Here is a 52,052-nt window from a genome sequence, read left to right as displayed (position 1 = left end):
GCTACCTGCATCTCAGCTCCAGCTCCTTGTCCCGGGCCCTCCGCTCTGCCCCTCTGGGCTTCACAGGCCTGCGCAGCCTCCCATTCGCATCCCCCCGCCCCCCCCCCACACACACACTTTCCCACCGCACACACCGCTCAACGCCAGGCGGAAATGCACTGATAAACCTGTACACAGCAAGACAGGTCAGAAGCCCTCTCTGGAGCGTTTCCCCGCTCGCTCGGCCAGTGCCCCCCGCAGTGCACATCGGGGTATCTGCCCCACCTCCGCTGCACACGCCTCGGGGCTGCAGACTCGCCTTATGCCGCGAAAGCGTCACCTAGCCAGCTAAGCACGTTGCAAAATTGAAAAGAAATGTGTGTATGAGGGTGGGGGCGGCCTTAACGCGATTATTTATCAAATCACCAGTCCTGTGCCTGGGACACTGAACTGCTTTGCCAAGGGCCCTTTCCTATAACACAGGCCCAGGCAGAGCTCCCATTGGCTACAAGGGGAACATCGCGGGCATCAGCAGTGCAGGATCGGGCCCAGACTTCACCCTTTGGTGGGTTTGTTTGCCAGGTGGCGCCAGCGCCTCGCGCCAGCTGCTGCAAAGACAGCGAACGGCACCGGACTCCAGGAAATAAGCAGCAATCGGTGGGTTATGTTAAACGCAAAGGAGAGTCCCTAAGGGAAGGAAAAAAATAAAAGCAAATAACCAACCCCACAGGCCTGGAGGGGAGGCTCTGTGGTTAGAGTGAAGGCCTGGGAATCAGCCTGGGAATGGTGCTAAGCCCTCGGACACCCTGGAGAAGCTGCAGCTACTGCGCACCTCGCTTTTCCCCCTATTGCTTGGGGCGTGTGAGTAGCTAAGGGCCTCCTACACTTTCAGAGGTGATGAGAGATTTGGGGCGCTCAAGGCACCCAAGAGGGGCCCAATACGCAGGGTGAGGAGGCGCTGCATTTTCTGGCAATCTGGGCCCATGCTGGGGGCCCCCAAAACCTCCTGTCTCTTGAAAATTCACGGTCATGTTTGTAACATGCTCCGCACTCCAGGGTGCTCTGACAGAGGCAGGGACCAAGTCTCGGGTGCACGGGAACACAGCCGAGCCCTGCCCGGGCCCTGCCACCCCCCGCTGCATGGACCAACCGTGGGCAGCAGGTGCTGGCGGCTTTCCCAGGGACCCTGCCGCCAAATCTCCCTCAGTCACCGAGCGGCTCCTCTCCCAACCGCCACTCTCGCGCCGCAGGGCAAGAGTCCAAATTCCAAGAGGTTTTTCATTGTGCAAAGGGCCTTCCCCCGGCCAGTTTTGCCGCTAAGCCCCAGAGCCTTTCCCGCCGGGGCGCTCAGATTACCTCCCTCCCCCGCCCGCCTGATCATAGCAATCCAAACCGGCGCAAACTGCAGCTCTCACTCCCTTTGGCAACCTACTGACTCCTCTGCCATGCACGAGCTGTTGGCAAGAGCCTTTCTGCTCAGGCCCTCCAGCTTCCCTGGCTGCGTTCCTCTGGGGGGCTGGAATATACAGCACATCCTCCTGCCCCACATCCCTGACCCCCACCGGGTGCCATTCCCCCTGCATCGCTTCAGCCACTTCTCCACTGGGAGCCAGGAGTCGTGGGCTCTGGTCCTCAGGCATGTCTGTGACTCAGCTTCTCCGTCAGAAAAACGGGGACCCCGGTGCTCACCTACCTTTGTAAAGTGCTTGGAGATCCCCACGTGAAAGAATCCAACAAAGGAGGGGCTCTGACCTGAAGGGCGTCCCGTGGGCCAACGCACGGACTGCGGCTGGCGCTCTCAGACCAAACGGGTGGCTCCTGAATCCACTGAGGCCTGATTTCCAAAGACGCGGACTTCCTGCAGCCCCCAGGACTATGCTGGGAGTTAGGGGCGTTCAGCAGCTCTGCAGGCCACGGATGTGCCTAGTCTTAAGTGTAGGCTCCCAGGTTTGAAAAATTTGGCCTGTTTGTGGCTCATTAAAGAATGTCCCAGACCTCTCAAGCGGCGTATTTCCCCCGGGAACTAGAACCGGACCTTGGAACGGCTCTGAAGCTACTGTCACGTTCTCCAGTATCTCAGCTGGGCTTTTGTTGTTGTTGGGTTTTGTTTTTTTTTAAGACAGACCCGATTGCACAGAAAACATCAAAAAACCGCGAGTTGAGTGGAACCAAAGCAGACAGCGGCTCACTAGCTTGGAGAGGTGTGAACTGCCCCAGTCATCTCCATGACGTTAACTCAGACAGCCGGGCAATGATGCCAGTGTTAAGTATCTCATTGCTCGTGTGAGGGAGGGGCGGGAGGGTCACAGAGTGGCCCAATTCACCCCAACTGACCCCTCCTTTTGGTGGGCGGCGTGTGGGACGTGCCACACCACTGATTCTCCCAGTCAAGAAGCAGCGCAGCCCAGCCCAGAGAAAGGAGCAGAGCCCAGCCCAGGGTCATGCTCAGCACGAGGGTTATGGACTGTTTCAAGCTGCAAGTAGCTAAGCAAAGTCTCCCTCTGGAGACAGGGAAGGGGAACTGCCCTCCCCTGCCCCTCCACGTCAGGCAGCTGCTAGCGACCCCTTAGGAATCGCAGCTACAGCTGGGCGGGATGTCCACGAATCCCAGCAAATCTCTGCCTGCCCGGCCCAGGTTTCTCACTGACCCCCCGTGTCTCAGCGGGTCCAGGGAAAACCCTGTGTCAACAGGGCACAGCTGGCGGAGCTCAGCGCTTGTCTCGAAGCCCAAAGCACAGAGAGGGCTGCATTGTGGGGCAACCCTGTGCTCTGGTGTGGGCACAACCCAGCCACACCGCGAAACCTGCTCTGCACTGCGGCCTGTTATCAGACCACGGGACTAACGGATCTGCCTTGGCTTTGGCCCGGGGGGAAGGGGACACCCTCCCACACCCCATTCCTTGGGTGAGAGCAGGTGGGAGGGCTGGGGCTGGGATGAGGTCTCCTGCTGCAGGCCAACGTTTTCAAACAGCTGCCTAGGAAAGTACCAGCCCTGGGAGGGGAAGGAGCAGAGAGTGGCCGGTGGGAGAAGAGAATAATTCCTTTGTTACTGGCGTTCCCTGAACTGCTGCTCACTGGGCCTGCAGCCAGGATCCAGGGAGTGTCTCTAAATTCTCTCCGCACTCAAAAAAAAAAAAAAAAAAAAGACCCGGGCTTTGCCGCCAAACTGTTTGACCCAGTGGCAGGTTCCTGCTCTGCCAGCGACCATAAATCTGTCCCACCCAGAGTAACAGAACAAGGACCTCAGCCACCCGTAGCCTGTGGGGAGGCAGGGTGCGCCCCAGCTCTTATCGCCGCAGCAGGGAAAACAGTTGGCGTCAAATGCTTTATAGCGCGGGAACCACACGCTTATCTAATGGCCTGAGAGTGCAGGAGAACGTACTCTGCTCCTGCCATAGCCGGAGGGGAGCTGGAGCCGAGCAGCTCTTCCCTCCCCAGCGACGCAGCCCTCGCCAGGCCGGACGGCACTATCATCCGACCTGTTTTGTGCCAGTTGGGGTTATTGGGGTCAGGGCTCCAGCGACTGGGGCGGCAGCGGCGGGCTGTAGTGGGGGAGAGCACAGGAGTGGTGCTGTAGCCACAGGAGACCTGGGTTCTGATCCTGATCCTTGGGCAAGTCACCTCCCCGCTCTGAGCCGCCGTTTCCCTGTCTGTGAAATGGGGCAAATGGCAGCGACCTCCCTTGCAAAGCGCGTTGAGAGCGAGGGACGAAAAGTGCGAGATAACAGCTGGGGATTCATTACTATGAATGGGACGCTTGCCTGGAGCACGAGACCTGCACGGCTGCCCCCGCACAAGATGGAAGGAGACTGTCCCGGGCACGGATGGAAGGAGACTGTCCCGGGCACGTCAGTTACACGACGTGCTGCCTCCTTCACTTTCCAGCAGCATCGCCGCCGTTTGTGTCAGAAGCAGTGCCACACCTCCGGGGCCGGCCCAGTGCATGCTGGGACACCTAGTGCCCAGACACGGTGCTGGGATCAGGGGCTTCTGGGTAATTTCCAACCATGAAACAAAGCATTGTGGGATAGAAACGGAAAGACCCAGGGTAGCAATAAAGCCTGTGGAGAAAGCACCAGAGACAGCAGCAGCTGGGCTGACGACGCCTCATGCTGGGCATTGTAACCGGGCCGCAGAGCCAACGCTTGGCAGAGCCGCAGGACAGCGGCTGGGCGTGACTGCCGCGTGGCTCGGTAAGCCCCAGCAGAGCCAGTGCCTTGTGGTGTGTCGGACGCTGACGGTGCTAAATACCCTGGGACCCACGTCCGCGGGGGAGAGGACGCAGGTGGCTGAGCTGTGTTGGCTCTCCCGAAGGCTGTGGGTTTGTGTCCTGTACTAGTGACCGAGAACGGCACCTGTAGCTGAACGCAATCGCATCCGGCTCAGGTGTGTGGGGAACATACCAGCCTCTGGCGCTGGGCGCATGGTGCAACATAAACGATCAGCAGCTGTTGGCAAAACAGTGTGGAGGAGGAAATGCTGCTCTCGGGACCCAGCCCTAGAGCAACTGGAAGGAACATTTCAAACAGGGAAGTTGGCACCTGGTCGGGAAACTCCCAGGCATCATGTAAACAGCCTGTTTGTTCCCTCTATTTCGGCCAGGTTTGGAGGAAGGCAGCTGCTCCTCCTTCCATGCCCCTGCTCTATCCATCCGTCCTAGCTCCGGGCACAGACAACGCCAGTCAGGAGCATGGCTGAGCAGAAACAGGCCCAGCTCTCTGCCCGCTGGAGACAACCTTAGTACAGTCACGAGAACCACTCCGAGCACCCACGTTCAGCAGAGCCCACGGGCACTGCTCACCGCCACGGCACGGGGCTCCCTCGGCGCTGGGAACAGGCGCTAAAGCAAGCGCCCGGCCCCCATCGCTTGGGGGAAGCCGATTCCCACGTGACTAGAAAAGTCCCGGCAAAGATGACACGTGGGTTTGGGATATCAGCAAGCCGGTCTCCTGTTCGACCCAACAAGCTGTAAAATCGCTCCCCCTAGTCAGGAATCAGGGCTGAGCAGGAGCAGAAGGGGTTAAAAGGCCCTGGGCTAGGAAGATCTGCCCCTGCTGAGAGCCTCTCCCCGGCTCAGATCCCCAGAGCCCAGGGCCGGCTAAGTGCAGAGATGATTAGCCAGCTAGCAGCCCAGCAGAGACCGCCCAAGCCAGCCTCTCAGCTGTGGGGTCCTTAGCCTGCTCCCCGGGAGCTCGGCCACCGGCTGCCCTCTGGCCCAGGCAGTAGCTGCTGGGAGTCACCTCATGCCGCCTGGGAGCGGCTCGGTGGCACGGCCTTTGGGAAACGACTCAGCCTTGGCTTCCACGTCCCCAGGATCGTCCCCAGGACTGGCCCTAGATGGGCCACGATGCCCGAGAGCTCCCGCAGCCCCTTGGCAGGGGAGACGCTTCCACTGCTCTGAGGCCGCATCCCATCGCACGGGAGCACCGCACCGTCCTTACCGTAGTGAGCCTCCCACCACCTCTTGGCGGTGCTGTTAACCCCACTGAGCAGAGAGCCCAGAGGCCGGGCTGAGCTGTGCCCCGCGAGCCGGCACACCGTGGATTCATCCCTGGCCTTGCCGTGCAGTAACTCGCTGCATAGACAAGCCCTAAGTGACTCACGTAAGGTCACACGGGGCAGCTATGGTGCAGCAGAGACTTGAACCTGGGTCTCCTTGAGGGCCAGGCTAATGCCCTACCCACTAAACTGTCCTTCCTCCCCCTGCACCGGCCCCTGCCCCTTCTTCAGCTTGCCAAGGATTTGTGATCCCTACACGCCGGGAGCTTCCCGCCCTTGGGATGCGCTTGCCAGTCGGGGGTGTCCCTCTGCAGCCAGCCCAGGCTTCCAGCCTGAACGGGGCACGCAGGGAACTGCCCCCTGGCTCAGTGATAATGGCATAAGATGCGGTAGGAGTCTAGAGAGCCACCGGTGCATTTCTCAAACCAAGCCTAGGGCTGGCAATTGCAGCTGTAGCTTCAGAAAGCGTGTGCTGTCTCGAAGAGCCGCACACAGGGAGTGCTTCCGCCGCACCTTTGTTTGCTCTGTGCCGTGGCGGGAGAACCGGCTGCTGGCTCCCAGCGAGCTACTGAGCTCTCTATAATTCACTCCTTGTTCCACCCTCACATGGTGGGGCTTGTGTCAGCCGCGACTCCTAGCAACCGAGGCAAAGCCCCGCTCCGGTACAATCGGTGCAAGGCAAGAAGTGCAGGGATTGCGTTCCAGCCCTGAGCGGAGCTGGCAGGGTGTGATGGGAACAGACAGGCATTGAGACTTGCCCAGTGTTCGGGAAGCTCAGATCGGAGAGATCTGCTGGCTTGGGAAAAAGATAAAATCCCGATTTCCTGACGTGGCTCCAGATCTTCCCCAACGTTTGGGGGTGCTTGGATCCTGAGCCGCAGGGTGGCCCCCTCGCTAACCCGCACAGACATGTTTCTATGCGGCTGTCTATGCACATGGAGATCCGAACACAGCACTGGGAGCCAGCTGCACCCGAGTTCTAGTCCCAGCTCCGCCACTGATTCACTGTCTGACCTTGGACATGTCACCTCTGTGCCACAGTTTGCCCATCTGGTTCACGGCAATGCACCGAACCCCCGCAAAGCCCCTGTGAGGTGGGCAGCGAGCGAATACTGACCGAGGACTTTGAAGATGGAAAGCCCTGGATAAGCAGTATCATCACTAGTCTCTCAAAGAGCGGCGTGTGCATCAAAGGGCAGCCTTCCCCGTCCAGCAATGCAACGGAGGCAGCAGGAGGCGAGTTGCCACTTGGTGCCGGGGCGTCGATATTTTCAGCACACAAGTCACGAGCAGATTGGAAAAGGGGATCTGGTGTCAGGAAACAGCACCGGGAAATCCTCAGCACTGGTGCCATAGGATTGGCAAGGGAGTTATTACTGGCTGGTGCCCAAACTCAGCTCCGCCTTGTCACGCCTAGTGGCGGTTTCCTACGATCCACGGGTGCTCCAGTCTCGGCTGCGGGAACTCAACCCCCCCGGCAAAGCTGCACAAAAGGCCTCGACTTGGAGTCCATCCACCAGAAACCCCGACCCCAACCAACAGCAGAGAAGCAGCAGGGTTGAGAATAGGAGTCTGGCTTGCAAGCGGATTCCCCCCCTGCTCCTAGTTTAGGAGGGCAGGATCTGGAGAGACCCAGACACACAGGGCATCTCCTTCCGCCCCCTCCCCAAGTTGGCATAAGAAGAGTTAACATTGTCCTGCTTGATACAGGCACAAACCAACACCGGCCGGCGTGGTGGCGGGAGGGTGGGGGGAGTGGCAATAGACGAGACACCTTTGACTTGGACGCACGAAGAGTTCCCTGCCCTCATGCCAAGTGTAAGCAGGGAAGCTGATGCTCTCGCTGCTGTCTCCTCCCAGGCCCCGGCTGCACTAAAATCGAGACCCAAAGATCACGCGAGCGGCGCTGCTTAGCCACAGTCCGTTCCAGTTTGTATCCTGCAGCTGCCATGTGTCTGCACAAATGTGCCTCCCCATGTGACACCAACCCCCAGACAGCCTCCTACCAGGTCAGAGTCTGCCGTGGCCAGGGACCAGCCCTCTCAGCGTGGGAACCCTCCCCAGGCGGGGCACATTGTACCACCAGGCAGCTGCCAAGTGGGAGTTAAAGGGTCGGGAAGGCTGCGGATTGGTCCCATGAACACCTGTGCACTAGATCCTCTTCTGACTTCTCTCCGTTCACTCCAGCAGGATTGGCCCTAGCGAGACGAGAACCGGGCCCAGTCTCTCAAACCTCCACCCCTCTTCTCTCCCACAGGCAACCACCAGCCGATGACACCAAAGGGGAAAGACACTATCTCCTCCCACACTCAAGGCAGATTGGACAGCATCCTGAAGACAAAAAAACCTCAGCCTTCCTGCCAGCCAGGCCTATCCCCACACCCTCTGTCACAGGCTGAGCCATTCTCCAGCCAGCAGAGAGAGATCACGGCCTTCAGCAGCAAAGAAGAATGATCCCCTGGCTGCTAATCCCTTTGATCACATGACTGGAGACAGCGCTGAACGACAACACAATGGACCCACCAAACTCCCTTCCCATGTGCTCATGCAAATATGGGCTCACCACCTTTTTCCTTTGAAAATCAACAGCGCTGTATTACTGGGGAATCAGCAAAGGCAGCCAGTGCATGCTTCAAACTGCTCTGAGGCTCCGCTCCCCGGAGCGCACAGGATGCAGCATGCAGAACTGTCCGCTGTGGTGGGGGCCCATCTGCAAACATTTCCCCGCACGCCTCAGGAGGAACAAACTGGAGAACTTACCGGCCTGGCGCGTGAGACAGGTCTGATGCCAGTGGTACAAGGAACCCAGCAGCTGCGCTGGAGACCCTGCAGAATGTCTTCTCAAAACAGGAGCTGATGCTTTCAATAAAACTAATCATATACATAGTGTCACTTCCCCAGCACCTTCCACTGGAGAACCTCGAAGTACTTTGCAAATTAGTAAGCACTGGGTAGGGTCCCATGGTCTGTGTTCTATAGGTCAGACTAGATGCTCATAAAGAGTCTCTTCCGGCCTTAAAATCCAGAGTCCTGTACGGTTCACCGCCCCTGGCACAGTGGGTATTAGCCCCGTTTTACAGATGGGAAAATAGAGGCACAGAGAGGGTAAGTGACTTGACCAAGATTGCCCAGCAAGTCAGCGGCAGAGAAGGGGATCAGAGTGGTTGAATCGTGACTACTAGAACCCTGCTGTTGCCACATGACACCAGTGCCACCCTTAAACAAAAACCAGCAACGGCTCAATTATAATGATTTAGGCACAAGTTTCCCTTCCCCTTTGCACCGGAATTGCAAGTGGGCACTTCCCCATAATCAACGCGGGGGCTCTTTCAGCAGCACCTGCCTCACCTAGGCGCACGTTACACGGGGCAAGGGCCACCTGGCAACCCAGCCACAGCTGGTCTTGGAGGGAGCGACCAGCTGTGGCCTCCTCCATTGTTCTAGGTTTCTTGATGTTCTCTCACAGAGGCTTTGCCGGAGCAGCGCTCTGGCTGGGTTTATGTAACACAATCTCTTGACCTCTTTTCTCCAGCACCTGTTGCCACGACGTTACCTGATGTCTTCCTTAGGCGAGAGAGGACAGCGTGGAGGGCTCTCGGCTGGCCACGTGTTCTCAGCTCCACTGACTGGGTATTGTGCGGAAACATGTGGGCTTGAGTTCTGTCCTAGGCTCTCACCATGGTCCGGACACCTGGGCTGGGCTCTAGTCCAATTTCCCTGCTTGGGGTTCGAGTCCCTCGGTGGTTTCTGTAACTCCCTCTCATTGTGCTGCAGAACACAGGGTGGGTTTATAAGCCAGGGAGCGTGCTAGCACCTGGCTGACTGCGGCCAGCTGCAAACGAGGCAGGCGCTGGCACCGCTCTGATCCCAGCCCAGACGGGGGCTTTGCTTTGCTGACGACGGGTAGCCCGAGGGGCCGTCAGAACTGCACGCCAGGACTAGACCTTCGATAACAAAGGCCCAGCTTATCCCCTTCAGTGGAACCTGCAGGAGGGGACTCCGGGGTAGGACGTCTCCATGACAATCTCCTGACAGGGATCCCCCCAAGGAGCAGGAGGAGACGTGGGATTTCCCAGGGGAACAGGCCTGCCCCAAACCTGGAGAGCCCAGCCAAATTCCCCCGCAGCAGCACAGCTCCATTAGAAGCTGGGGAGTAAGAGAGCGTTATGGTTCCACAGACCCCATTTTGGCAGCGTAGCTGGGCCCTCTCCGGACGCTTTGTTCACACACCGGCAGGTACCGGCTGCGTTTCCAGCTGGTCACTTTCACGTACAATATCAAAGGTGGCACCTCGGAGTTTGCAACTTAGCAATAATGCAAAGAAGGAGCCATCAAGTAACTAAGGTGTAAAGAGACCTGGTTCTTGCAGGTGACCAGGTGCTACTGCTACTAATTAAAAACAGAGAAAAGTCTGAAGGGACAGCTGCAATCTCCCGGGGCTGGGAGTCTGGGATAAACGCCCAATGCTGCCACTGACTCACTGGGTGGCCATGGACGAGTCATGCCATTGCCCCGGGCCTCAGTGACGACACCAATGAAATGGAGACTCTTTCCCACCCTTCCCCAGCCATTTCCAGCAACGGATCTCAGCACAAATGAGGGCGCCGGGGATTAAAACCAGAGCAGGCTGTGATCAAACATCACTCTTCAGAGGCCTGCAGGGGGAAAAGGGAAAGCGAGCTTCCGAGAAGAATCCACAGGGATACAGCAGAAAAGCAAAGGGATTAACTGGACAGACCACAGCTACAGGACCAGGCTGGCTTCTAGCCGCTTTCACCAGTTTTGGTTCTCAGAGATGGCTCATCCCTGAGTCACAAACACCTGCAGTGCCAAGGAAGGCCGAGATGACCCACGTGAGGTGACAAAAGGAACAGTGAACCCAATGACAGAGCTTTGTACGGGCGAATGAGACACTCCTGACGGGGATCAGTGCTGAGGAAGAGCGCAAGGAAAGGGGATTTAATCCAAAGGGGAGTAAAGATGGAAGATCTGCCAGGACGGTAAATATCACGGGGAGATGGAAGAGCCACGAGGTCAGCTGGGTCCCCAGGGTGTGGGGCAGCATAAAACAAACATATAACGAGTTTCAGAGATTGCAAGAGACAGAGCCAGACATTTTAGGAGCAACCGTTGCAATGAGCTAGTCTGACCCTGTATAACAGGCCATAACATTTCACCCATCAAGCCCAATAATATGTGACTGAATCGTATAAGCTGCTTACTATGGAGACAATGGGAATCCAACGAATGGTTGGTGACACCCATGGAATGAGCGCTGTGGGTCTCAGTCCAAGTCACGGAGAGTAACTCAAAGCCACCAGCACACTTGGCACTTTGCTGGCAGCCTCAGCAGAGGTACTAAGAATCCCCCCTCTCACCCTTACAGCTGCTTTCTCTTCTGTAGGGTTGGGGGCGTCACTCTCCAGGCTCCTCCTGCTAGCAGCTCTCCTGAGCGCTAACGGCCCCTGTGATGGAAGGACACAGCTGGGAAGTGGGAGCAAAGCAGGAGCTCCGTGTTAATTGCTGATGGTCAGGGTGTTGGTGGCCCATGAGCTCCAAGGGAGGACTGCCCCTAAGGCAGGCCGTGCATTTCCTCAAACCTCTCCCTTTGGGAACCAACTACCTGCACTTCTAGTGCAGGGTCAGGGCCAGCCTAGCTAAGGTTTTTACTGACAGGCAAGGCTGGGCCTGTGCTGTTTTCTAATCCCACTGTAATTAATTACCTTATCTTTGGCCAAAGTCATGTAGATACAGTGCCTGGTGTGATAGTCCCTGAGGCTCTGGCAGCACAGATGGGAAGGCTGCATTTGTCTGGGGATTAGCGGAGGGCAGATGGAGCTAAGTGGCATTCCTCATCCTCATTCCACTCGAAACTGACAACAGCCTGAAACTCGAGACCCCACCAACTTTCTCAGGGAGGCTGATTTTTAACTGCGCTCTTTGCTGAAGGAGGCAGAGAGGGGGCCGGGTGCAACAAAACCAAGAGAGGGAAAACTGAACAAAGGTCACGCAGCACGGCAGCAGGAAGCCATTCGGGTCTTCGGCAGAACCCAGCCAGAACTGCCTTCAGACCAGGCCCGCGTGCTGGCACTTACCTAACACTGGGGGAAAAAAACCAGCCTGTGATGGTTTTTCACACCTAGGGGTAACCTGCAGTTTGCTGGCTAAGTTCAGCTGCTGGCAGGTTCCCCGCTGGCCTCTCAGGGTGGCAGCTAAGGAGGAAGATCATTCAAAGAAGCATTAACTCCTCCCCACTCGAGACTGCAATCCGGAGCCAAGACAGCCTCTGCCCCTTCCCCTGGTATGGAGCATTTCCACTGCTCCAGCTGAATCTGCAGCAGGGTTCGGATCCTGAAAGTCTGAAGTCCACTAGAGACTTTACTTGCAGGATGCTCGGATACTGCGGTGTGGGTGGCAGTACAGGACCTACAGGAGCGGTGTCTTCTATCTGCACAAGAGGAGAAGATGCTCCCAAGGCCTCCATGTGCCAAACAGTGACAGGGAAATGAAGCCTTGCACCTGACCCTTCCAGGTGCTGAGGGCCCTCTACTCCAGGACTCAAGGGGGCTTCTCTCAGGCTCAGCCCTGAATGAAGAGAAGGTTAAAGAGGGACTTGATTATAGTCTGTAGCATGCACACGGGGAGCAAACATTTCATCAGGGGCTCTTCAGTCTAGCGGAGGAAGGTCTAACATGATCCAGGGGCTGGAAGTTGAAGGTTAAAAATTCATCCTGGAAATAAGAGATCCATTTTTCACGGCGGGAGCAATAAAAAAATGTACCCAGGCTCGGGGTGGATTTGTCATCATGGAAAATTTTTAAATCGTGAGTGGGAAAAACTGCTCCAGGAATTATTCTAGGGACATTCTCCGGCCTGCGCTACGCAGGACGACACACTAGATGACCACAATGGTCCCTTGGAATCTATGACCCTTTGCATTTCCACCAGTGGATTCATTTCCCAGCTCAGTCACGGGAGGAATGAGATAGTGAAACAGAACCTACAGTCACGCGGGCCGTATCCTCCTACCCCTGCCACGAGAGAGCGCAAGAGGAAGCGCGAGCATCACACACACAACATCGAGGAGAAGGGAAAAGCCCCCACCTGCAGCTCGGTGGCCATCGCTAATGGGATCGTCAATGGAATATGCAGACTAGCAGCAGCTATTTTGGTCGCATAACACTGTTAATCTTTGGAGATAGTGGAGTTCATATTAAACCGATTAGGCCCATTAAATCCATTTTTAACAGGGTGGTCATCTGACAGCACATGGTCCGGGAGGCAGACAGGATGCCTCCCCGTAATCCCGGCCTCATTCACAGTTTGCCTGGATGATCCCGACCCTGGCTGGGAAGACAGGGAGAGGGGGAGGGGAAGAGTCCTTACAAAATAGCAGTATCTGAAGGTTTCAACGCCGGCGTTCAGCCCTTGCTGATTCCAGGGGAAAAGAGCGACACGTTATTTGCAAATTCTCCCTGGATTTATCTTGACTGAGCTACCCCCAGTGGGTCACGCAAATCAACGATGCTGCTTTTCAGGGCATTACAGAAACAATTAAACATCGGGGACCCAGAGAGCATGTCCCGGCAATTCAACCTAATCCCCAACCAAAGAGCCATCCCCAGAGCCTGCGATAGGGAATCTGTCCGGAGAGACTTTTTTAGTCATTCAATCCATTCCCAAGTGGGCAGAGCCCTGGGGCATTCATCTCATCCTGGCCACACTCAGTGATTCTGTGGCAGCTGCAGGAACACCTTGCGCTTTGAAGGCTAGAAGCCCCACGGGAGAAACCTGAGCCAAAACACAGTCTGCTCCCTTTGCAACAAGAATCCCACAAGCCCAGTCTGAAGACAGAATGGTTTTTACACCGGGAAATAAGGCAGGGTAGCTGGATCTCTTTGATCCATCAGAATGAAGCTCAGATGCATTCACTACCACATAGAAACCCACAGGAGTACATCTGCTCCAGGTACGGCTCTGCTCTCCAAGCATCAATGGATGTCCAACCACGGTATAAACCCCTGGGAATCAGGGTTTAGCTAGGATAGACTCACCTGTTGTCAACTCCAGGGATTTTAGTTCCAGTCCATTGTCAAGATCATTTCAAAGGTGCTAACAGGTGCTGGTGCTTTCACCACCTGCAATATGCAGAGAGATAAGACTACGTTTTGCGCACAGCACACAAAGGGCAGGTGACCGGCTTCCTCAGGCTCTGCAGAACGCATGTCTGGAGAAAAGGGCTGCACCTGGGGTAACATGCAGGCTCATGAGCAGCTCAGGGAAGCCTGGAACAGATCAGAGCTACCAAACCAAAGGGCTAATCGTTTTCACCAAAACAAGAGCGCCAACATTTCTACTTTATTTAGATGTAAAAAAAAAAGCCTCCATAAAAAATAAATCAAGGTAGTGAGAATTCCCTAGTATGTGGCTCTAATCTTTTGGCCAAGGCTGGTACGAACACAGTTATTTCTGTCCCTGAGAACGCCTCACTCAAATGCCAGCAAACTAGATCAAACCCCAAGGCTGGGATGCTGGGTCACTGCCTAGAATTAAAAACGCAACTCAGCTCGGTTGCTCCTGATGAGCTTGCTTGGAGGTTCAGCAGTTTTCAGGCTGGGCTGGAGAAGTTTGGGGATCCTCACCCCATTCATGCCAGGTGACGAGGATACGCTCTTGCCTACAGCAGGATGCTGAAAGCAAGACACCCAGCTTCTCCCCAGATCCTTCCTGCGCTCTGCTCCATTCAATCTCGATTCCATCGGGGATAGAACAGCTGCTGACCCGGCTCCCCAGCTGGTTGGCAGATGCAGAACTGAGCCTAGTTTCTGTCCTGTCCCAAGTTCTCTGCCCCTTCACTGGCTCCTTGAGTCTCTGTGACATTAACTTGGCTTTCCACAGCACTGAGCTTTGAGTGCAGCTTCAATCTTTTCTTCAGGTGGTGCAGGTGGGACTTCGACTTTGTGTGAGCTGAGGGCAAAGACAAAGCAGAGCTTGTGATTCAGGGGGATCTTGGGGAAAGTAAATACCCAACTCGTCCAGTCCTGTGATGTGCTGAGCACCCTCAACTCCCATTCACTACTGGGGGAGGAGAGGATGCTCATTATCTCATAGGATCCAGCTCTCAAGCCCCTTTAGCCCGTTCCAGTCTCCTAGACTTATTCCTTTCAGGCCAAACCAATTCATACTCATTCTTAGCACTAAAGGGGAAGGCCTTGGTGTGTTTAAAATCCTGTCACCCACTTGAATAATCCAAATGGATAAACATTATATTATATCACACACACACTCTGCACTTTAAAGAGAGAAGCAAACCCATTTTTGTGCCAAAAGACTCACAAACAGGTGACCGCCACCCTGGTGACGCGTCTAGCCCTCAGCGAGGAACAGCTGCCGCGAGACTCGTATCACAAAACCGTTTTCGTATCTCATCACGTCGTGAAGTTGGACAATTGTCTGCAGCACCACGAAGCCGAGACTATGTCTTTATAGCCAATATGCCACAGCTGGGTGTTTTGTGTGTCTATAGACTGGACGATGTTAACACCTACAGAGTTGTGCAAAAGCACAGGTGTGCCACAGGTAGGCTCTGATCCTGCAAATACTCATGCTTGTGCATTCCTTTAAGCACCCAAGCAGTCCCATTGCTTAGGCCTGGCTTACACTCAAAGTTTTACTGGCGTCACTATGTCCGTAAGAGGTATGATTCATTTACAACACAGTTATGCCAGGCAAAGCACCAGTGTACATGCAGTTATATCGGCATGAGGTGCTTCACCAAACCAGAATAGTAACGGCAGTATAAGCACTTTTATGCTGGTATAACAGCTTCCACGCTCGGGGGTTTTTGCTGCTCTAATCATGCCGGCATAGTTCAGGCAGCAATACTTCAGTGTAGACATTGCCTTAGTCAAGCATGTGCATATGTGTCTGCAGGATGGGGGCCCAAGGGTCTTTTCCAGACTTTTTGGGGGTGCTCCTTCTAAAGAAAATTACATGCAAATCTGGTACTTTATTGCAATGTTATTGGGACACCAGCAGGTTGCAATGAAAACGCACATCTCTGAAATCTTGTTACAAGTGGTACCAAAGTTTAATGGAGACGGTACATGTCTCTCCTGTCATTTGTGAGAGGCTTTCACTTTAAACAACATGACAGTGCAATTGTAGAAAACAGAAAAAAAAAAACCACAAAAACTGAGAGGATCATCAGGGCCAGGAGCAGTTTCTGAAACTGCTTCTAACTCATTTTTAGAAACTGACTAGATTTCAAGTTGACTCTGTGCCCCCAGTGCTTTCATTTCCTGCCTCCTGTGTTTAAATTTGTAGCGTTAAGATTCCATTTAATGGCAACATTTCAGTTCAGCTCCACATGCGTCCTCCCTCCCCCCAACACTGCTCCGGCACCATTTATGGGTTCGTGCCAAATATGGATGGATACAGGGGATGCAGCATTGATCAAGGATAAATAAATATTATTAATAACCGGGAACTTAGGCAACACCCCCAGAAAAAGAATGTATTGCCCTGTAACTGTTGCTTACGAAAGTACCACTCTGGTCAAGCTGCTTCCTGTGCCTAGCAGCATGGAGTGGGCTCTCAGCTCTTTCAGAGACACTCTCTCCTTGGTGTGTATGGATGTCTTTTAAAATGGCTTCAAACTAGGACAATACATGGATCTCCTAAAAACCAGATAACTACATTTATGATCTAAGCATATTAAAGAGAACTGCTACATTAAAAACACCAACTTCCCTACCTATGTTAGAAGCCACTCCTTGGATCAATAAAACTAAATTAATCTTTAAAACCGAGTTCTCGCTATTAATGCTGCATTTGCTTTCAGCATTTCACTCAGTTTGCACAATGAAGACAGACGTGTCAGTTTCATGTTTGTTGCTAGTCAGTTTCTAGCCAATTTCACTTTGAGGTTCTGAGCTTCAGGGAAGTGTTAATGTGTTTAAAATATTTTGATTCCAATGGGATTCAAATTCAATTTTCAAACTCATGGAAAATGTTCCTATTGACATTAGATCTGGGAAAAGCTTTAGTTTTACAAAACCTAAATGCTGGAGCAAACCCGACTTTTTAAAAACTTTCCAGGCTAAATTATTGTTGCTTTTAAATAAAAAAAATGGATTGTAAAAGAAACAAGATTCTCGGTGCAGGTTCTCTAGCCCTCCTGAATTGCTAGCAAGGACCAGCGGCTCAGAACGAACACTGACAAATTCAGAAGTGATGCACTAAGAAGCGTGTTTTGACGGAGAGGGCTCCCACCACCCACTGCCAGAAGAGAACGTGAGCGTTACGGTTTCCCTCCCCCCAGCCCGGTGGTAAGAGCTGACAGATGGTTGCTGTGGCATGGCTGACATACCCCCTCCAGGCTTGCAAGTGGCTGCTTTTATCAGAGGGCTGGAAAAAATCCTTGGAAGCCTGAGATCATGTGATGAAGGTCATATGGCCAACAGCAGGTATCTATGGACTCCTTTTGTTCCCTTGGCACAAACTGCAATCTCCACATTTAAGTTGTCCCATATATATTCCCTCCCCCCACCCCATGGATCTTACCTGCCCATTCTCTGTCCCCAATGATGACTCTGTTGCAGAGCTCACACATGTGATGACTCCGTTTGTCCTCATTTATCTCGCTCTCCATCTTTACAGGGTCTGCCGATGGCTGCCGCCCCTGAGGTTACAAATGTGTCAGGTCAGTTTCTATTCAGCGAGGTTTCTCTCGTCACTGCCACTGTCATGGGATTTGGAGATATGAGGCTTTCCTCCTGACCTCGAGGGTCGGAGCTACGGAGTCCGTCTCCTCCCAGCATGAGAGGAGGGACGTGCTTGGGGGTTCCTTGGTAACAGCAGGACAGAGTCGGAAATCTGGAGTTAGAGACACAGCAAGAACCCGTGGCCAGCCTGAGAGGGGCAAGTCTGGAGGCCAGAGGAGTAGAGAGGAAGCCCCTGGAGTTGGGAGAGTGAGCTCTAGGTCAGAGGCCTGGAGATCGCAATCTCCCAGGGTGAAGCTCTGGGGAGAAGATCTCAGCTTGTAGCAGAGACCCGCTGCAGTGCTGGTAACAGTCCCCACCCAGCGCAGGGCAGAGAGATCAGACACACATCAAATAAGGTTCTCCTAAGCAACAGCTCACACAGACCCCTGGCCACGGATGAAGCTCACCTGGATGAAGCTCTCCACAATCTGAAGGGCAGGTTTCAACACATTCTCATCCCACTGGGAGAGATCAGACACCTCCAAGCCATACACTGGGGGCACATTGGGTCCAGGGCCTAGGGAGAAACGCAGAGCAGAAGCAATTAGCTGCCAGCAGTACCCCGGCCAATCAGTCACGCTACTCCTGAGCAGTGCGGCCGCAGGACCCGAACATCCCTTCGCTGCAGAGGCCCCACATTACCCTCACCAGCTTGTCCTTCAACGTTCCGAGACAGAGCAGTCCTGAGACAGGATTACCGGAGACCTTGGTTTGCTAGGAACGGCACCTCCTCAACCCCAGGGTCCAGCAGGGCAGTTTGCAATCCAGGAGCAGGAAAGCAAACGCAACATCTACAGCTTGGCAAGAGCCAAGCAAATTGTGCTCCCTTCAAAACGACAACCCGCTTCCCACCCGCACGGTCCACTGGAAAAGTCCATGCTCACTCAGCCAGCAGAGGAGACCCAGATGGCTCCAGCACATAGCAATTATGTGAGGTGCAGCTGTTCTTCTAGGTAGGCTCGAGCCTGGTGCTTGGATCAGGTATTTGCTTGCGAGCCTGGTTGCTTTATTTACAGCGGTCACGGCTAACGAGGCCGCAGAGGTGGACGCGCCGCGGACACGTCTGCAGGTCGCAATGGGTGGGCTTCATTTGAACGCCTGCATTTGATGTGGGGCTATTTGAAAACCAACCAATCTGCCTCCTGGAGCCAACGCGAGGACGTTTGGCGATTCCAGAGGCCTGCCCGGCACTCAGAGCACTGAGATGTCTGCAAACCAGGCAGCGCACGCGCCCCAGCGATGTCGCTCCCCCGCCGTGCTGCCAGGACCCACCTGCCAGCCGGCAGAGCGAGCGCCTCGCCACTCAGACAAAGCCATCAAAGGCTGCGGCATCCGGCAGGTGCTGCCTTTTATTGGGCCTACCACAAGCAAGGTTCTTCAGAGGCCGATCGAAGGCACACCTGTCCCCCACCTGCTGCTCGGCAGAAAGGTGAGACGCGGGTGCCACGCACCTGGCCCCAGGAAAGCTCTGCACCCCGCTCAAAGCCAGTCTTTCGGCCTGGTTGGGTTTCTTTTTCTTTTTCTTGCCCCTACCAGCCACCTTTCAACAAATGCTCAGCTCCCAGCTGCTGATCCTGGCCCTGCTCCAGGGCGAGGGAAGTCCCACTGGCTTCCTGCCATCATGGTGTCCACGGCAGGCCCGTAACAACCAATTGGCTGCAGCTCCTAATCTGGAGGGCAGCTGTCAGTGGGGCTTTTCACTCCAGCCCTGCGCGCGGGTGGGCTCCTGGGGAGAGGTAAACACGACGGGCAGATCCCCCGTGGCCCCTTTCAGGAGAGAGCTGGCCTGTGAGCAGCCAGGGAGCCGACTGCCAGCAACAGCTAGCGCAGGAGGAGGGGATGTGTGGAGGGACGGGTGGCACGTGGGGCTTTGTTCTGCTGGGATTTTAGCCAGCAATGAGGGAGCTTCTCCCTGTCACCGCTGGACAAGCACCGAAGGGGGCCGGGGAGGGAGCTCGGGAACGTCCACTCCAGGTGGGATGGGACTGACCACAGACAAGGCCCGGGCAGCAAGGTCTTGGGCAAGCCTGGTCCCGATGGGCTGGGAGCTAAGCAGGAACAGCACGTCCTGATGTGCCCAGGCAGCCTGAAGACAGGACACACCCAAAGCTCAGGCACAGCAGAGGCTGCGGGACAGATCCCAGTAATCTGGGGAGCGGGCGGCCTCGCACCCAGGCGGAGAGCGTCCAAGGGACTCAGCAGGAGGAACGGTTCCCTCGGTGGCCCTGGGAGAGCCCGTGTTACGTAACTGTCCTTGGACGTGGCCTCCTCCCGGAGACGCTGCTATTTATCCGGGTCCGGCCCCCTCCCTCCAGAGAGCTGCCTTGGCCGTAGAACCACAATGGCAGAGGAGAGCTCTTCGCAGGGAGGGGGGGCTGCGGGGAGCAGGGTCAGAGCCCGCCCTGTAGGCAATTCACCCCCCTTGGGAGAACTCGGAGCCCCCCCCACAGGCTGGATAGCAACTGACAAACCAGAGTTCGCTCGGCCACCAATAGCCGCAGGCTCCCTTCTCCAGCCAGGAGGGCAGAGGACGCCGCACAGAGGGATGGAGGAGAAAGAGGAGGGCTGGGACACTCCCCAGAGCAGATTGGGGAGTGGGGCGTGAATGGGGCAGAGGGATGAGAGGGGAGGGGAGGGGACACTCCCAGGGCAGCTGGGGGCGGGGGCGAAGGAGGGATATAAACGCTTACGTCTCAAGAAGCGGTTTCGGACCCACTTGTTCTGCTTCCGGGCGTATCTCTTCGTCACCAGTTTCAGGGCCTGGATCCCTTGTGAATGGAGGTAACAAAGCCCGTGTGAATTAGGCTCCAGGGATGTTAAAGAAGCCAGTGGGAGCTAAGCGTGGGGCAGGGTGTGGGAAGGTGCGAACCCCAAGGGAGGAGAGGGATGGCCGGGCTAATGGGGGGGTGACCTCTAGGCCAATGATCAGGGAGGTCTCTCAGCAGGGGAAGGGCTCTCCAAAGGGAAGTGATGGAAACACCATCATGGGGGACAGTTAAAACTCAACTGGGCAGGGCCCCGAGGAACAGACTCTAGGGACGACTCTACAGAGGGCTCCAAGGGGGTGGATTGGAGGCCTCAACAGATCTTCTCCATCTTTGGCTCCAACCAAGGGGCAAGTGAGCGGACCCCTGGCTCACCAAGCAACGGCAAAGGAGTCTCCATCTCCCTCAGCCTCTAAGCATGGGAGATACCCTGCAGCCCAGCTCCAGGGAGCCCTCCCCCAGGGAGACAGCCTGGTTCAGCTGGCCAAGGGGCACCAGACTCTGCCAAGTGACACCAGCACCTCCTGCACTGCAGGGCCTGTCAGGCGTGGGTGGCTGGGACCTCCTGGGCCATTGCAAAGTGCGGCTGGGGGTAGACACGAGACCCCCCTCAGGTGTGAACAAGCGACAGCCTCCTGGGCAAGCAGCTCCCACCTTTCTCCAGCAGCGAGGCGCTGGTCTCCTCTGGGCACTTCCCCTCTGTCATAAGGTACTCGTGGAACTCCTTGAAGCCAATCGACTGGAAAATGCCGTGCTGATAATCCTGGCTAGAGAAGAAGGTCACAGACAGGGGGTCAACCCCTGTCCGCCGGAGCAAGGAGCTGCCCCCCTCTGTGCTGTGTCCCCACAACAGCAGCTCCCGTGGGTTTAGAGCAGCACAGCCATCACCGACCACATGGGAGCGACCCCAGCAATGGCCTGGTCAGAGATGTGGGGTGGGGATGTCCAGGTGCCCACACGAGGAGCCCGGCATCAGGGTTTACAGCCAGGAGGTACCAGCCCAATCCTGGATGTCACAGGCCACTAACCACCCTCTAACTACCCCCACACCAAGCCCTTCAGCCACAATCAGCCCAAGCACTCGGCTCTCCAGGAGACTCACGTATCGTGGGCCACAAGCAGCGAACAGGCGCACTGAGGTGCACCAGCGCCCGAGGCCCCTGCAACAACAGGGGATTGATTGAGTGTGAAGCAGCCAGCCGAACACTCACCAGTTCTCAGCCACCTTCTCCTGGTTGTAACGCCGGTGGAAGTCCCGCAGCTCCTCCAGGAGCCCCGCTGCCACCATGTCCTCCACCCGCTTGTCCAGCCGCACATCTAGAGCTGGCAGAGATCACAACAGCCATTCACACACCCCGAGCTGCGTTCGCAGGAAGGAGAGCGCACGGCTTCCCAGCCACATACACCCACGGCGGCAGGCTGCACCCGGGACCTCCCGAGGACCATGCGCATGGCTCCATCACCAGGCACCCTAAATCCTCGCGGGGGGGCACTGCCAGCCGTACGCTCCACCCCAGAGATCTCCATACTCACAAACCTGCTGCCCCGTTCACTGTGTGACTCCCACATCGAATGCCCCCTCCCTGCTGGAGCCAGGGCACCATCGCTAAAGCTACTGAAGAGGGACCAGCAACCAAAGGACTGAGCACCGAACTCACGCTCTGATCCCTGGATGGCAGCACTGGGCCATTCCATACTTGCCAAGGAACAGGCCAATGGACAGAGGACAGGAGCGGGGGACAGGATTCCTGGGTTCTATTCCCAAGGTGGCCACAATCCCGCTGTCTGAGCCTAGACAAGTCACTTCACTCCTCCCTGCCTCAGTTTCCCCATCTGTAAAACTGGAATAATTCTACTGACGGGGGGTTGTGAGAATTACGGCGCAGTAACAGGCCAAATCCTGCTCTCATTAAAGCCAATGGCAAAACTCCGATCCTTTTCGACGCATCCAGCCTCGTGTTGGGTGATACGCTGAGAACTCTTAGGAGTCCTGCACCATCAGAACCCCATTGTGCAGGGCACATGGGCATGACCCAGGGAACGAGGGGGTGAACCCCAAGGAAGGGGGACTGCTTTGGAGGGTACGAGTGGGAATCGCCAGGGCTAAGGAGAGGGCACCCGGACAATCGGGGGGGGCGGTCTCACATTAACCCCACACTGCTCAGCCGGGGTCTCTCCTTGCTGAGGACCCCTCCCCGGCTCAGACCAGGCACTGGATGAGGTTGCTACACAGCAAAGTGAGGAGACTACACGTGGGACGGGAGAGGCCCGGCCTGCGTTTCAGGTGCAGAAGGAAGCCGGCCCCGGCCAGGGAATGGCTCTGCTCGTTCAGCCAGACGGCGGCTGGTCAGAACCCGCTCTTTACCTGCCTGGTCTGCGTAAAGCCACAGGATACAGGAGTTTGGGTACTTCAGGGGCCCCCCCAATGGGCCCCCACCTTCCTCCTCTCGCTGCCGATGCAGGAACTCGCTATGGGGGATCCCAGTTTCTTCAAATACTTGCAGGCTCCTGTACAGCAGATGGACAGACAGAGGCAGCTCAGAGGCTGGGTTCGGAGCAGATTTCCATCTGCCCAGTGCCCTCAGGGATACAGCGAGAGGGAACCTTGAACGCACAGGAAAATCCAACCCTCCACCTGGGGGAAAGGTATCTGCCCCTTCCTGGAGCCTGATGTACCGAGTATGCCCAGCTCCTTGGGGAAGAGGCCGGGGGGGGAGGGGAGGTGTAACACATGGAGCACCCAGCTGGCTGACCATAAGAACCACCCTCCAAAATGGCGCCGAGACAGGCCCTACGGGGGTAGGGGAGAGGTGCTGGCACCCGTCCTGCCTCTTCCCGTCAAGAGTCCCTGCAGGGAAGGGGTTGGCACCACGGATCAGAAAGGTCACAGAGCAACAGAGGCAGCCGGCAGCACAATGACTGCGTCTCTCCCGTGCGAACGGGGTGGGCGTCGCTCCGCTTCCCCTGCGGGCAGGGCTGGGTTGGGAGAGTCTGTTCGAGGCGACAAGTCCGATCTTGCCGCGGCCCCGTTCCCACAGCCCCGCGGTATGTTACTCAGCCAGCACGGCAGCTTTCACTTTAAATAGCTCCAGAGAAGCTGCTGCTGCTCTCCCGCCAGGTAGAGCCGGCAGCGCGGCCAGCGCGCTATGGGCCCAGGGGCAGTGTTATACCGGTTGCCAATGGTCACCCTATTTAGGGTCACTGGAGGTCCTGGCCACCCTCGCTGATGCCTCCGAGAGCAGCAGGGATGCTCCTGCTAACAGGCCCTAGGCTGGCAAGTCAGGGCTGGGCCTTGGCTCACACGTTGGTCCCTTCAGAGCCCGAGCTGGGTGATGTCCCAGGCACAGTCCTAGGCTGCTCCAGCCACTCGGGGGTGGGGAACGGGAACCTGCTCCCTCTGGCTTTGGGCAGAAAGTCGCCTCCGTTGCCTGTTTCCAGCTGTCTCCCTGCCGACTGAGCAGCACCTTTCATAAACCCCCAAATAAATGCAAACCGCGCCCTGGTGTCACAGGCAGCAGCTGGGACTTTCACTCCCTCTCCCTGTCAGATCACCTCCACCAGCCCGGAGCAGAGATCACGGCCTCCCAAAGAAAGGCTCTGCCCCGTCTCTCTGGACAACGGTATTAGACCCTCACGAACCGCCCGGCCTCTGGCTGATCCGACAGAGTCCAAGAACCAGAGACTGCTCTTCATCCAATGCCAGAGAGATGAGAACCACCCTCCAGCACCCCAAAACCTCTCTGCGTCAGCTGGAACCAAGAGGTCAGATCCAACTCCTCCCTCTCTGTGATGTCACTCCATGCAAGCCCCGCCCCTCACACTCCTCTCCCTTGTCTGTCCAGCCTCCGCACTAGTCCAGTGAGTGGCAATGGAAACCACCGAGAGGCCAGCAAAGTTTGTTCGTCGGAAGGTGGACAAGAGGCGACCGTGCCCAACCTCCCCGCGAGGGGCTCGGCCATGGCAGATCTGCAGAGAGGCCCAAACCTCAGCTGGCCTCTAACTGCAATAGCAAGGGAGGCTGCAAACGGCATGTGCCACAGTGCCCCCGAGATCAGCTCTCTCCAGCTAGACAAGCTCACCTGGCCACTTTGCGCTTATCGTGGGGATGCAGCTTGGCAGCCATTTCCGGGTCCACTTGGCTCAGCCGGCAATGGAGCTCGCGGCCGTCCAGCTGCTCCAGTTCCACCCTCCGGTCGGCTGCTCGCCCAGGGGAAGGGCTGGTCTTCTCCTGTGGGGCACAAAGTCAAACCTCTGCAAATGTTCCTGCAGGTCAAAGCGAGACCCAGCTCAAACCTGCTGTGCGTGGGACCCTCCGCTTCCTAAGTGGGCGATGGTGGGGCAGATCAGAAAGGAGCCGAAATGAAAACGGGGCAGCCAAATCTCCCCGAGCTCCGGGGCGGTGCAGAGCCAGACCCAAACGTCACGCCTCAGGCCCAGCTCCAAGCAGAGTTGCTGCCTACGAGCCTACCAAAGACCTCCCGGGTCTACCACCTCGCGCAGGGCACTGGCTCCCCGCCATTGGCTAGGGATTGCGGCAAGAGCCTTCTGCAATAGAGTACCACCCACAGCATCGGTAATCTGCCTCCAGGCACCTGCTGGGTGCTGACTCAGCTAACGAGATGCTAACGCAATGCAACCATGTCCTCACCTCTTGGCGACTGCCTTGGGCTGCTCCCGAGGGAGTGCGTTACCTGGATGAACTTGGTATGTTGTTCTGCAAAGGGTTACACAGCATCGTGCAGCGTTTCAAGGGAGGAAGGCGAATCTGCTTCCAGTCACAGCAAGCCCAGCAGTGAGGAGGGGACCTGCCTCGCCCAGGAACTGCTGCCCCCCAGAGCTCCTACCTTGGTATCCACAAGGACCTTCCAGAGCAGGGACTCGATGTAATAGTTGGTGCCTCCCACAACAATTGGGATCTTCTCCCGAGCAAATATATCTTCAATGTGCCCGGTTAAGGAGCGTGAGACTCTGCGAAATCTCAGGATTCGATGGAGGGAAAGGGAGCTTGTCACAGCCCGTCTACACCATGGAAACAACTGTGTCTGGCTGCTACACACGTCTCCAAAAATCCAGTCTGGTCTTGTAGCATAGACAGGACTGATCCAGGCTGAGCCAGAGCCCTACTACTGCTAGGTCATAGCACGTCTCAGGGACACAGATACATTTGTTCACGCCTCTCTGCAGTACAAACTAAACTTGGCTTTCATCTGTCAATGGACAATGGCGCCGTGACTGCGTCTCTTGATGCAACTGGGTATAGAGTAGACCAGCACCTACTCTCAAATCCTGGGCTCCCTGCATGATTCCACTGATCTATTTCAAACCTGACCAACTTGGGTGTGGGCTGAGATCATCACCCCCCTCTCAACTCCACTTCTCCCCACTAGCCGTGTCCAGGCCCAGCGCTAATGCGGCAGGTGGCACTCGGCAAGGCAGAGGGCTCTACCCGACAGCTGCCCGGGTAACCCCAAATTTGAGTGCCTTCCATCATGCCAGCAGCACTGCTTTTATAAAACGTTGGTTGCCAAGCTGCTCCTCTTGCTGGCTATGGCGTCTGGCCTGACACGAGACGACCAGATGCCCACACATGAACAAAGAGAGGTTTGCACAAGCTAATGCTTCTCCAACAGCAGCAGCTCAACTTCCCACCGCCTTTAACATTCTCTCACCAGCTTTAGTTTTTAAGGAAGCCACTCCTGGAAGAGAGCGAGCGGCTGATCCAGGCAATCGCCCGGGCCTAGGTGCAGGGAGGGAAGGGAGGAGCCAGGTGTGTATTTGTCTGGTCAGTCGGACTGCTCTGTGAAAGGATATCAGGGCGGCTGCTTTGTTCCGGAAGTCCACCACGGTGTAGTTAGAGACCAAGGGATCCACAAAGCTGATCATGTGGTGTCTGCACAAAGCCTGCTCCTGGGGAGAGATCTTGTTTGTGATGATGTCCAGCCCCTTGTACACCTGGAACACAGAGAGCAGGAGATAAGGGTCCCAATTCCCCTTCGCTCCTCACAGATCCTCCCCCTGCCCCCCCACCACACAGGAAAAGGGAGGGATTTGCTCTCCCTAGTCCCATGACCACAGACCACTTCAGCTAATCCTTCATGCTCTCAAGACATTCCCCTTCTTCCCTCTCGCACCGCCCTCTGACCCAGCCGGAGATCAGGACACGGCTCATGCAAAGGCAGGCCGGCTTCAGCCCTGGCATAAGCGGACTCGCCAACCAGGACAGCATCTGCTTGCACCGGGGCCACATACAGCCCCAGGTGCGTTACTGACACAAGCGTGTTCCAATGACCCAGCGATCGGAGAGCAAGGGCAGAGCCACTGATCACGGACGGGCACCTCGCCGAGCCTGGCTCTGAAGTGCCGCCCTCAGACAACAGCCTGTCTTCACGACCCTCACCGGGCGCTTTGGCTGGTAAAAGTTCAGGTGCAGCTCTGTCCAAACGCAGAGCACAAAGTCTTGTTTGGGGACGAGAGCCCTCTGCAAACACCGACTGACTCCACAGAGCCCCCGGTAAAAACTGAGCTTATCACCCGTTTCCCCTGCTCGGTGACACGTCCGGCCAGGTACACAAAGGAAAAAAGTTATCTATCAGCTCAGGTCAACAAGCCCCAGAGAGAGGGGGCAGCCACTCTCTGGAGTTGCATTAGTTCTGCCACAGGATTAGAGGCCCTTAGAATAGAATCAAAGTCTGCAGGTTTCGAGGTAAGATGATATTTACCAAATCTCAGCACCCAGACAATGGGAATTCTGGGCTTCAAAGGGTCCTGGGTGTAAGCCCCAAGAACCAGTGCGAGGGCAACAAGGGAGGGGAGAGTGGTAAGGGAGCTGCACAGAGGAAATGCCTGGAGAGCTGGAGGCTGAGGTTTCGCTTACACTGGGATCCCTCCAGGTGTTAAGTAGCCCAGGGACCACAAGGCCACCCTTAGTCTAGGCTACAATCCTGTTAACAGGAAACCCCAGCGGGAAGCGCAGTGCAGAAAACCCTGAGGGTTCCATTTATAATAATACCACCAGCTCTTATCGAGCACGTTTCATCAGCAGGTTTCCAAGTATTTTACAGAGGAGGGTCAGTATCCTCCCTACTTCACAGCTGGGGAAACAGAGGCACGACGCACGGACGTGACTTGCCCACAGCAGGCCAGTGACAGAACTCAGGTCCCCTCTGGCCCAGTCTAGTGCCCGATCAGTTAGATCACAATTCTAAAAAGATACACGGCTCCCTTTGGGGGGGAGACAGGAACTCACGACTCTGACCCGAGTCCCCTTCACCTCTCCCCCTCAGCTTCCCCGTCAGTAAAATCGGGGACACTACTCCCCTACCTCCTGGTTAGGGTGACCAGATGTCCCAATTTTATTGGGACAGTCCCGATATTTGGGGATTTTTCTTATATAGGCTCCTATTACCCCCCACCCCCGTCCTGATTTTTCACACTTGCTGTCTGGTCAGCCTACTCCTGGTACCTGATGAGTGAGGCACAATGGGCGTCTGGATGGACTGTGCAGTGCCTATGCCCCGCAGGGCTAAGCTAGCGGGGGGGGTGGCACCTGGGGAAGAGAGAACCCTGCCTGTGTCCAGGAAGGGCAAAGGACTAGCACCAGATTGTTATTCTGAGAAGATCAAAGACACACTGGGTTCCCCACCTGCAGTGGGGGCCCTTCCATTTTCAACGTTTGCTGAAAATTCAAGGGGTCTTTGGTAGAAATAACCGTTTGACCAGAAAGTCCAACTCACTTTGGGTGTGTCTGCATATGACTTATTCCTGGTAGCTTTGTAACGTTTCCTATCATGGGCCTGGGGGTCAGGACTCCTGGGTCCCAGAACTCCTGGGTCCCATTCCTAGCTGTGCCACTGACTTGCTGGGTGACCTGTGGGCAAGTTACTTTGCGTCTGCATGCCTATTTCCCTGTAAAACGCAGACAAGACCTCCCGACCCTTGCAAAGCACGCCAGTCTTTTCAGGTGGAAGGTGCTGCAAAGGGTGGGCAAATTCTTATATTCTGTCTAATACAAAAGGAACATGAGATTATCCAGAGCCAGCTGCTCTGACTGCTGCGTTCTCTTTGGAGTGATCTCACAGCAGAGTTTATCTCCCTGGTCTGAAAGGGCTGCAGGCTACAGTGGAAATCTGATCCAAAAAAGCTGGCAAGGTAGAGAAACAGAGAGACGACAATCAGGAGTAAGAAATTCTCCATTGTGGCTGCAGCTGCTCTTTTCCACCCTGGGTAAGCGTCAGCCCTCCCCCACCCCAGCTCAGAGTCCCAGCTGACACCACTTCACATGGCAGAAACATACATAGAGGCAGCAATTCAGCTCCCTGGATGCTTCAGAGCCCAAATCAACCAATGCCCCATTAGTGCAGAGAAGCGCATCCCAATCATGTCAAGCCCGCGTGCTGATCTGGTGATAACACACTTGCATGCCACACACACGCGCGCACGCGCCTCTCTGCACATACCGTCTGCAGCTGTTCCTGCAGCTGAGTGGACGTACAGACCTACCTGTATCCTCTCCTGCAATGGTGCAGTACAGTGCATGGTGCACTCTGGAAGAGGTGTGTTCTGGGTAGTTACCGAAAGAAAATGCACAATCACGGCTCAAACCCGATGCACCACCCCCCTTCAGGACCAGAAAAAGAATTGCTACCACAGTCATCAAACTGAGTGCAGGGAGCACTATTGGATCGGATTATTTTCTGAGCCCCTGACTAAGAACATCCCTCAGCTAGGGAGTCAGGTATCGCTGGGCTATTCAATCCCCTCTCTTCGCCTACTCCCTCCTTGCGGAACAGGAAACAGACTTGGGAGCACTTTTCATGCGAAGATCTCAAAGCGCCTCACATCGTTACACCCCCTGTGAGGCACTCAGGAAGGACCTGCCCATCACACAGCAAGTGAGCAGCACAGCACAGCTGGGACTGGCCCCAGATCTCCTGGCTCCCAGGCCGGTGACTAGCCGCTGGATCGCATTCCTTGACTCAGGCAAGAGGTTTTTTTTCCAAAAACAGGCCAACCCTTCTGAAGGACTCTTTGTAAACAGCCAAGCTCTGGATCCAGGCAGCACAAACATCAAGGGCATGCCCAGGATCTACCATATGGGGCGTGTAAATACCCCGTTATGGCCAAAACTGAGGAACTACCCAGTGTAAATATCAGAGCCTCGCTTGCAGTGTAGAGCTAAGGAATTCGGAGGGTCCCATGAGGAGAGCTCTTTCAGAAGAGCGGGTTGTTACACTGGTGGGTGTGTCCCTTGCATGCTTCACGGCACAAGTCTCTTCGGTGCTGGATGCCCACGGACCCTGGCACTGGCCTGGCACAGCACAAAGATGCTGCTGGCAGCCCGGGCTGAGAGGCAGCTGCGCCACTGCTCTAAAGAGCCTGCAAACAAACCCAGCTCAGAGTCCCTAGCCCAGCGCTCCCCCAGGACACTCAGCGCTGTGTGCGCGGGCGAAGACGCTGCTCATAAAGCTGCCTCTCTGTCCGGCAATCAGACTTCAACGCCGTAAGGGGGACTGTGCCCTCTTTGTGTGAGACACCCGCCGAGGCCCTGCTTTGTAACCACGGGGTTCAGCCCGCAGGGAGGCGCATCTCACGGGCTGGAGTTTTCTGTACGTGCCAGGCCTCAGGTCAGAGCCTGCGCTGGACTAAGGCCCGTCAGCCTGGCTTGGTGGGGCGAGAGCAGCCTGTGGCACCGGAGAGCCAGATTCATCCCCACTCTACTTCTGCGAGCTGCCAACCCTTCAGCCCCCCGGTCTCCTGCAAGCGGCGCTCCCTGGATCACGCTGGTGACTGGCTAGGGAGAGGCGGAGGGCCATGGAGCAAGCCACCCCGCACGCCTTCAGCCCGGGGCCTCCATCTAGTTTGTAGATGTTTTGCTTCCCTGCAGACTGAGTAACTGCACCCAACAGGAAGGAAAGAAGGCCGCCCCGCCCCCCAGCCACGCCAGCTCAGGGAAGGGCTGCCCAGACACTCAGGCCACATCTACCCTGGAAACCTTGGCGGTACAGCAGTGGCAGTTAGGGAGGTGACGTTTTGCAACACGTCTGTACGGCAAAAGCCCTAGCGTGGTTACAGTTCTACCAGTACCAGAGTCCTTGTGCTGCTATCGCTCATTTCCCTCACTCAAGCGATCGGCGCCACTGGTACAAGCTGCGTCTCCGTGCGGAGAGTTTGCCGGCAGAGTTATACCGGTAGAACCGTCCCAGCGAACCTTGTCTTGTGCAGTCCTGGCCTCGGCCGGCAGCAGCACGGACAAGCAGCTGCAGCAGGACCTGCCGACTCTGCCGATGTCATCTGTGCCCGATCGCTTTCTCCCCTCGCTTTGACTCTGGCCATTCTCCCCCTGAGCTGATTGGCCGTTTGCTCCAACACCCTCCACATCTTCTCTGGCTCAAGCTCACTCCATCTGTCCTCCATGCACCCTCTCTTTTCCTTTCCCCCATTCTCCTTAGCCCCCTTAGCCTCTCATTAGCTAATTCTCCTCCCAGCACCTCCACACCCAAACCATTCAAAACAAAACCACCAAACCATGGCACTCACTCGACAGGTACCACCTGTCACCCTTGCTCCTGCGTTACAGCCCTTCTCCCTTAACCCTGTGTTGGTCCGTTTAGATCACTAGCTGTTCAGGGCAGCAATCAGCTGTTTGTGCAGCGCCAGGCACAGCGAGGGGCCTGATCTCAGCTGGGCTTCCGAGGCGGCCTCCTAATAATAATGCCCTGGGCCGCTCAGGAGATCGAGGGCAGGGAGGAAGAAGGAATTTATGTTGGCCCCTACAAAACAGTCAGCAGATTGGGGAGGGACCGTTGCCAATATCTGCCAAACTCTTTGGGCCTCGTTCCTCCACTGGACCCCCGTGACGGGGAGAGGGGGGATTGGTCCTTCTAGTGTCATCTCTCATTTCAGGAAGCTGCAGAGAGAAACAAGATCCATTTGCTTGTTTAATTTGCCCCTTGGGTGCCAGGCTTTGAAAGCACCAGGCCCCGCCCCAGCCACCCCCTTAACAGCATCAAGAGAGGAGCGGCTGCATGCAGCCAGTCTCCGTAGGGGCGGAGGCGGCAGGAGGGTGACCAAATGGGCCAGCCCTGTGGAAATGCAGCCAGCTCTGAGCACAAACACAAACAGGGCTCAGCGCAGACAGAAGGAGATGCCCAGGAGCCAGCTCCCTGCCCGAACCCCATGGCTGGCTGCAGCCTATTGATTACCTTCCGCTATCTAATACAGTCAGACCCAGGGGAGGTAATTGCTTGGTGCAATTCAGGTCTGCTGTGGCTTGATACAAAGCCGGCGGAAGTCAATGGGAAGCCGCCCTGCCCAGGCAAGACCCTACAGCCTTTCCGCTCCCCTGGTTCACACCTGTTTCCCCGAAATCACAGCCCCACACACAAATCTCTTGCTAAGGGCTGGACTTGACTAGCTGCAGGGGAGGCGGCTGACGGGGGTGGGAGCAGGGCTAAAAGCGCCCCCGCGCCCTACATGGGCAGAGCTGGGATTTACAGGGCATGCTCAACCCTTCAAGGTTCTCCTGAGAATAAACACGGAGGGAGAGGCTCCCTGGCTATCTGGAAACAAGAGGAGGAGGAATGTGGTGTCAGTGTGTGGGCTGGGAGCGGAACAAAGGGAGCCTTTTACACCCCCAGAGCAAAGAGAAAAGAAAGATTCCAGCAGCTGGCTGGCTTCAGGGCCTCGCCGCCGAGATCTCCTTGCGCTGTACGCTCATGTCTATTTGCAGCCAGCGTTTCAGATAAGCCTTTGTTACTGTCTAAGGCCCCAAAACAGATTAGCAGCAGCCTGGAGCACCAGTCCCCTGAGTACAACACTGGGAATAACACCACTTAGCACTGCTAGAGCACTCAGATGTGGGCCACGTAATGGATTCATCCATAGATCTTAAAGCATTTCCCAGAGGCGGGAGAGTATCGAGGTGGGGAAACTGAGGCACAGAGCGCGGCCGTGAAAGTCATCACGCCAATCACTATTAAAAACACACCGTAAATGACAATCCCTGCCCCAAAGGGCTTCCAGCCTAGAAGACAAGACCTCACAACGGGCACATCAGGGTGGGGGAGATGGGGTAACACAATAACCGCATGTGGGCCATTTCTGTCAGGAGTGGTAGGCACAACTCAGAGGCAGCCTAGCCTCTATGAGATCGTTGGCATTATGAGAGGAAGGATGGTCCAGTGGTTAGCGCCATTGCCTAGAATTCATAAGATCTGGGTTCAAATCCCTGCTCCGCCACAGATTTCATAGGTGACCATGGGCAAGTCACTTAGGCCCAGACTGGTATTTAGGGGTGTAACTTCCACTGATTTCAGTGGAATCTGGACCCCAGCCTCTTTGTTCCCCATCTGTACAATGGGGAGAAGAGCACTTCCCTACCTCAGCAGGGTGTGTGAGGATAAACACGGTACAGATTGCTCAGCCAGTAACCGGGCCAGCTGAGTACCTAAGACAGACACAGCTCTGAAGAGGGGCGTGACGTTTTTGGCTGGGAATTTTCCCCACGTGTGGTATGGGGAGAAAGGTCACTCAGCAGCCTGATGTGAAAGGAAGGAAAGGGCCACTTGTTTCTTCAGCTGCCTCCCATTAGCTGGCACTGCAAACAGGGTTACGCCAGAGCACATCTTTCGCAAAGCACCTGGTAGGTTTCTGTCTGTTTTCTCCGGGGCAGCCCTGGAGAGCGGCTGTTACTCCTAAAGGAGGTTCATTAGGATTGTGAGAAGTGACAACACAAAATGAAAAGAGTAAAAGCCCCTTTAGATGATCCTGACATCTTGAGGGGCTGTGATCCATAACGCAGCCAGCAGGATCCACAGGCACCAAGAACACTTGGGAAATACAAGGGTCCCTGCGAACCAGGCCTGGGCCGTACTATCACCAGAGCCGGCGGTCTCGGGGCGCTGCCATCCCCTTCCTCGGGCCCAGCTTTGACTCAAACAGCTCCCTAACCACTGTCCGCATTTGCCAGATGTTTGCCGGGTGCCTTCCGTGACTGGATAGAGCCGTCTCAGCATGCAGCGGGTGGCTGTCAATTAGAAATGGGGGGGGAGGGGTAAAAATGGACTGAGAAACCCAAATCCAGCCCTACGCAGCAATTCACCAGGATCCTCAGGCCCGAAGGCTACAGCCAGCTCTGGGCTCCGCAGAGGGGAGGCGTATGCCACAGGAACACTACCAGAAAGAAGGGAGACGCATTCTTCCAACTGCTAAGAGAGCCACCATGCTGTGTGGACCACAAGTGGGGGATGTGTCAACCAGCTCCAATCTACACTAGGTCTTCAGGCTACCCAGTACCTCTGACAGGCCCCCTTTGCCCCGTTGCCTGGCAGCCTCAAGAGGCCACGCGGAGAGGGGGCCTCTACTCGTGGCAGCCAGCCCCAGCCAATTCTGCAGAGAAACGGAGAAGGCAGGACAGAGCCAGAATCGCTTGTTTTTCCATTGACTTCCACGAGATGAGGATTTGATCCTTATTGCAGCAGAAACATCTCATCCTAGCCATAAAAAACCTGCCATATTCCTAAAACAGGGGCTGCTGATGTTTGTCCCCTCCCATAACACTCATTTTTTCTCCTGTGACCCCCCATGACTCAGCCTCATTTCTGCTACGCCAGCCAAACCAAGTCACGGCCCCCAGTAACTTGTTAAAGTTCACTGTGCCCTAAATCGGCATTCACATCCAGTGCACATTCATCTGATCATTGTACGTTACCCTTGCAAAGTTTCTCCTCCTAGAATCCGTCCAGTGAAAGCTTCGGGCTTGTTTAGACTAGGAACATTTGTACCAGTGCAACTATATCAATACACGCTACGTCTACACATACTTGAGCTAGCACTCATCAAGCTAGCGTGAGCACAAAGAGCAGCGTAGCCATGATCGCATACGTCACGGCAAAGCTACCTGGACCACCCGTGCTACCGCAGCTTTGCTGCTATTTATACCCCCACTAGCGCAACTAGGTGTATGCGAGCAGAGGAATCAAACCCCTGGCTCATAGGGTAGACGTAGCCTTTGTGACACTTGTGGAAACCCCTAATGAAGACGCTATACTAGAGAGATTTACCCCCAATAACTTAACTTGCACTGAAATGTCCCATCTAGACAGGCCTTAGATTCCGGAGAAAAATAGGTTACCTCCTCCCTCTATGAAAACCCCTTTGTGATCTACCATGGAGTCGGAACCCCAAATGTGATAACAACCGTTCTATAGGACTAGCAGACCATTCACTAGGAATATGCTTGGCCTCCTGAAAACTGTTCTAAGTGCTGGTCAGCATAAAGGACTCCTCACCTTGTGACTCCAGCAGATATTCCCACACGCACGTGGCTTTCTAACATACCTAGGTCAAGCACTTGAATTGATGGTAAAAAAAAAAATTGGAGATATACCAATCTCCTAGAACTGGAAGGGACCTCAAAGGGTCATTGAGTCCAGCCCCCTGCCTTCACTAGCAGGACCAAGAACTGATTTTTGCCCCAGATCCCTACGTGGCCCCCTCAAGGATTGAACTCACAACCCTGGATTTAGCAGGCTAATGCTCAAACCACTGAGCTATCCCTCCCCCAAAGGAGGATAGCCCTCAAAGACACCATGACAATGCTGCCCAAAGCTTCACGGTGTTACGTTCATTTTGTCATGCCAACTTAGTTCAGGCCCCAGCCCCACCTCCCTACGTTTTAAAATGTCCCACATGAGCAAAAGTGTTTTCATTACTCGTTTTAAATTCAGTGGAAAGAGTTTCTAGACTATCCCCCGCTCCCGTGTTCAGAGCCTAAGCGGCAGCCGGGAGCTAATACACAAGAACCAGAAAGTAAAAGCAACAAGTCCAGTTTCAATGTCTAAACTGAGTGAGGTGCAAAAAGACAACAGCGCAAAGGGGAGGGAAACATGTTGACAGTTTAAAAAAATGATTTCAGGTTGAAAAGGTAAAAACCAACACCTTAAATTTGGCACCAGATTAAAATATTGTAAAAAAAAGAAGCTTATCGGACTATTGCCACAATTTAATACAAAACGATGAAAAATGTTAAAGTAGCAATCCCTCTGCAGTGTCTGAAACCCAAATATCACAACACCAAGAACCTCGGTGAAAGTGACTATAAACAAAAACAAAATTTACTTCATTGATTTTCCTTGTACAAGCTAACAGAAATCCAACAAGTAAATAAAACAGAGTGACAGGTACAATGGAAGCATTAACATCATTCGCTTGTAATAAACTAACATGTTATTAGTAAGATAGCTAAAGAAATTGATTTGTTTACATGGGCTTTTTTAAGATGACATTGTCCCTTTCATGATCTATGGTGTCATTAGTGACTAATAAAGAATTGTTTTTAATATTATTTCTCTTTAGGCTAAAAAGGACTAGTCTTTTGTTGGTAAATGTCAGTAAACATCCATTTCAAAAATAAGAAAAATGCAGTTTGAACACTTATAAGAGTTTGATTTAAGGATGTTTACTTTGTAGAATTTGACATGTGATTATGGCAATTTGTGTTTTAACAGATATAAACTTAACTTTTTTAATCTCAACATCTATTGATATTAAATAATTATTGTCTGACCCTCTCCCCAAAAAATCTCTCGTGACTGTGAAAATGTAAATTGATAAAAATTGAAAAACTGCTTAAAATAAGCATATTGTCTGTCAAAATTATAAAAATATAACATTTGAATTCTGCCAAGCCTATTTAGCCAGCCAGTCCCTTTAATAAGCAGTGATAGAAGCACACGACTGAGCTTCCAAATTGGATTGTTATCTTCATTTAGACCCTCAATGACCTCTCCAATGGCAGACCCCCGCTCCCAGAGTAACAGGGCTCCATGCAAATGCAGACCACCTACACAGAGCTCAGTGCAGGAACAGGGCCGTGAGCTGCTGTCCTGTTTTATTCAACATTGTAAGCCCCTGACCTTGCACTGGGATTCATTTATGGAGGTCTCACGTGCTCCGCAGAGTCTTATTGACTTCAATGAGACACAACAAGAGTCCATGCCAGAGGATCCCGATGGGAAGCTGTGCTTATAAGAGCAAGCATGTGAGCTTCAACTTCCATTCTGCATTCCCTGAGCTCGTCACTTCTCATACTGATTCTTTCTGGGTTTCAATTGTCCAGGCCCAGTCTCATTCCAAAGGTGAAATTATTTTTGGCTGAGGGGAAATTTGAACAAAATCAGTCCCACCATTTTTGAGTTATGCATGTGTTAAAAAACAAAGAAACAGATCACACACACCCCCGCCCCCCGGTGAAAAGTCAAACTTGGCTTGTTTGTAGAGATCTCACCAAGTTCCGGTGAACAAAGACGTCCCAAACAGGTTTAAAGTTATGAGTTGACTCCTAGACACCATCCTAAGCGCTTCCAGGCCCTGTTTTGGGATAGGCCAGGGGTAATTCTCAACAGCACGTCCGGGCAGCAACTGGAGGCTGAGGGTCTCCCAGCTTGGAAAAAATTAACACAGAGCCTCTATCCTGAAGGCAAGTTCATTTTTTTAAAAGGACACTTGCTGCATATTTCACAGAGAGGAAAATGTCATTTGATTGAACTGAAAGACACACACGTTGTTCCACCTACCGCATCTTCAGGAAGCAGCGTTGGTTCTTAGAAAACAATCTGCAATTACGCTGAGTCCGGTGGGGTTATTTCCCTCCGGGGTGTGTGTGTAACTGGGGGGGCATGGGGTGTTGCACACACCTCGGTGAGTTAGGGGAAGCCAGAGCAGGGGCTCCAGGCTGCAAACCGCAGCAGGTACTGCACAATAACATGCCCACGCTGGGCTTTGCAATTGGAGGGGCCCCAGCTGCAGGGAGATGCGGAGTCAGAGCAACCCCCCACCTGGGGGGACGCTTGGGGGGCTCGCCCTTGAGTTCACCCCACAAAGCCCAGAACCAGGGCCGGGGGGGGGGGGAGCTGGGGTCTCCTGGCTCCGCTCTGCGGTGCAGCGATACTCAGCTCCTTCCCCCCACGCAGCCCTCGGGAGGCCCCGGCTCCGCAGGCCGGGCCCCCTTCACCCTGCCCCCCGCCAGCCCCCGATCCCTGTGGGGGGCTCCGATCTCCCTCCCCGGCCGGCCTGAGGCCCGGCTCCCCCCCGCGCTACCTGCATGGAGTCGGCGCCGACGATCTCGCCGCCCAGCCGCAGGCCCAGCTGCAGCGCCAGCTCGGATTTGCCGGTGCCCGTGGCGCCCAGGATCACCACCAGCGGCAGCGCCCGGCGGCCGGGCCCGGAGAGGGAGCGCGCGGCGGCCGCGGCCATGGCGGCGGGGAGGGGGCGGAGCGGCCGGCGGCTGCTATGGGAACGGGAGAAGGGGAGGGACGGAGGAGGGGGCCTGGCTGCGCCCCTGGGTGGGGGGAAGAGCCGGAGCCCATTGCAGGCTGGGGCTCTGCCGGCCAAGCCAGGCCCTTGCCCCGGGGGTGCCCGCTCCAGGGCCGACATCCGGCCCCTTGGGGGCCCTTAGGGTGACCAGACAGCAAGTGTGAACAAGCGGGACAGGGAATAGGCCTCTCTATAAGAAAAAGCCCCAAATATCAGGACTGTCCCTATTACATCGGGACATCTGGTCACCCTAGGGGCCCCACACAGGAATATATCCCCCCCCCCCCCACACACACACACCCCCTTGAGCTGCTGGGGACCTTAAGCAATTGCTCCATCTGCTTCCACTGCTCTTGGGGGCAGGGCCCGTTTGTGCAGAGCCTGGCACAAACGGGCCCCGGAGCCGGAGCGAGCCCGACCGTACCCCGGCTAACGATCACCCAGACATGTCCCATCCCTAGAAACCAGCGCCCGCCCCGGAGCTTCACCCTCATCGCTGTAAAGCCCTGGCAGTGCGAGAGCTAAGCCCCTTGGGAGCTGACTACAGGGATCTTCCTTTAGGCTGTTATGGGGGGGCCCTGGTACTGTAGCAACAGAGAAGCGGAGGGGTAGAAGAGAGGTGGACTGGGGGAGAGGGAGAAGGTTACCATAGCAACAGAGGAAAGAGGGAGAATGTTACTATGGTGACTGAGCGCATTCCCTACAGAGTGATAAAGAACTAAAGCAACAACAGGGAGAGATGGGGAGCAGGCAACTGTTACTGTAGCAACAGAGAGAAGAGGGAAGAAAAAGATGGGGGAGACTGTTACCAGGGAGACAGTAGGAGGAGACTGTTACCAAGGTAACAGAGGGGGTTCTGTGACTTCTACTGCAGCAACAGATACGGAAGAGGGAGAGAAAATGGCTCTTATCCTAGCAACATACATCTTTTGGCATAGCAACAGGGAAAGCTAGAGGCAGCAAGGAGACATATCATTGGAGGAGATGAGATTATAGCAGGCTTGCCAAACTGTCACAAACTTTACCAACCCAGGCACAAACACCACCACCACTACCACCCTTCAGCATGATAAGAATAGAAAAAACATGATTCTTTACTCACCCAGAACAAATTACTCACCCTGTACAAGAAGAATTTTGCAAGAGTGTAGTAAAAGTTACAGTCGCAGAGTAATGCATGGTCCATGGAATGGTAGAATACATGCAATATGAAATGGGGTGACCCCCCCAAAAAAAGGCTTGGTGTTAACAGGACAATGTGAACTTAAAAAATTGGCTTTTATCTGAAACTGTTTACTATTATTACAGCTAACATCTGAGAGTCTGATTGCTGAAGGAGATTAGAGGGGGAAATATGCTTTCCCTTTGTTTATGTGCTTTTGGCAGCACTGTGTGTATAGTCAGTTTCAATATTTACCTTGTACTGTCAGTTTCCCTGGGTCCTTCATGTAGTAATACTAGAAAACGCATGTTTAAAGATAGGAAGCTGTACTTGAAAAGTGACAAAAAATGGCAGGAAGCTTCAGGGACAGGTGTAACATCGAAAGCTACTTTTAACTTGGTTTTGAAATTGACTAGATTTCAAATTGACTGATCCCAGAAGAACTTGTAACTTCCAAACACAAATAGCCCTGTTTGTTTCATTTAAATATCTTTCATACCTTCTGTCATTAAGCCTCTGCCCGCCCGCCCTCCCCCCAAAATAGCAGAAAGCCCTTTAAAAACCTCTCTGTAAGTAATTTTAACAGCGTAAAACACCATCCTTATAAAAATACCCTGGCATCTTTAATGTACACACAGAAAGTCTCATTCAAGAGATGCACACATCCATGCACACTTTATTCGATTTGTCTGCTTTGGGTAGATGTCAGGTTTATTTAATCCTGATGTATTTTTAACCTGTGCTTCCAATGGGTCTATTTCAAAGACGAGGCTTACTCCACTAACCATCCTCTTCAACAGTGGGTTATGATTTGGTCTGAGTATTTTATGCAAACCTAATTTTTTTTTAATATGCTCAGACTTATCCCTAGCCAGACCTAGCTCAGGCCTTGGCTACACTGGTGCTTTACAGCACTGCAACTTTCTCCCTCAGGGGTGTGAAAAAACACCCCCCTGAGCGCAAGTTACAGCACTGCAAAGCGCCAGTGTAAACAGTGCCCCAGCGCTGGGAGTGCGGCTCCCAGCACTGTAAGCTAATCCCCACAGGGAGGTGGAGTACCTGCAGCGCTGGGAGAGCTCCTGAAGGCAGAGACCATGTATTTGGCTTATTACTACTTCAAGCCAGGACGTGCGACAGTCCCACCCAGCACCCTTAGTTCCAGCACTTATGCTTCCAAGCCAACTCAGTGCGCAACTTTACAGAGATGTCTCCAGAAATTGTTTTTTGCCTGTGTACAATCCAACCGCTAAACTGAACTAAATGGAGTCTCTGGGTGAGATTTTCAAGGGCATTTAAAACCCAGATCCTCAACGGTATTTAGGCTCCTAACTGCCACTGAAATCAATCAGAGTTAGGTGCCTAAATGGCTTAGCAGCACACGTCCCATTGACTTGCAATTAAACTTGTGCTAACTCATGGATATTCATGTACAAATCCCACCTTCCATCTTTTTCTTGTCATGCTCTGGGACAAGCAGACTGGACGAATAAGAGAGGATCAACTCAACCCCTACTGCTGCATTGAAGAGTGCATCTATTCCTCCCCACCCTGCCCTCCTGGCACAATAAATCTAGACACTTTGAACCTATATTCTTTACCACAAGTGTTTTGTGTAGAGGTGAGAGCAAGGTATTAGGAGTCAGAACACCTGGGTTTGACTCCCAGTTTGGCTGTGTGACCATTAGAAGTCACAGCAGAGTATTCTAAGTTGCACTCCAGTGTCTGTACAATGCTTCGACCTCATCTGATGCAACACACAACAGAAATGTAAAACATGGCAGCTATTTCAGGAACCAAAAGAACCATGGAGCATTGATTAATCATTCTTTAAAAGACTTGCATCTGACTAAGTGGGTATTCACCCACGAAAGCTCATGCTCCCAAACGTCTGTTAGTCTATAAGGTGCCACAGGACTCTTTGCTGCTTTTGCTTCATTCAGACAACTAAACCTCTCTTTAAATGGTATTTTAGCCCCATTCTAGAGACTGCCTTAGCAGTAACACGATGCCTGCGCTCCATTGCATTTAGTACAGGATTTTGCCTCCAGAAGGAGTTAAAACCAATAACCTGGAATTGTTAATGGGTAATAAATATGCTTCAAATTAAGGTAAAAAAAAAATATTGCAAACTCTGCATATGGGGATGTAGGGAATTCTCTGGTAGCCCCTAAAGGGAAGTCTAGCCCCCCTCCCACCCGAGCAAGCAATTTCATTCTCCGTCTGAGCTTTCCTCTAGTTACTCACTGACAATTCATCATCATATTCATCTTGACGACCTTCAGGGGCAGTGAATTCCACATGCTGACTGCTCTGTAGCACCATTAGAAGAGTTTAAAATTACATCGAGTCCCTCATTAGAGGAACTCAGCTCTCAGCCCCTCTTCCTCAATAAAACCACTTAAAGAGAAATGAATCTAGGTGATTTGTTTCCCAGGACCCACTGCTGTAGCCATTCCACATTTCATGAGAATGCCTACACAAAGGGACTAGTCTTGCTCGCAGGAGCTTATGTGCTGCTTAAAGGAAAATATCCTACTGTTTGGTTCTAAATATCTTGCACTCTCATTTCTGCACCCCCCCTCCCCCAAGCCATCATCCAAGCCTTCCCCAGGGGCATTTGGGGATCTAACAGCTGTGATAATTCTCTAGACACACATCTGTCCTATAACCGTGCTCAGTGACTGTTACTTGCCTGGGATAGCTCAGGCACAGTAACAGTGCCTGTGCTGATGTTTTGATCCTGCCGTTCAGGGATATGGCCAAATGGCCAGAAGACAGCACACGACCCTTCCTATAAAGGCAAAGCTTTGCGAGTGAGATATGGTGGCCCTTCTCCAACAGCAGAGGGAAGGGCTGTAGGTGAAAGTCCTATTGACCCAGCAGCCCTCCTTAGCTTTGTGCATAGTTTATGGCTCATCTTAACCGCTCATGCAATAGCGATGCCACTGCACCCTTCTCCAGGGCCCCCACAAAGACTCAAAGCTGGACAAGTTAGTTAGTTAGGGCAGCTGCAATGGCAGTTACCCCCCTGGAAACAGGCACCCAGGGAACAACTCTATGGAAAAAGCCAACCCAGTCTGTCTTTGTAACTTATTTATTTATGAAGTGTGAGGTAATGAAGAAAGTGCTAAATCCGACCACAGTGTTAACTCTAAAGTTTCTCAATAGGTCAGTTAGGAGGCAGACAGCTCACCGGCTGCTCTGTGTGTCTCTGCTGCAAAGTCGAGGGTCAGCCCCATCAGTGCCAAGGGAGATGAAGGCCACCGGTCCTACTCCCCTCCCCACATCCCCTGCATCAACTGGTTAGTATTCACAGAAGAGGGAGATTTGTGAGGAGGTGAGAGAAGACACTTGGCCAGCTGAACAAACGCAATTCAGGGAGGGTCGCTGCAGGTCAGCAAACAGAGGCTGAGTCCTGAACAGATCCCTTCTAAGAGGTGGCTTCTACCCACCTAGTAAAGACAAAGTAGCTCCAGGCAACAATTCGATCAGCCCTTGTCATCAGTCCTGGGCTACACCTGGGATCTGAAGCAGCATCGCTCTTAGGAGTCTGCTTTTGAGGAATACGGGAAGTCAGCCACACAGAGTAATTTTCACCCTCATCCTCTGAGAGAGAGGGGAAAACCCCATTCAATAGCCCATTATACTGCTTGAGGAACTGGGCCCCAGATAACATCCCCCACCCCAGAATCTCCCACTTAATTCCCAACAGTAAATCAGAACATAGGACCTGGACTCTCCTAGAAAGGCATTTCCCCCCCCAACACATACTCTCCACGCTGCAGCAGGGACAATGCACACACTCCCCCCAAAAAGGTTTACAAAAAGACAAATCTTTAACAATACTCTTCAAAAAAGTTGTACAAAAATACAGTATTAAAAAAAGGGTCCTCCAGTATAAGACTCAGGCAGTTACAGCAGCAGTTTCTAGAACACAACCCTCAAGACAAGCTACTGTGTAAAGTGGTAAGAAAGTGAGGTACAGTCCATGTCAGTCTCGGTTCTTCTCCAGGGATAGGAGTTTATCCAGGCATCATCCCACCCCTGGGAGAAAAAGGATCTTTAACAGCAGCCCTGGCCCCTAGAGAAAAGCTCTCCCAACGCATTTCTAGGCGTTCCCCAGCTGTCACTGCTTCTAGAGAGATGGACCCAAACTGGACCACCAGATTGCAACCCCCTTGTATTCTGGATCTGAACACCCTGGCCTAGATTCTCTCGACTCAGTTGCAGTGGAGCAGGAGCCACTTAGGAATTCAATGGACTTCTTCTGGAGGGGATGTGTTGGGTACATGGGCTCAGTCCCCCCTGCTGCAGAATAGGATGGGGGATGTTGTGAAGGGTGGTGGTTGGGGAGGCGGGCCAGTACGAACCCCGAGGATGGGTCAGGGAAGGGACGGTGGAAGAGCACCACACCAGGGGAAGCAGTGCTGGGGTTGGGTGGAACGACAGAAGTTGGGTCAAACTTAATAGGTCCATGGCAGCACCAGCCATGTTAACAATCCACCTAAAACTGTGTGTGTATGAAAGTAAATCCACAGAATAGCTGGATTCAGTGACAGGTCCTCTCTGTCTGACTGAGGATCCTGCCATCTCTAGGTTTGGGTTGTCCACTCAGGCCCCTAGTTTGGAAAAGGGCCTCAATTTGTAAGTGCCCAATTTCAGGCACCTGAAGCCTGAAGTTCAGAGGCACTGAGGCAGCTCCTGTGGGCCTCAGCCGGCGTTGTTCCACATCTCTGTTCAGGTGCTCAGCAGCTCTGGCAGTCAGGACGCAGGTGCTTCAAGTTGGACACCCTCAAAATGAGACACCCAGAACTCAACGGTCACGTTTGACAATTTCAGCCCAAGTGTCTTGCAAAATCCAGTGTCTACATTATTCCGGTGCCAACCTACCAGCGTCCCCAAAGGATAAGAGTTAACTCAGCCCACAGTTGGCAACTCCCTGCTCTGTTAAAGAAGGAACCCGAGACCAGACGTGAATAAGGGAGACAAAGAACCCACCCCCCCGCACACAGTTTAAATTTCCTAGAATGCAAGCCATATTTGTGTGCGCTGGCTGCAGTGCATTCTGGGATCTGTAGTTTGGAGGGTTCACAATAACCAAAAATGTGCAAATCAATATTGGAAAGGTGTCAAGTTTTTGGTAGCTAACGTCCCTTGAGATGGGCGATTCGTTTCAGCAGCTGATGCTGTCTCAACTTCAGCTGCCTCTTCTCTGCAGCCATCCTCCTCTCTGCATTAACTAGCGACTGCAGGTACTCCGAAGCTTTGCTCAGGATCACCACTTTGGGGGTTTTGGGACAGTTAGCCAGACCGGGGACCTGATCCCTCAGTGCCAGGAAGCGTGAGCGGAGATCATTTCGCCGCTTGCGTTCTAAGTAGTTGTGGTTTTTCCTCTTGGCCATGTCCTCGCTATCTGAGCTTGGGGCGCTCCCGGGTTTCAGCAGGCAAGGCTCGGGCGATGAGCTCTCTGTGGCTTGCTCTGGGCTGCTCAGGGGCTCCTCCTTGATCTCCTTCTCTGAGGCCTCCTCCTGGGAGCAGGGGTCTGGTGGAGAGCGGGCAGCGTAGTTGTGCTGTTGCTGATGGATGGAGATGTGGAAGTGTTTCATGCAGGGGTCCAGGGGGTCTGCTCGCACGGTGATGGTGACCGGCTTCCTCACGCTGAGCGATTGTCTCTTCTCCACTGTCACCACATCAATCTCTTCACCCTCTGTTCAAAATAGACGCAAGCAAAACAACCCATCACTTGGAATCATTCAACTACTCCTTTCAGCTATCCCTTGCCCAGCCTCTTACAATGGGGCAGTGACATGCCCAGCACCATACCTGGTGCATGGTGCTCCAGTACCTCTTTACGTTCTGGAGATTAGACAGTCACCCAGCTAGGTTACACTCATCAGGAAGAGGATCCTATTGCATGGATCCCAGTGCATTGCATAAAACAATTCTGATTGAGTTGGTCTTTCCCACATCACCTAATCTCAGTCATAGGACTGAGATTTCTCTCCTTAGCCTCAGGCTCTGCGCCCTGGGATGTGGATTTTTTTAGTGTTTCCCTTACACACCATGGGCAACACTCATTAAGAACAAAGACCCAACAGGCAAGAAATTCCTGCTCCCCCAGCTCCTACAGCTGCACCAGTCCTCACCTCCCCCAGCAGAAAGGAGGGCAGCAAGAGCCTTAGCTGGCTGGGGACAGAGTTGAAGGATAAAGATCTTCCCCTTGCTCCTGCTTGTCGGGCTCTTTCATGGCCCATTGGAATTGTAAATGAGGGATCTGGGGGCTGAGTTGCCCTTTGTTCCTGTTCACTGCAGCTTCGCACTTTAGTGACTTGTTACTTTTCACAAGTTATAAATCCTATTCACCCCCCACCCTGGTATTCTCCTCTCCCCATTCAGCTGGGGGGGAGGAGACAATCCTCCCCTCTCACAGTGGGGGAGGGGGGACATTTTGCCATCAGGTTCAATGAACCTCTAAGCCATCCACCATTTAACATTCCTCCCCTCACCACCTCCAAACACGTTCAGCCTTAAAGGGTCTGAGGGGAAAGGTTATCAAAGCTGTAAACACAGAGAAACAGACCCAACTCTTTAAAACTCCACTCGAGCCACCCCTGAATTATAGCGGCTACTATCAATTCACTCCCTGCCACTCTCCAAAGACACTCGGTCGTTCCCCAAGAGATTGGAAAGCTCAAAAGCAAGCACATATCCCTTGGGCATGGCGTTCCGACTGGCTTAGCAACACTTTGCATTAGCAATGCCTCTCACGCAATCAAAACACTGCACCAAGACGGGCATTGCCTCCATTTTACAGTTGGGGGAAACCGAGGCAGAGCTGTTTAATACACTTGCCCACGGTCACGCAGCTAGTCAATGAATAAGACCCTCAACACAGAGCGAAGCGCTAGGCTAGCAGACGGCGGAGGTCTGCCTCTTTTTGAACTCTGGCAACACTCATCATGCCAGTAGATTGTTAAGTCAGAAGAGAGGCTGGGACCCAGGGCTCGTGTCCCAATCCTCTGCTCACCACCTTAGACCACATTGTCTCCTAATGCTAGAGAGATTATCCTTCAGGGGTCTTGCACCACTGGGTGATCAGCAGTCTAGAATTCGCTACCGTGGTTTTATTGTTTTAGGTGTGTCACACACACACACACACACACACACACACACACACACACACACACACAGCTATTTCCTGGTTGCTTTGTACCGTACACTGTTTATGCCCTTTTTTGTCACAAACTTCCATTGTGCGGACAATAGTATCCTTTCCCCATTAATAAAAAAAAAAATCTGACTGGCTGGGCCCCTCCTCCCAGCCAGCTGGCCATTGGCTGCCTCAGCAGGCGCTTGGAATGTTGCCGCCGCAAAGTTACCCATCTCTCATTGGCCAATGCTCGAGTCACTCAGCGAGGCCCCCCTCATTGTTTGCTACAATCTGTTGCTTTTTGTTCTGGGACCATGTGGCCAGGAGCATGTGCCCAAGGGGCCTGGATTCAGATCAGCTAAAGGGCAGGTCAGCGAAGTAGCAAGATTAAAGTAGAACTAATGAATGCAGTCGTCGTCCCCCGTCCCCCCCCACTAATTGAGATTAAGCCTTTTAGAGCCTGCAGCCTCCTTACTATCTCCATCATCCTAATGTAATTAAATCTTAGTCCTAAAAGGTGCTGCTTGGCCCAGACAGCCTCATCCCTGGAATGAGTCATAACCAAATTACTCATCCCTGACTCAGTCAGACTCTAGTATTGAGGTCAAGATAATGAGGTGTCTAGCCCTGCACCCCAAGGCTGTGTCAGTACTTCCGTCACCCCCCCCCCCCACCTTCGTTTCAGAGGGCAGTCATTTAAATCTTGCCTGGAGTTTAGGTGTATTGAAATCACACCTCCTCCATCTGGTCATTTATAGGAGCCACACAAAAAAAATTAGCTGATTTGGGAGGATTTTTGCCTGCCATTAAGTGACAAATTTAAGACAAGGGCTTTAAAAACAAAATTGAATAGCATGTATTAAACTTCCAACCCTACAGATCAAGGCTCACACTTCGTTTTGGTGGCTTGACACCATCCCCTTGATCACTTTTCACTTTCAGTCTAGTATTTACACCAGTTTTCCTGAGACTGGATAGGACCCAGGAGACAGGGCCCTTTCGCAGAGGCAGCGCTAGGGTGCTACAAAGATATTAGGAGATGCATCTAGTTGCTTGGTAGCGAGCCTCTCCCCCCCACACACACACACCAACCAGGGATGTCCCCAGAGACATAAACAATTGTTTTGTGACGGTCAAAGCCCATAAAGAGATTTTGCCTTTTGTCCTAGGAGGCCATCGGAGACAGACTTTCCTTGCCAGGCTGCAAAGGGGAAAACTGTCTGATCAGCTGAAACCTCAGGCTGGGTGCTGTAAATCAAGCCGAAAGGACAGCAATATGGCTGCGATGGAAAGCATTACAAGAGGATCTAAAGCAAGCTGCAAACTTCCCCATGCAGCTTCCAGGCTCAGAGAGCGGTTCCCCAGAGGAACCCAGCGCCGTCTCCTAGCAGGAGGGAAAGATTAAAAAAAAAAAAAAAAAGCCAGCAGATTTCTGGAATCTGAGGTCCCTCCAGGGTCACCCCCTCCCTGCAATGTGCAGGGGTTTCCCCCAAGCAAAAATCCTAGAGGGGAAGAGACCGTTCAGCTTCCCTTTGTTCTCGTCCGTGGGCTTTCCACGAGCTTGGAGTCACAACAAAAGGAGGCTGGGCTTCCAGAGAGCCGTTCCCAGACTGTTTACCAACACATGTGTAAACGGGAGAGCCACCAGCACGGCGGGTTTGCAGGGCTGGAGAAAGCAGAAAGTTCACGGGGTTGCTGGGACCAGCCCACACCTTGATTTAAAGCAAGGGGGCTCGTGGGGTTTTTTTTAATCCCTTACCAGAATCGCATTGCCGCTCGGGCCCGGAGGCAGGGGGGTGTTTGTTCTCAGCCAGGGGGCAGGGGAAGACGGCAGCAGGATCCACGCACTCGCTCACCGAGTTGTTGAACCCGAAGTCCTGGGCAAAGGAGGGCTTGTGCGGATTAACCCTTTGCGTGCCCGTGGAGAGTTTCTCGGTCATCGCTTTCTCCAGCCTCTCCCGGGCGGAGAAGCCGCTCCACATGCAGTCCTGGAGAACGAAGGCGCTCAGGTTCCCGAAGATCTCCCCGGTGTCGATCAGATACTCCGGCTCCTCCCCGGCCAGGCAGCAGTGGGAGAGCCAGTCGGACCTTTCCCCTGCCCCGGGGCAACAGGCTTTCGCCCCCGCGCTGCACAGGGGCGACATGGGGGGAGTGGGCACCAGCTCGAATTTCTTCCAGATGTCTTCGCTGGGGGCGGTGGATCGGTAGAAATCCTCCTCGGAGTCATGGTCATAGAAGTAATGCTGGTAAGAGTCGAACTCCATCTCTGGAGGGGGCCGCCTGGGGATCCCAAAGCGCAGTGTCAGCATCGGGAGGGGGTGTGGAGGGGGAGAAGAGATAAGCCCCCCCCGCCCCAAGCCAGGCGGTTAAACACCCCAACCTCAGGTCAGCCTCTGAACCGTGGCCACCCCACGCCCCTCCAAAACTCTCATTACGGGGCGTTCGCGGCATCTTCCCATGAGTGATCACATCCCCACTGAACGCGCCCACCAAGGGGTCCCAACCGCCCCAACACACACACAGGGACCGCGCCCACTAGAGACCCCCAAGCCCTAAATCGGAGACCCCCACGCGCGGAGCTGCTCCCACTCACCCGCCGTCCAGCGGCCCCCCACGCACGTGGGGCGCGTAAGTTACAAACGGGTCGGTCCCCACTACCCGGCGTGGAGCAGGGCAGAGGCGCTGGGGGGAACCGCGCTGCCTCCAAGTTTCCCAGGGTCACCCAACTACAGCCCCTGAATGGGGGGCGGGCGGTAAATCAGCCCCAGGGCCCCACCCCCTGGAATCACCTTTCCCCCGCGTCCTGCTCTTGCGCCAAGCGGGCGGCTCGCTCTGGCTGCAGCCTGCACCCCCGGGGCCGCTTCCCACGATCGCAGCAACCGAGTTGAGACTCGGGTGCATTGTTCCCCCACCGCCTTATATCCCGTCTGCAGCGGATGGCCCCACCCCCGGCGAGCGGACCCCCAACCAGGGGACTATGATTTGCATAATGGGCGGGGCGAGTCCTTGTAAATCACCTCGGTGTTCCGCCCAGCTCTGCTGTTCCTGCTGCCCCTCCCTCTTGGCTCTAGTAATGGCACAGCAGAGCAACTGACTGTCCAAAGCACTGGCCGGCCGTGGGGGTCCCACCGCAGCCCACTTCCCAAGGGAAACAGCCAGCAGTATCAAGGAGTGTTTGCTCACAGGCACTGTAAGGGCAATTGAATCTTCCCTGCAGTAAAAACACAGCCAAAGTGCTGCTTCTGTCTGCAAGCTCTGCACTGGCTAAACTGTTAGTTCAGGTAGATTTAGGACAACTGTGGATAGGAGAGAAGCCCTGAGTCCTACTCCTAGCTCTGGTACTGATTCAGCGTTGACCTGTCTGTGATTCTATTTCCCCTGTGTGCTAATATTGCTTGTCTTTGTAAAACATCTGATCTGGGGGGGTGCTGAACACCTGCAAAACAAAAGCAACTTTTGAGAAACATTTTTTTCACCCAGGTTAGCCCGTAGTTTAGCAGCTGATACCGTGGGAGTGGTCGATTATATCTGTTAGAGGAGTGTGTTCAACGTATACTCACTTTTCTGCAAAGTTATTTGCCCGACTTACTCGTGAATTGATTATTTATATTGTACTTACAGGTCCCAGCTGAGAGCTGGGTGCTGTTTGTGCTAGGGGTTGTACACGCACATAGCCTATGTCTGTGACGGAGCCTATGTCAGGCTGGAGTATAAAAACAAAACACCCCTGCCCAATTAACCATCCTGACAACCCCCCCCCCCCCCCGCAATGTGTTCAAGGAAGCGGCATTCCTACAGTGGCAAAAATTTCTAGGACAGCATAGGCAGGGGACGCTTATTACGCCACTTACTTACTTACTATGGCTACACTGCGGAGCCTATGCTGTAGTAATAGAGCTTGCAAACGACACCATTTTAATATTTTTATTACTTCTTGTTATTATGCTGTATCTGTATTAGTCTGTCTTGTTTGACTGTGTCATGTGTATTTGTTAAATAGGTAAAACCGTAAAAAGGTTTAAAAATACAAGGTAGATGTTTGGTTGTTTTGATATCAGAGGCTGTTGGATGTAGCATGTAACTGAAGAAACAAACACATAGGATTACAGTAGTAAGAGAGGAAAGGCCTATTCGAGGCATTAAGTTTCTCCCATGAATACAAAGATGGAGTTTGCAAATTCCCAGGCAAATCTCTTGGTGGAATGCTGTGCATGGAGCATATATTGATTTGTTCTTGAACTACTAAAGAATACTTTGGTACAACACGCTCCAGCTGTCACTTGCACCCTCTTCCCTAGTTGTGGACTGACATGCTTGGAAGGCTTCTGCTTTACGTCCATTCAGCCTTTTAGAGAATACTCTTATTTCAACTAAATTTATTTGCAAATGCAGCTAACGTCCTGTAATGAAGATGAACTAGTGTCCAAGAACTCTCAGTGCTTCCGGAGTGGGAGGTGAAAGGAGGATGGTGCAGTGGTTAGAGCACTATGCATGAGCCCAGATCCTCATAGGCTTGTTGGCATCTAGCTCCCACTGATTTCTGAGCCTGAGCCTCTGGCGTATGTCTACATCATCATGGGGATAAAAATCCTGCAGCTGGTCCGGGGCAGCTGACTCGGGCTCCAAGGCTTTTATCCCCACGTGGACATACCTTCTGTGCCTCAGTTCTTTATCAGCAAAATAGCAATGATCCCTACCTCTCAGGGGTGCTGTGGGGATCAAATATTTTAAAAGATTATAAGGCGCTCAGATAGTCTGATAAGAGGGGCCATATAAATCTGTACCTAAGGCAGGCAGAAAAATGATCACCTACTCAAGGGAATACAGAGAGAGTGGGTACTGCTCGCAGCTGATCTCAGCTACTTTATATTGAACATGGCTGTGCTAATCCAACTTTCATTATTTTTCACAGAGCAACAGACAGGTACTAAAATGGCCTATACCAGATCAAGACCCCACACTGAATCCAGAACCGATTTACAATAGCATCTACATGGAATACAACTGAATGAACCACCTCCCACCCCAAGCTTCTTATTGGATCAGAATCTCTGATTTATCCTAGCCAGGACTACAGTATTAAGAAGCGCCACCATCTGGCGACTAGCTGAAATTGCACCCCCCCAAAACATTCCTCTTTTGTAACCGAAGTTACATAAGGTTAATTAAAAAGTTGGTTACACAAAAAAGGAAATGGATGTTACCAAAGATCTATTTTCACTTAATTCTAAATGTCAGGTTGAGATGGGATGGAAACTCAGGGTTGGCTTAAAGAATAACATTGACAAGAGGAAGAAGGGGAAAGAAAAAAGAAACTTCATTGGCGAGGTAAATAAGATTTTTAGTTTAAGTAAACATAGCAGCTTTCTTGCTTCTGGACCTCCAAAGTGGACAGGGACTTGCTGAAACCATCCCTAACAGCTGCTCACTTCTGGAGTGCATCAGCCAGGAGCTCAGCTGACACAAACACCCTACAGAACAGGAGTAGGAGGGAAATATTTTGCTAAACGTTGGACAAACCGCTACAAATATGAAAACTGCCAAGAGATCTTTAAACATCCAGGGAGAGCAGACAGAACCTGGAATGTTAAAGTCTCACACTGGCAGGCTCTCAGCAGACATGCTCTGGAAAGATGAAGGCTGAGCCGTACCAGAAAGATCTTAATCTGAATTAGCACATTGGGCCAAATTCATTCAAGGCCCATATATATAGATATATATACAAAACCTTCAGTATTCTAGCCCCAGATCACCACAATATAATAGGAAGCATTCGAATGCTGTATTAGATTTTTATAAAGGACATTGTCTCATTCATTGTCTTGACAATTGGCAGAAGTATTTATATCTATCCACCAGTGCAGTATCTAGTCTAAGCAATGAGAAGTTTAAAGTTCGGCAGATTAAACAGTCTCAAGAAATTGAGGAATATTTAAGGCTTAAAGAAAGTGATTGTGATCCAACGTGGAAGGGAAAAGCCCTTTGAGATTCAATAACGTTACCGGTTACAGGATCTTCATTTAGGATGTTGGTTAGGAAGGAAACTGGCATTGCATTTGGGGGTTGACAGGCTAAGCGTTGCAATTCAATATACCAGCAAGTCTCCCTGGGGACGCTCATAACATTGTCACAAAATAGGAACTAAATCTACTTTGGCTGTGCCTACAATTGGTGTTTTTCTTCAGCTTTCTCATTGGTGCAGTAGGTGATGGTGGGAGTGCTGTTACATACAGGACACCAGTATTTTAATCACTGTGGGTAAGATCCTGACAGCTCCGCTTAATTCAGTAAAGCTCTGTCCATTTACAGCAGCTGCGGATCTGGCCCTAGGCTCACCTAGGCTGCAGAGAGAGGACACTGGTGGGCCATCTGCCTACACCCTAGCACTGGTGTTGCAGGAGTGCTGCAGACCGAGTCTA

General features: G+C 53.4%; 2 protein-coding genes across 3 annotated transcripts; both read right to left on the bottom strand.

Moving 5' to 3' along the window:
• Positions 1-10,289: 10,289 nt before the first annotated feature.
• On the bottom strand, positions 10,290-37,290 carry TRIT1 (tRNA isopentenyltransferase 1). 2 transcript variants are annotated; one of them, XR_006575095.1, is made up of 14 exons: positions 37,106-37,290; positions 25,820-25,960; positions 24,853-24,951; positions 24,088-24,236; positions 22,374-22,516; positions 21,220-21,331; positions 20,663-20,775; positions 19,934-20,011; positions 17,651-17,760; positions 17,044-17,161; positions 14,121-14,445; positions 13,533-13,616; positions 12,583-12,825; positions 10,290-12,063 (listed from the first exon to the last, which is right to left on the bottom strand). XR_006575095.1 is itself a non-coding variant. In XM_044997804.1 (11 exons), exons 1-11 carry the CDS (start codon positions 37,259-37,261, stop codon positions 14,297-14,299), a joined length of 1,368 nt encoding a protein of 455 aa, XP_044853739.1. In that variant the 5' UTR covers positions 37,262-37,290; the 3' UTR covers positions 13,797-14,296. The 2 variants fall into 2 exon arrangements, 1 of the variants encoding a protein (XP_044853739.1); XM_044997804.1 differs by lacking the exons at positions 10,290-12,063; positions 12,583-12,825; positions 13,533-13,616 and having other exon boundaries at positions 13,797-14,445.
• A 3,664-nt stretch (positions 37,291-40,954) lies between these two features.
• On the bottom strand, positions 40,955-48,554 carry MYCL (MYCL proto-oncogene, bHLH transcription factor). Its single transcript, XM_044998095.1, has 3 exons — positions 48,423-48,554; positions 47,393-47,913; positions 40,955-44,190 (listed from the first exon to the last, which is right to left on the bottom strand). The coding sequence occupies exons 2-3, from the start codon at positions 47,895-47,897 to the stop codon at positions 43,628-43,630; spliced, it is 1,068 nt and encodes a 355-aa protein (XP_044854030.1). The 5' UTR covers positions 47,898-47,913; positions 48,423-48,554; the 3' UTR covers positions 40,955-43,627.
• Between the last annotated feature and the right edge of the window lie 3,498 nt (positions 48,555-52,052).

This window comes from Mauremys mutica, chromosome 23 (assembly GCF_020497125.1).
Source record: "Mauremys mutica isolate MM-2020 ecotype Southern chromosome 23, ASM2049712v1, whole genome shotgun sequence".
NCBI classification, from domain to species: domain Eukaryota; kingdom Metazoa; phylum Chordata; order Testudines; family Geoemydidae; genus Mauremys; species Mauremys mutica.
This window is presented reverse-complemented; position numbering and strand designations above follow the sequence as displayed.

Bases quoted from the DNA above. Each gene is read 5' to 3' on its own strand.
- TRIT1 (XM_044997804.1), bottom strand. From the start codon at position 37,261: ATGGCCGCGGCCGCCGCGCGCTCCCTCTCCGGGCCCGGCCGCCGGGCG. The intron at 21,332-22,373 runs GTAAAGAGCGGG...GATCTCTGCCAG, and splicing joins GCTTTACGCAGACCAGGCAG to CTCTAGATGTGCGGCTGGAC. The intron at 17,162-17,650 runs GTGAGCTTCATC...TTGTAACCTCAG, and splicing joins TTGTGGAGAGCTTCATCCAG to GGGCGGCAGCCATCGGCAGA.
- MYCL (XM_044998095.1), bottom strand. From the start codon at position 47,897: ATGGAGTTCGACTCTTACCAGCATTACTTCTATGACCATGACTCCGAG. The intron at 44,191-47,392 runs GTAAGGGATTAA...TATTTTGAACAG, and splicing joins CGAGCGGCAATGCGATTCTG to AGGGTGAAGAGATTGATGTG.